The sequence below is a fragment of the Vigna angularis genome, chromosome 7, assembly GCF_016808095.1.
Source record: "Vigna angularis cultivar LongXiaoDou No.4 chromosome 7, ASM1680809v1, whole genome shotgun sequence".
NCBI lineage: Eukaryota > Viridiplantae > Streptophyta > Magnoliopsida > Fabales > Fabaceae > Vigna > Vigna angularis.
In genome coordinates this window covers 13,486,897-13,543,709 of record NC_068976.1, presented here as the reverse complement: position 1 = coordinate 13,543,709, position 56,813 = coordinate 13,486,897, and the positions used below count along the sequence as shown (strand labels likewise).

Here is a 56,813-nt window from a genome sequence, read left to right as displayed (position 1 = left end):
TTTAAAGTTTAGATAGGTGGGAGGAGTGTCATATATGAAGTCATAAGAAGTCTTACCATTGAGGGCGGAGGTGGGCAATCTATTTATCAAATAAATGGCATGAGAGATAGCATAGGACCAGTAGGTTGTAGGTATACTTGATTGAAAAAGGAGGTTGCATGTTTTGTCTAATATGTGTTGGTGTTTACATTCAACAATAGAATTATGTTGAGGAGTCTCAACACAACTCTTTTTGTGTTCAATACCATGAGAATCATACATAGCAATATAGTTAAATTCAGGACCATTATTAGATCTAATTGTCTTAACTGCTTTGCCAAACTAATTCTTAATCTTTAAAATAAAATTTTGCAGTAATTCTATAGTTTGACCTTTATTATGCATAAAAAAGCCTAAGTGTGTCTACTCACTAGTGCAGAAAGGGCTTTAGACGTCTGTTATTTTGGCCTTTTAACATTAGATCCAGACCCGACGTCTTTGTGGGTGACGTTAATCAGACGTCGGACTGTATCCACCAGACGTCTATATAGACGTCGGACTGTATATACCAGACGTCTATATAGACGTCGGATATGGATATACTGGACGTCTATATAAACGTCGTATGTGGGTATACCAGACGTCTATATAGACGTCGGATGTATCCATATCCGACGTCTATAGACCCTGGAACGTTTTGTCCACTGTAACTCATTGGACGTCTGTTTGTGCACTAACATACGTCTATAGATGTCAGACATGGCATTAACAAACTTCTACTGGTTTTTTTTTTTTTAAAAATTAATTTATTTTTACAATAAAACGACACCTGAAAAACAGAAAATTGTCCCAGAACAGTATACTATAATATATATATATATATATATATATATATATATATATATATATATATATATATATATATATATATATATGCGTTTCAACTAAAGAAAGTTCTACTTAATCTAAAAAACAATCCAATACCAAAACTATCAAAATATAAACTTAAACTAAACCTAAGTAATGTTCAACAACAAATATAAGTGTTCCTAGCTCCATCTTTGCAGAAGATAAGCTGTCCACTCCTGCCTTTTCTGCCTAATTGTGTCCTCTGGTATAGGAGATGTACTCTTGAAGCGCTGCAAAATGAAGAAAGATTCATTGTGGTTTCATATATGTTCAAAGATGAATTTGATTTGTAATGTATTGAAGGTATGCATCATTACCTCATTCCAATCATCTGTAATGGCAGCTGAAATGATGCTCTTAATCCAAGACATGACATAGAAGCCACATTCCCATGAATCTAGCTGCTTGTTACACTAAAATGACAAACTAAATAGTCAAGAATTTAGATCATTCAATAACAGAAAATGAATTAGAACTATAAATGACTTACAACCTTTGGATACAAAACTTGAACTAGTTGACCTCGAGATTTACCCATAACTCTATTTAGATTGAAAACACAAAGTAAAATTAATATAACTATATTTATCATAAAAATTTAAGGTCAACATGAAATTCAAAGTCATTTTTGGAGAAACACTTACCCTTGAAGCATGCTTCTCAAGTCATTTTTCATCTTCCTGTGCAGCAAACAAAACCATATAATTTTACCTTGTTTGGGAATGATGACCATCAGCTGCCAGTGAGACCTATCATGAATCATAAACAGTTAGTAAACTAATTAAGTTAACTTTAATGAACTTTTACATAAAACAACACATGTTGGAAATAACAATCGGTACCGTTATAGAGTCGCGCAGCGGAATAAATTACGATAGCGAAAAGCGTGTAACGGTCACAACTCAAGCTAAAATAGTCGGTTTCAAAAATTGATTTTCTTAGTGAACTTTTATCGAACAGTTGATGTGCAGAAAATATAAATAGTGTAGGGATCACGAAAATCAATACAGAAATTTTATCCTGGTTAGTATCAAAAGATTCTACGTCTAGTCGTTAATCACTATAAATAGTGATTAACCTTTTTCACTAAAAATATAGTTGTACAGATTACAAGATAATGAAATGAGAAAAGAAAAGAAAACACCTTCGTTCGACAAACGAACCAGAAGAGTGCAGCAAGTAACTTCCTTCGACAAACAAACCGGAAGAGCTTCCTTCGACGCACGAACCGGAAGCAACAACTATACCAACATGAAGAGAACCGCTCCGACCTTTGACACACAAAGCGCGAGCTTCTCCTATTCACAAGACCAGACAAGAGCAATCTATCACTTTGAGAACTTCCTCAGACAAACTGTATTCCCAAAATGGCATAGACCCTTTTCACTCACAGAGAGCTTCTCTTAAGCACAAAACTCTAATACTCTCAATTGAAAAAGTTCCCATCTAAGAGTTGTGGAAAAATCTATTTACAAGCCTAGGGTCAGAAACTGAAAAGACATTTCACAACTGCCACAAATAATCTATTATCGTAAGTGATAATCGATTATTTGTGTCCGTTATGGGGTTTTCAAAATGTGATAATCAATTATCTAGAGGAATAATCGATTATTCCAGAGACTTGGACAATATTGAATGAAACAGTGATAATCGATCATCAAAGAGTAATTTAATCGGAGTAAAAGTAAATTTAAACGTCCAAAAGAGAGAAAACGCACTTGGAAATGCAATGCTGCAGAGAGAAAACGCGAGGAGGAAGACGATGAATAATGAACGTAACTCCCCGCGGGTTTGCATTTTCCTGTATAATAGACTATAGACGTCGGGCGCTGGGAGGTACCGACGTCTATAATAGTCTAGACGTCGGGGCCCTCACTAATATGACGTCTTTCTGATTTAAAAATTAGGTTTAAACCCTCGGATGATCCTCGTATTTATATGGGAATCTCAAATGGGTCATCGTTTTTTTTTCGGTCTCAATTGGGTCATATTTTTTGTAAAAATGAGCTAATTTTACCCTAACCGTTAAGTGCTCTCAGACGGTGTTAAGTTTAGCTGAGCTGTATTTTATATTTTGATGGTGTGGCATTGTTGATTAAAATTGAATGGCTGATGTGTTTTAAATCACCTTCCACGGTCATGGTGAGAACAAGGGTTGAGCAGTCCCTGCAGAGTTCAGCGAGGTGCTTCCCGGTGGCAACGCCGAGGCAGGCGGAGAGGAGCTGGATCAAGAGGCCCATGGCCGTTGCCCACATCAAAAGCCACAGGCCCATGGTCGTTGCATACTTTTGATCTGTTATTGAATATTGATACATTTATACTACTGGTTGGATTCACTTCTTTAATACTCAAAGTATTTTGTCTTTATCTTTTTTTGGTGTCTTTTTCCGCGGACTGCTTCCAGAATTTTTGTTTAATAATGTTACCCATCTTTTTACTTGTACTTTGAACATGCAGCATCATATCAGAATCCTGCTCTTCTTTGTTCTTGTTCATGACCCTAGTTTAATTGCAGATTTTTGTCGGCAATTTGGATCCTAATGTTACCGATGACCATTTGAGGGTTTATGCATCAGGAGCTGTGTAGAAGAAGCTTTGCGGGTTTTAAACGGCACACTTTTGGGTGGACAAAATGTTCGGCTTTCATGGGATATATCTTTGTGTCCGTACCACCATCCTCTATAAATTGCAGTTATGCAGAAACATACAAGTTTTAATTTTTTTTAAGCTAAACAGGGGCAGTTTTGAAAGCACTGATCTTTATGACCTTGTTGACATTCAAAGGAGAGAATGGAAGATGAGGTGCTTCGTCGGCGGAGGAGAAGAGGAGTTCGACAAACGTGCCCCCAACGACGACTTTTTTTAGTTTGAGAGGGAGAAAGGGTGTGTGTCTGGGGAGCGAGGGTTTGAGGATGGGAGTGGGAAGAAAGCAACTTGGGCGGAGGAGGAGCGGAAGAGGTGAAAGGTGATCAATGGTTGGAGGAAAGAAGAAGCGGTGCCACGTGGATTTGATTTTAAAACACATCAGCCATCAATTTTAATCAACAATGCCACGCCATCAAAATATAAAATACAGCTCCGCTAAAATTAACGCCGTCTGAGAGCACTTAACGGTTAGGGTAAAATTGGCTCATTTTTACAAAAAATATGACCCAATTGAGACCGAAAAAAAAACGATGACCCATTTGAGATTCTCGTATAAATACGAGGACCATCTGAGGGTTTAAACCTAAAAATTAATATTCGTGGTGCATATAGACGTTGATTAGGAGGGTGCCCGACGTCTAGGTTAACTTTTCACCTACCCTATCAACCATGTAGACGTCTGTTACAAGGGGAGCGACGTCTGTTAAGGGGGGGGGCCGACGTTTATAATATTATAGACGTCGGGGCCCCCCCTTAACAAATGTCTATATGTCCAACTTATTTACGAAAATGCCACCGATCAATAATTTACGTTGGTTATTCTGTGGTCTGATGTCTAGGGGGTGATGTTAAAACCCAATTCTGCACTAGTGACTATAATCATCAACTATGGTAAGAAAATATTTATGCCACTAGTGTAGAAAATGCCTTTAACGTCACTTTTTAAACGTCCGACCCTCGAATATCCAACGTAAAAATTGACCAGTGGCATTTTCCGTAAATAAAACAACCATATAGACATCTGTTATGGAGGGAACAGACGTCTAAAGCCATATAGACGTCTGATGTGGGGGAACCGATTTCTATATACTCATTTTTGAAATCTAAAAAGTTACTTTTTCACTCCATTTAGACGTCTGATCCCGCTAATCCGACTTCTACAGCCATATAGACGTCCAATGTGGGGGGAACCGACTTCTATATACTCATTTTTTATATTTAAAAAGTTACTTTTTAACTCCATTTAGACGTCTGTTCCCGCCAATCTGACTTCTACAGCCATATAGACGTTCGATGTGGGGAGAACCGACTTCTATATACTCATTTTTAAATCTAAAAAGTCACTTTTTAACTCCATTTAGATGTCCGATCCCACCAATCCGACTTCTACAGCCATATAGACGTCCGATGTGGGGGGAACCGACTTCTATATACTCATTTTTGAAATCTAAAACGCTACGTTGTAACTCCATTTAGACGTCCGATCCTCCAATCCGACTTCTACAGCCATATAGACGTCCGATGTGGGGGGAACCGACTTCTGTATACTCATTTTTGAAATCTAAAAAGTTACTTTTTAACTCCATTTAGACGTCCGATCTCATCAATCCGACTTCTACAACCATATAGACGTCCGATGTGGGGGGAACCGACTTCTATATACTCATTTTTGAAATCTAAAAAGTCACTTTTTAACTCCATTTAGACGTCCGATCCTGCCAATCCGACTTCTACAGCCATATAGATGTCCGATGTGGGGGGAACCGACTTCTATATACTCATTTTTGAAATCTAAAAAGTTACTTTTTAACTTCATTTAGACGTCTGATCCCGTCAATCCGACTTCTACTGCCATATAGACGTCTGATGTAGAGGGAACCGACTTCTATATGGTTGCATTAAAACACCGCGAACGCGAGGCAACAATTACTCGCACTTAATGTTCATCATCTTCCTTGCGTTTTCTCTCTACGGGTTACGCTTTTCAGGTTTGTTTTCTCACTTTTGTACCGTTTTAAATTAATTTTACTCTGATTACATCACTCTTTGATTCATTATCTTTCATTTGAATCGATTAAAATGTGTTTTCGTTGGGTTTTGGTGTAGTTTTGCTCGTGTCCTTGGGCGGGATTCTTGGGCAACGTTCTTGGGCGGTGATTTCTTGCGTTTTGCACTCCTCCAATTCTCTCCACTACGTTTTTAAAACCATCCAATACAAAAAAAAATGTACAATACATTCTCTTCAACTAAAATATAAAGTTGTAAACTCGAATCACCGTGAGCCAAGAGCAACCCAAGAGGCCTCAAGCGAAAAAAGATGCAATCAAACACGGCAATGTTTTAGACGTCTAATCTATAGAATCAGACGTCTATATAGACGTCTGACCTGTATGGATCGGACGTCTGTATAGACATTTAACCTATTGGGTCCGACGTCTCATTAACGTCACCCATATAGAAGTCGGACAGAGATCAGATGTTAAAAGTCCAAAATAACATACGTCTAAAGTCCTTTCTGCACTAGTGTGTCCATGGATGGAAGGTATAGAAATAGGATCCCATATATCACAATGTATTAATTCAAAATAGTCAACAGAAACTGGTGCTTTGGGGAAAAGGTAGTTTATGTTGTTTGGCATAATGACAGATATCACAAATAGTTTTAGATGACATTTGAACATAAGGAAAACTTTTACATATTGTTTTATGATTTTGTGTCCAGGGTGGCCCAATCTATAATCCATAAATCATCATTGACATGTTTACAAGAAAGAGCAGATTTAGGAACATAGTCTTGACTAAAAATAAGAAAAGATTGCAGATAGTAAAGGCCTTTGTAAACATTAGCATGCCCAATCATCTTCAAGGTAGAATTGTCCTGTATATTAGACAAGTCTTAGAAGAAAATGTTATAGTGCAATTTATGTCCCTGGTTAGACTTTGGACAGATATAAGATTAAAAGAAAATTCTGGAATATAGAGTACATTAAAAATGATGAAATTTTTTGAAAATTGAATGGTTCCTGCATGTTGGGCTATTACTGTAGAATTATTTGGAAGTCTAACAGATATAAGTTTAATTTTATGAAAAGTAATAAAGTGTTTTCTTTCATGGGTCACATGATCAGTGGCCCCAATGTCTATAATCCAGGAAAAATTACCTTTGATGTCTCCGGATGTGTTTCTTTGCACTTGACTAACACTGTATAAAGGGTTTATCAATGCCCTCTATCATCTTTAGTAGTTTTTGCATATGCTCAGAGAGTAAAAGATTTCAAAGAATTAATTTTGTTGTCATGTTGACTATTTTGTGTCTGGGTAGAATCAGAATCATCATTGTAAGCGTTGGCATAACTTCATTCATTATGTCCTCTCCTGTCTTGACTGTTGTGGTTGTCATTTTTCTTATACCATGGTGGGTAGCCATGCCTGGAATAACACTCGTCCATTGTATGCTTCATCTTGTGGCAATGGGAACATTGTTTCCCATAATTGGGATTTCTCTCTCTTTCTCTTCCTTGTACACGTGAGCTAGTGCCACACCCTTGAGGTTTCTAGTTTGGTTTGTCAATGGTGCTGACCAAAATCTTGGAAGCATCATTCTGATTGATGGCTCCAGGATGTTGTCTTTCTTGTCTTTTTTGCTGCATAAGGAGGGAGAAGACCCTGTTGATGTTGGGAAGAAGCTCCATCAAGAGAATCTGTGTTCTCACAGTATGGTAGGTGTCATTTAAATCCTTTAGGAAGCAAATAACGTGTTCTACCTCTTTGTATTTGAGAGAGACTCTAGACAAATCACAATTACAGGGGACTTGGCAAGTGTAGCAGGGTATGGGTCTAAGAGACTCTAATTCTTCCTAAAGAATTTTCAAGTTAGTGAAATATTGACTCACATTCCGCTCACCCTGTTTAATGGAATGAATATCTTAAAATAAATCTGAAATCTTGAAGTAATCTCCTTTAGAGAATCTTTCTTTGAGTTCTTCTCACAAATCTTTGGCATTGTCAACATATATCACACTTTTTGCGATTCGAGGAGAAAGAGTCTTGATGATCCAAGACAAAACTAGCATGTCACATCTCTCCCAAGCATCAAACAAAAGATAAGTTCTTTGAGGTTTCTTGATGTTTCCATCTATGAACTTGATTTTGTTTTTGAAGAGAAGAGCTCTTTTCATATTTCTGCTCCAAGAGAAATAGTTGGTCTCATTAAAAACGTGAGAGATGAGAGTAATGCTTGAATTTTCTCCCGGATGTAGGTAAAATGGGCTAAAAGGATTAATAGATGAATTTGAGTTGTCCATGCAAGAATAGGTCCATAAATAGGTTATACCATATTAGAGCATAAGTGATAGAGAGAAAAGACTCGTATCAAAACTGAAAGAAAAGAAAGAAAAAGGGCTCGTGCGCGAGAGAAAAAGGAAGAGCTTGAGGCTCACTCCAAGCATCCTCTCATGGCTGCCGAAAGAAGAAGGAAAAAAATCAAGAGGAAAAGCTTCATCGGATATAAGAAAACACTGTAACTTCTATTTCTGTATGTGGTGAATATGATGAGAAAAACCATAGGTAAGGAAAAAAAAGGAAAAAACATTAAAAAGGGAGAAAAAGAAAAGAGATGGAGTGGACCATTTTATTCGAAAGGAGAAATGGCTTTGTGTTTAAACTGTTGTTGGACCAGTTGATTTGACTTCAAGGATTCAGAGAGAAAGAGAAAGGTGAGAAAAAGAAAAAACAAGAAATTTGAATGCTGAATTATAGAAATAATATAAAAAGAACAAAAGAAAGTTAACTTAAATGATATGGGACCCTATAATCCAAGGACTTTTCACTTTCATCCTCGGATCCTCCTACGCCACCACACAACTTTATATTTTATGTCTTTATTTAAACGTCAGAAGGGTAAAAACAATAGATAAAAGGAAGTACTAGTTAAAGGTAAAAGGTGAAAAACGTGTTTGGGTTATTTTGGATTAAAAAAAATCGAGAAAAAAAAATATAAAAAGGGAATTCTTTCTTTATTTGAATAATTTCATTTCAAATTATATTCGTACTCTTCAACATTATGTTTAAAAGTAAACAACTCAAGCAATAAAGTAAATAATACATTATACATAGGATGTAGAAACATAAAAACATATTTAAGTAAACTTAAACAAATAAAGATGTAATACGTATTAACCTATATTTAACTGCAGTCTATTTATTTAAATATAATAATATGATAGAAAAATAAATTCGTTTTTATGAATATTATTCAAACTCGCTTCTGTTTTGATAAAAAAATTCTGTAATGTATGATGTTTTTAATTGAGTTTGGAGATTTGAATGAATATGCACATATCCAGTTTTTTTTGTTTCTATACTTATCTTTATTTCTGTCTCAGTTTAAATTATTAAAAGGTAATATATATATATATATATATATATATATATATATATATATATATATATATATATATATATATATATATATTAATTTTTAATTTGATAATTTTTTTAGTTACATTCACTCTTTTTTTCTAATTCTTGGATTTATCATAAAATCATTTCACATATTTTTAAGATATTTTCACTCGGGAATAGGAATAAATTTTTATTTGGAAATGAATATGAATGCAAAATCCATCTTAGTTATGCTATATTATCATCCATAATTCTTATATTTAAATAGATGTGGTATCAAATGATTAATAAAACACGTAAATCCTTAAAATTTATTTTTGTCTTGTTTTAAAACTAATATAATTATTATAATTTTTATGTTGATAAATATGTCTAAAATAATAAAAAAACATAATTTGAGTTTTACGCATTATTTTATAAAGAAACTATTATCATTAATTAGATAATATCTACTACTAAATTTTTTATGAAAATTATAAATTATTATAAAATTATGCCTAAATCGAAATTTATTTCAGATAAAAAAAATGTATGACATAAATTTCTTTTTATATATCAAATCTGAGATTTTTTTTTCTTTATTTTTTATTATGTGATAATAACAAAAGTGTTCTTGTGAGTTAGGGTTTAATCTCCATTTGCAGATTCACTTTTGTCTTGTCGTTAGTTTTACTATGTTTTATTTACTAATATTACATTTTCATATGTGATTGTCACTGTTTATTTGTTGTGTTATTTTATATCAATGTCTTATTTTTTGTTGTGAAATCAATCATAATTTTATATCAATGTCTTATTTGTTTTATTTGTTGTGTTTGTTTAAGAATACGTTATAGTGGTAAAAAAAAGTTTACATTTTTTTTCTTTCATAACATTTAAAATCGAAACCAAATCTTGATTCTCACCTTGGTCATTTCAATCATCAAATAAAAAAAATATAATGAAAAATCTATTTTCAAAGAAATGATTTTCGATAAAGTTGAAAAAGAGTTAACAAAAAAAGTCAGACTTTGAAAATCAGACGGTTTGAAAAGAAGATTGAGTTAAACATATTTAAGAATATCTAAATAAGATACATGAGTACCCTTAAACTTAACAAATCTTCTTTTTATGTGACTAAACTTCTCTCATAAGTTTAACTTTTCTTTTCATCAATTTTTATTTAATTTTATCAAAATTTTTCATTTGATACTTAACACGACAAATTGAAACAAACTTATTTCATTATACTTTTTTTTACTGATGAAATATTTTTTTTTATGTTAGACATGGTAATGTTCAACCTAATGTGGACTTATAATTAAGGTAAAAAATCTAAAATAATTAACATAAATGACTTTCGATAATGGTTTCTCTTTATTTTATATAGACTTTCCACTTATATGCTACAAGGTAAAAAACCTAAAATAATTAACATAAATGACTTTCGATATATTAGTTTCTCTTTACTTTATATACACTTTCCACTTATATGCTACCATAGTCACACTTTTAAGAAAAATGTTTTTTTAACCATTTTTTTTATAACTTTTTTAGAATAACTTATGTGGTAGCTTGTGATTGGTCCGTTTCAAATATATGGACCAATAAAACAGTGACACATAGTCTATTGTCAAAAAATTGTTAAGTTGTATAATCCCACTTTTATAGAAGAATCTCTTGTACAATTTATTTTTGGAAAATATTTTTTTAACAACTTTTTTATAACCGTGTATATGGTAGCTCGTGATTAGTCCATTTTAAATATATAGACCAATAAAATAGTGACACATAGTTTATTGTCAAAAAGTTGTTAAAAAAAGTTGTTAACATATTATAATTCGATGGAAAATGTCTTTTTAACAACTTTTTTTACAATTTTTTTACAACCGCTTATGTGGTAGCTCGTGATTGGTCCGTTTCAAATATACGAACTAATAAAATAGTGACACATAGTCTATTGTCAAAAAATGTTAAAAAAAGTTCTTATTACAATTTGTTTTTACTTTATTTTCATTCTAGTATAATTTTAACACATTATTCAATTATTAAATTCCAAACGTTAAAATTATAATTCGTTAACAATTTACATAAATAGATTAATATCTTTATATGGAGACTTACGTATAGTTTAGTCTCTTATAAGATTCAATTAATTATGTAAGGGTCTGATAAATTATTAGGCCATTGGGCCTTACATGGGGGCAAATAGGCCCATCACTCTAAGGCTAACCAGACCTTAGGAAGGGTTCCTCAGATTTCTAACTTTCCTGAGCTCTTTTCTCTCTCTAAACTCTTGTGCCCTAAAGCTTTCTCTGCCTTCTCTCTAGATTTCCAACTCTCTGAACCGTAAGAATTCGAGATAGGCGCTACCCAAGCGTTCGCGGCATAGAGAGCTTCATTTCTACCGAACGTTTTTTCCGTTCCGACCGGTAAGTCGTTTTTCCCTTTTTCATTCGCTGTCTTTGAGCCTAGGGCATGCAACGTTACTGGTTGCATGTCACCAGTGAAGTTTCCTTTTCATACTCTCTGTCAAATCAAGCTCTAAGAGTTGTTGATGTCACCACTTGGGTGGTTTATAGGGTGTGGTGGAATTTTCGTGGTGTGAGACACCATAAAGGAGTGTTCCTGTGAGCTTGGTAGTTCAACTCTAAGGTAAGGGGAGCTAGTTATTTTTGGTTCAAATTAATTTATGAGATATATGCATGTTGAATCCTGAATTGGTGTGTTGGTTTAAATTGTTATGTACCTGTTGAGTATAAATTGGCTTGTGTTATGATGCTGGAAAATTGTGCATGTAAAAATGTATTGGTGGTAAGTTGTTATGATGGAATTGATTGCTGAAATATAGATGGGTTTAGTGAAGATAAAAGGAATGGAGTTTTCTGCATATTTAACATATCAGTACGGGTACTGTAAGAACTTTTGTTTGAGAAATATAAGAAAAAGGAAGAAAAGGGTTTCGTGAGAATTAAAGTAATGTATAGCCTTTGGGTAATTGGAGTCTAGGACACATAGTACAGTTTGCAGGATTTTATGAGAGTACGTTGTTGGTAGGATAGAGGAACCTTAAAAACCTGAGTTGGCACATCCCTGATCATAGAGCAGCCCTGGCCTGGTCCAGTCAGTTGTGACTAGTCATATGTGCTGGCGTCGAAGGTGAGTTTGATGTGTTCAGACATTGGGTTCTTCTCCGATGACCAATTGGGCTATTGAGGCAGTCTTAGCAAGTGGATTGTGACTTGTTTGAGTCACCAAATTGGTCAGAATAGGTACAAAGTGTTAGAATTGGGTTTGGGGTCCTCTAGTTATTGAGTTAGATGTTTTGGAGTAGAAATTGAGTTGGTTTAGTACATCTAATTCCTATCCAAATGACCAATGCAATACTTTACTTTCATCTATAAACATGTTTCATATCAATATTAATGTTACAGATTTTAGTTTGTTCATTTGGATATGTCTAAGATGCACCAAAACCAGAAAAATCACGTTGCTATCAAAAAATGATAAGAATAATCGATTATCTCACTTGATAATCGATTATTTTAGTCAGAGAGTTTTATCCTCTTCAAAGCTCTCGCAAATAATCGATTATCACATATGATAATCGATTATTGTCGTCGAAAAATCATCCAGGAAGTTTTGGGTGGTTTTCAGGATTCCGGATATCATTTTTGGACGTTCTTTAGGTCGTTTTGGGGGGTTTTGATCCTTCCGGAGCCATTGGTGAGGGTCTCCAAGCTGTTTGAATTACTTAAGTGTTGATAATTAAAAGTCCTAAAGAAATTTGTGTTAATAAGTGATGGTTTTGTGAAAGTATGTAATGTATGAGTTGTTTTTATGACATGGTTGATGTTGTATGATGGTGTATGGGTTTGGTATGAGACAATATAGTAAGAATGCACTTGAATGACTATGAAATTTTATGTTTGATGAATCAAAGTGGTTTATGAGGTACATTATTGATCCAAGAGGAATATCATGTGATTTAAAGTGGTCGGATTGAATATGAAATTAAGATCTCTCGGTGGGATCAGTTAGTGTATTGAATGAATGTGAGAGGCTTCCATATGGGGGTTATCCCTAACACTCCAACGGTCTTTCCTTCTCACTTAGAAAGGATTGACGCGTGTGGTGGGAGTAGTGGGAGGTCCTAGGGTAGGCGCTATCACTAAAGGTCTATTCCGCGGTAACGGACTAGCCTTGTGTATGGTCGGGTGGAACCCCTCGGCAAGGGCTTTGCAAAGCAGTAGGGGCCATCACAAGTGCACAACCCGCCCCAGCTCTACATACATTCTATGTCCGGACGTGTCTAGGAGTCTTAACATGATAAGATGCTTGCTTTAATGAGTTTTGTGAAATAAATATTTATGTTTATGATAACTTACATGTTTATGTGTGTATGGACGTTCTTGGAAATGCTAGGTTGAATTGAAATTATTTGTATGTTTGTTTGAGACCTAGCTCACCCTTGCATTGTATGTGTTGTATGTGTTTGTCTTCCTCCTTGCGATGATCATCCAATCCTTTGGATGTGAGCAGTAGGTGATGATGTACCATTGGAGCAAGCTTTGGAGGTTGAAGAAAATCCAGCCCCTAGTACTTAGGCATTCTACTAGCTCTTAGTTGATTAGCTTGTTATTTTGAAAAACTCCTAGCTTTTATTTTATATAGTTCGACACTTTTGGAAAACTTTTTAGGTCTCTTTAAAATTTCAATAGCCTTGTATTTTGGAGAACTTTGGAAACTTGTACTCAAGTTTGATTTCGTTTTAATTCCCTCTATCTTTTGGATGACTGTATCCATATTTAAATACTATTATCTCTATCTCTCAACTGCTTTTACATATTATAATAGCTGAATCCTATTATATTATAGGTGTATATGATATTTTGGGATGTAACAAATTATCTTTAATATGATAAACTTTTAATATCTTTTTAAAATTTAGGCTTAGGTTGATTATAGGACTAAAATGAATTTTGTCACATAATTTAAAAGAAGAAACCCCAAAATGAATAAATTGTAATACACTTAAATTATACTCTTTTAAAAATAATGAAAGATGCACAAAATATTTAAAGATCTTATATAAAGTAATTATTAGTATATATAAATTAGAATTATTCATGAAACTATTATCGACAATTGTTTTCCTTATAAAAACTGAAGTTTTAACTATCATTTTTATTTTGTTAATTAAATTTTTTGCAACAGTTTTCTTTTTCTCGTTTCTTTTTACGCCAAAAATTAGTTAAATGTCACAGAAGCTACCTCAATAACCTTAAATGACACAGAAACATTTTCCTGTTGCTTCTGATAAACATGCTACAAAATTCATTCTATTAATTCTAGCCATGCACGCTTTCGACTTAATCAGTGTCATGAAATGTGATCACATAACAAAAAGACTAGGATAAACAAAGAAAAGTTTCTTCTAACAATACAAATATAACAAAAGACATAATAATAACATGAAAATTTAATTTTTTTTCCTACTCACATGTGTTATTGATTCTTTCTTCTGAGGATTTGTGTACAGAGAGAGCATCAGGGTTATCAGGATTATCAGCATTAATGTAATAAGAAGATTGACTAGAAATGGAGGAAGAGGTATGCTTTCTAGGATGGTATGCTGAGATTTTCTTCCCTTTCTCTTCATAGATCACAACATCATCTTCTTCATCAGGAACACACTTTCCACCAAGTATGATCGTTTTCATCCACACAGAATCATCTCTTTTCAACTTCTCTTTCGTCTTCATCCACACAGAATCATCTGTTTTCATCTTCTCTTTCGTCTTCATCAACACACCCTCATCAATTCTCAATGCCCCTTTCTTCGATCCACCCTCTTGATCCCAATTTCTTGCCACTGATAAACTCCTTGGCATCATCCTCCTGCTCAGATTCAAAGACAACCTTCGTTCAGAAGTTGCTCTTTTCACAAATTTAGGGTTCACTTGAGGGTGCTGCTGCAGTGCTGGGGGAAGAGGTAACACCTTTACCGACATCTCATTCTCCAACGTTGCTCCCTCTGAGGTACTAGGTTGTTCGTGTTCTAACGAGGTTGTTGGTGGGGTTGTAGATTCGTTGATCAAAACATTATGCTCTTTATCTAAATAATGTTCAGAGATTGATGTAGGTGGAGATGATTTTTTTCGAAACCTCACAATGCACAAAGCTGTGATTATAGTAATGCTCGTGGCCAATCCAGCCATGCAGAATGAAACATAAAGAAATGGATCTATCAATGTGATGTTATTCTCATTAGGGACTATTCTTCCCATAACTTTGGAATTTGATCTGAGATTTTTTCTACCACTAGATCACTATGATCTATGCTCTTATGCTCTCTTCTTCCATGGTGATGATGATAATAATAATAATAATAGTAATTATTATAATGATTTTGCTTCTTGCCAAATGTTGTAGGAACTACTGTGATAGAGGAAGTTGATACACAGAAATAGAATCCATGAAATGAAATGTGTAGTTAATTTGTTTTTCATTGGTCTAGTTGAGGAAAACCGAATATGATTGCTTGGATATAGGAACTGAGGGGAAAGAAATGAAAATGAAAACACAAAGACTAAACATGGAAAGTCTCTTTCATTGGTTTAGGTTTAATCTAATTTCTATTAATATTCCAAATAAAATTCAACTCTATGTATATTCTTACATCTTTTAACTTCTTTTTCACTTCATGTAAATAATATTCCCGAATTTTATATATATTACTTTTCTTGTTTAGGAGCACATTTATAAACTTTTGTTGCTTTATTCTTAAGTAGATTTTAGTCAGTAACTTAAGTTAATTTTTCTATTAATAAATAAGATAAGTGATAAAAAAAAGTCAGTTTTTTTTAAAAAAAAAAGAGTTAAATAGAAAAGATTATGTTTCCCACTGTATTTTTTTTGTGTGTATAAGTTGAAAAGTTGCAAATTCTACAAAACGGATCCTCCATAGTGGACAAAAATAAAGTTCAGATTAGGTCAAGGTGTTATGTTTAAGTTTTTAATAAAACAATGGTGTTCATATTTACTAATTCAAAATAATTTGACTTCTACTTCATACTGATTTTTTTTTCTTTCCCTCTTTTATCTGTTTTTCCCATCTTTTTTAGTTCTCTACATTTTAATTGTGTGAACTAATGATAACTTTTTGGCAAGTATACCAAATCGTTACAAGTAATACAGTGATAAGTAAAGTATCGTTCTCCTCAGGGAATTTGTGTTACGTTATTCAATTAAAATTTATTTATCAAAATCAATTTGAACAACAAAATATAAGTGAATTAATAGTCTCAAAGTATATGACAATTTAAAATTGAAATTAAAATTTAAAGAAAGCTTCATTGGAATTGACTTCATGACCACATTACAGTAACTATTCTGAGCAATATAACTTGCGTTCAAACATCAACATCACAGTATCTTGGTTTAATTCCTTAAAACAAGTTCTAAAGAATTATGTTCAATTATTAATTCCTTAAGTAATTAAACATAAACTTTGCATTAAGAACGATGTTATTGATGACCAGAAGAATTGAAACTATTCCTAGCATCTTTCCTTCTGGTTGCTTTTCTTGCGTAAATACTCAAATTTACTTCCCAGTATAATTTAAATATAAAAACAAGTTTATTTTACTTCCCTAAAATAAAATAAAAAGTAAACAAGAAAAGCATACGAACACAATTTATATTGAACAGGAAAGATTACATCAAATGTCAGCCATTACAGTCAATTCCAACGAATAAAAGTTTAGCCTATCCTAGACATCACAAACATACTCATTTCTGCAATTCCTTGCATGATGTGCAGTCTTGATGTCTTCAGAGAGGTCTCCTAATGGTATCCAGAGCAGTTCTCCAGTCTTTCTTTTCTATTTTCGTGTCTCTCTGTCTCCTCCCTTTCTCTCCTCCAAAGCACGTCTTTTAAGAGACATTTTATTTCTCATAAAACTGCTCCATTCGCTCAGCGCACAGAAGCAGATTCGCTGTGCGAATTAAAATTAATTCAGCAATCAACTGCACCAACTCGCTAAGCGCACAGCCTCTAGTGCGCTGTGCGAATTCACGACTTGAAATCTCCAAACTGGCATGATTCGCTCAGCGAACCAATGGTGGTGCGCTGTGCGAATGTATTCTCCTGGCTCTGCGAATTTTGCTTCTGCTATGCGAGAATTGGCTGACAAATTCACTTTTGTACAACTTTTCCTGAACAATATTTTACAACACAATCTACCTCCTATTACGACTTTTCACTGAGTAATAACATGAATAATTACAAAATTGAGATCCTTTATAAGTGTCAAAACATCTGTTTTTCACACTTATCAACTAATAATAGTATATTGCAATCAATTTTTTCAAAATTTACAATAAGTTAATATGATTATTCTCAAATTTCGATCAATATTTTTTGAAGAACGAAATAATATACTCAAAATAAGTGTAGTTTTAAAAATATTTTAAAATATTTTGCCTTAACTTTATTTAATCGATTATTTATTTATCTTAATTAATTAAATATTTATAAAATAAATCTTAAAAGACTTTTATGGCAAGATCATAGAAAGGCAAATCAAATTTTTACAAAATTTTCACACAACTTGGACAATCTATGAAGAGAAAAGTCTTGGATGTAGATATAATGTAGATATCATAAAAAATAACAAATGCTTTTAGTAGAGTGTTTATGTTAACAATTTCTCTTCTTTTTTTTTTCCTTTTTTTATGATGGTAAACCAATTGATTCGTGGAACAAATTAACCAACCTTTCTTTTGGAATGCTCAAAAAGTGACACGGAAAATTGAAAATGGACTAATATTAAAATATGCAATTCAACTTTATACATAACATATAAAGTAAAATCATAAACGACACAAGAAAAAATAAATACAGCATAATTCCTTTGAGGCTATTGTTCAAAGCTCTTGACATATAAGATGTTTTATTTCTTTATATTCCTTTTAGACTATTGTTGAAAGCTCTTGACATATAAGATGCTTTATTTCTTTATGTAATTTCTTTGTATTAAGTATAATTTTTTTCAATTTGAGACTCTAAACTACTTATACTATTTATTGAAGATTTTCCATTTGAATACAAATTTGTCTCTTTTCATTTTCACCTGTGTTGTCTTCTTTTACAATCACTAGGAAAAACTTTTAATATCAATTTTAAAAAAAAAAACTTTATATATCACACTAGTGCAGAAAGGGCTTTAGACGTATGTTATTTTGGACTTTTAACGTCAGATCCCGATCCGATGTCTTTATGAATGACGTTAATGCGACGTCAATAAAGACGTCGGATTACACCAAAATCGACGTCTAAGGGCACTATAAACATCAAACATGGCATTAACCGACGTCTACTATAGCTCGTGTCTTTGGGTAGCGTAGTAGCACCTTCTTCCTTGTTTCCTCATAAGAAAAGTTTGCGTCTTTTGGACCTCTTATGACATTTCAACCGAAAACCGAATAAGGATCCTTGCCTAGTTCCATTCCAACCGCCAATGAAAAAGAATACGGTGACATGAGAACTAGGCAAGGACCCAGGTTCGGTTTTGGGTTGAAATGCTATAAGAGATCCAAAAGACGCAAGTTTTTCTTACGAGAAAACTAGCAAAGGGAGAAGGTGCTACTACGCTACCCAAAGACACGAGAAAAACTACACCAAAACACAACGAAAACTCATTTTAATCGGTTCAAATGAAAGATAATCCATCAAAGACTAATTTAATCAGAGTAAAAGTAAGTTTAATCGGTTAAAAAGAGATAAAACACACCTGAAAATGCAATGCCGCGGAGAGAAAATGCGAGGAGGAAGACGATGAAGTGCGCGTAACCGCGGGTTTGCGATTTCTGATTTAACAGGAATCAAGACGTCGGTGCCCCCAGTGCCCGACGTCTATTCTCTACTAGACGTCGGGGACCTCAATAATATGACGTCCATTCAATTTAAAGACTAATATTCGCGGTCTATATAGACGTCAGATGCAAGGGGAGCCGATGTCTAAAACAACTTTTCACTTACCCTGTCAGGCCATTTAGGCGTCGGATGTAAGGGGAACCGACGTCTCAATGACTATCTAGACATCGGTGTAGCGGGATCCGACGTCTAAATGACGATAAAAAATGACTTTTCACATTTTGGCGCTCCCTTTTTGGCGTCTAATTGTACAAATTGACGTTGTTTAAAGTATAGACGTCGGGGCCCCCATGAACCGACGTCGCCAAGGCCAACTTATTTACCAAAATGCCACCGGTCAATCTTTTACGTTGGATATTGTGGGATCCGACGTCTAAGGGGTGACGTTAAAGGTCATTTCTGCACTAGTGTCAGTACCAAAATTGGAATAGATAAAAATGGTATAGAAAATTTTAACTTTCTATACTTTTATACCGATTTCATAACTGATATAAAAAGTGTTATTTTTTATATCGGTTAAGTCCATTACCGGTATAAAAAACTATTTCAAACATCTTGTTCTCACCTCTATCACTTATGTTCATCCTCCATCTTCACACCTAATACACCTTTCTGCAATGTCACTTTCGAAAATCCCACAATGAGATTCAAAACAGGACCATTGCATCCCATCATTGTGTCACAGAGCCATACCTTCCTCTCCATCATTAAAAACAAACAGTGAAACTCTTCTTTTCTAATCTTTCAAACAACATACATGAATACTCCAAGGGTTCACCCATCTATGAATCACCCAATGCCACTATGCAACACTTTCAACAAATCAACAACATGATTTATAGTTTGCTTTGATGAAGAATACGATAAAGAACTTGAAAATGGTGGTTATGGATAAAGAACATAGTGATGGTGGTATAGATTTGTCATGCCATCACTACAAAGTTCGTGAAGGATATGGAAATGGTTGCACTTCGTGGAGCTCGATCTACATTTTCTAGTGACTCGCAATTTGCGGATCTACATTAATGACAAATGGGTGTTATGGTTTATGGGATGTTTGATGTTCACGTGGTGGCTAACCTGGTTCACTTTGTCATTGTTGCAATTGTGTGAGGCTACTCCAACAAGCTCATGCGATGACGCTTTGTTTGTGTGGTGAAGGTGCTGATGCACGATCTCAATGATTTTGGAGAATGAGAGAACGTGTGTGTTGTTGCCTTGGAAAATGAAATGGATTCAATGTAATTTATCACAAAAATACCACAACGCCCACTTTTTATATAGGTTATAACTAGAACTGGTCTAGAATGTTTTTTCTTTATTACAAAATATCATTGCATCCACTTTCTATATCAATTATAACTACAACTAGTATAAAAAGTTTTCTTCTTTGTTACAAAATTTTTACCACACCTACTTTTTATACCAATTCTATCTCCAATTGTTGTAGAAAGTCTTACAATGTTTACGGTTATGTCACTATACCACTTTTCATACCGGATGGATCATAACCGATACAAAAAGTTGCTACAAAAAGTAAGTTTTGCACTAGTGAATATAAACTATTTTCTTCATATTGTAATTCTTTACTTCCTTATTTTTTTCAAGTTTTTGTTTCAATTTCAATGAAGGATAGTTAGGTTTAATTTCACTTTGCTTACCACATTCGTAGCATGTGTATATTGACAATTAATCATGCTTTTTTTAGCTCTTCTTTACCGTCATAGACTTGTTCTCACTTTTGTTTGTGTACTTAAGAAACTTAGAGAACTTCTTCTCGAGTAAATTGAGACTTTCACTATCTAAATTGTCTATATCTTTTTTTTCTATACATCTCTCAATTCTTCTTCCTCGTTTAATCTTTCTAGTTCCAGTTCATGCTCTCTCAACTTATTAAACAATGTGGTTATATTCACCATAGTGAGATCTCTTTAGTTAGAAATAACAATTACTTTTGGTCGCCATGACCTATTTAAGTTTCTTAGAATCTTGATATTGAGTTCTTCTTTGTCAAAAGTCTTTCTAAAAGCAAGAAGGTGATTTACTTTATGAGTGAACCCATTTTCAACATCTTTAATCTTGGTAACATCCTAAACATCTCATACTTTTTGTATGATAGTATTTATCCTTGCTTTCTTAGATTCTTCACTTCTTTTACGAGTGACGTCCAACACATCTCATGTTTCTTTAACTGAATAACATGTTGAAACTCTATAAAATTCATCAAGAGTTAAAGCAAAAAGATATAATATCCTTAGCTCTTACGTTATAATGTGTTATTTTATTTTCATCCAAAGCCTTAAAAGAAAACTCCTTAGGAACCACAACATTTTCAACAAGTTGGTTCAAAGGAAAAAATTACCATTGCATCCAAAACTCCCTCGTTAACATATTGCCAAAAAAACATCCTAATTTTCCAAAATGATAACTTTATCTAGTGAAAATAGGAGAATTTTTTATAAATGTATTCAAAATAAATGTTTATGAATAACTAGCCCTTTTGAATAAAAATTAAATAACTTTCAATAATACGCTCTAGATGTCAATTGCTAGATCACCCCCTTATCACTGACCAAAAGTGTTGATAATCATGACAACTCTTTCTACTTCAGAGTTTAAAATCTTAATATCATAATTTAACTACCTAACTTTCGTTTGACAATTGATATACCTTATATTAGTTAAGTCTTTGATCATCCACATTAAACTTATTATCCAATTGTGTATAAGAAGAGGTTAATTTGAATTAAATTAAACCAGATTTGGTTATCAAATAATCCAACCCAATGATCATGTGTATTACACTTAAATAATTAATAATTTAATATAAAATATTAAAAAATAAAAAAATACTGTAAAAATGTATATAAAATAATATTATTATTAATTATAATATGCTTAAATATAACAAATTCAAGAAAAGAAAAAAACTGTTTGAATAATTAAAAAAATGTTAATAGATTTTTAATTTACATTATCAATTAATTATAAATTATCGTCTACGATACGACAAAAATGTTAACTTTTGTAATAATTATATTTAAAATATCATTTAAAGTTTATTTTAATGGAACCAAAGTGTAAAAATATCAATAAAAAATAAGAATCCTATATTTGCTTTTGTCTCTAATAAACTATTAAAATTTGCTTTTCGTTGATATATTTTTTAACTTTTTCATTAATAATACATTATTTATTTTATTTTTATCCTAGAGTGTAATTTAAAACATTTTATTTCATATAAAAAAATTTAATATAAAAAACAAAAGTAAAAAATTTACTACAGACAAAATAATTTTAAAAAAATATATAAGGAAATAAAAGTAAATTCCATGATTTATTAAGACCTAAAAAATATTTATTTAAAAATAATATAGACTGTGGCCACAAACATTTTAACTTTATTGAAATCATGAAACACATGGGTTTTAAATAAGACCAACCACCAATTTTAAAATTTTAAACTAATACGATATCGATCACATAATTGAACAATCGCAAGATTATTTAGCTTAAAAAATTTTCTAATCTCTTACCTATTCTAGTTCCAACTACAATTAATTCTTTTCATTTTTTTTATATATATCATTATTTAAACAAATTATCTATTTTTACTACTATAAAAAAAATATAAACGAATGTATCTCTCTTTTGTTATAAACAATAGTTGTCTTTCTTCATTGTCATTCCTGTGGTCTTGGATTTCCCATCTCCAACATAATCTTCACACTAACGCAGAAAGAAATGGAGCAAGGTTTCCCCAAAAACATGTTCAAGAAGCTCTGTGTCTTCTGCGGCAGCAACTCCGGTAATCGCCAAGTTTTCAGTGACGCCACCATTGAACTGGCCAATGAACTGGTCAGCTTTCTTTCGCAACACTCTTTTTCTTCTTACCTTTCTCTATTTGTGATAAAAAAAACTCATCTTTTGCCATAATGGGCATTTGGGTACGTAGTTGTCAGAACTTGTTTTTTTCTTTCTTTCTCTGATTTTTTCTTGATAACAACCTTCTGCAGGTACATTTATTGCTCTGGATTATTGGTTTCATAAAAAGATAAAACTTAGATGCATTTCTTAAAGAAAAACTCAGTACTTTTTTGCCTATCAATATTGAAAGTTTTACAATCAATACAGGTCAATATAAATTACAGAAAAAAAAATCAATTTTGATTAAAAGGTTGAAAGTTTTGTGGGGTTTTTTAAGTGTGCTTGACTTTTTGGTGTGTCACATAATGACAAAGTGTGATGCTCAAAACTTGGTATTTTTGTTTTCTAATATGTGGAGGGAATACTAGAGCTTCACTTTTGTCTTTATCTGTGTTTTTGTGTTTTATTCTGTGGAATGAATTACAGGTTAAGAAGAACATTGACTTGGTGTATGGTGGGGGAAGTGTTGGGCTAATGGGCTTAATATCCCAGAGAATGTATGATGGAGGCTGCCATGTTCTTGGGTATGCTAAAGCAACATACTTTGTTTTGTAGTGTCTATCATGGATGCTCTATTCATTCACTATGCAAGCCTGTTGTTATTGTTTTAATCATTTTGTCTCACTCTTTGTTTATTTGTCTTTTCCCTTTCCCCGCCCCCCCCCCCCCCCCCCCCCCCCCCCTCTCTACATATACAGGGTTATTCCAAAAGCTCTCATGCCCCTTGAGGTATTTGTGCTACTACCTGTTCAACTATTAACTTTAATATTCTGTGTCAGATTACTTGCTTTATTTTTATGTGTACAGTTAAGTTGAGCATTGGAAATGAACTGCATCATGTTTCATATTGGTTTATGTTTGGGATTTATGTGATGATTTGAAGTCAAAGATACCATCTTTTTGAAAAATTAATCTGAACTGGAGTCAAGAAATTAGAAAAAAGTTCTTTTATTTTTGGAGGGATGGGGTTATTATTGTGTGCTAAGCTATGTTTTCTAAGAGTCTGTTCGGTCACAAAGTTAAATGGTAGCATCTGTGCTGGAAAAAAAAAATTCCTATATTTCTTGTTGAGAAGCTCTTAAAAGCAGTTCTAGCTGATGTCCAAATAAGCCCTTAATAGCTCTTCACTTCTTTTACTTTGTATAATGATTTAGTTGGGAGAGAATATGTTGTTTATTAGTACGTTGTAAATGGCTATTTTGACAGATATCCGGTAAACCAGTTGGTGAAGTGAGAATTGTTTCAGATATGCATGAGCGTAAAGCTGCAATGGCTCAAGAAGCTGATGCATTTATCGCTCTACCTGGTAGTTACAAGAACAGCTTTCAAATAGTTTTTAAAAGATGGGTGATTTCATATAAATATTACTAAGGATGTTCTTTCATATACTGAAATTTACTATTTTGGTGTACTGTATTGCTGTACCGAATGCATAGTAGTTGCTGTTTCTTTCTTATATCTCTCCTTGACTTATAATTAGGAGGATATGGAACAATGGAAGAGCTGTTGGAGATGATAACTTGGGCTCAACTTGGAATTCATAAAAAGCCTGTAAGCTGAATAGTATAAAATCTTTGGTATACTATATAATCATATGTTAACTCATTACCATCCTGCACAGGTTGGTCTACTGAATGTTGATGGTTACTACGACTCGTTGCTTGCATTGTTTGACAACGGTGTTAAAGAAGGCTTCATTAAGCGTGGTGCTCGGGATATTCTCGTTGCGGCTTCATCAGCCAAAGAACTTATGATGAAATTGGAGGTCTAGGCCTAACTGTATCTTAACATGTGAAAGAAAACATCAGTAAATGTCTAGTACAAAAAATGCATTAATATTGTAAACTGATGAATTGTAGATTGATTTACTGAACTCGTGAGAAAAAAAAATTAGCTAAACATGTTTGATGGTACAGTATAGGAATTCTGCTAAGGCTGTTGTAAAATAATCAGTTACAGAGTTGCCATTGGATACCTAAAATAGACCATTGAAGGAGAGCCTTTAACTTTCTATCTTTTCTGACTTGGCCCAGAGAATAGATTGGAGCTCATATTTTGTTCCATATTTCATCACTTTCAAGGCATTTGGTTGTCTGATCATTGACAAATTGGATTTTTGTGCTTCCCGTCTAATTGTAAACATAGATAGTATAAGTATCCTTTGGCCATATTCCAACTTTCAAACTCTTAAAAAGTGCTTGTATGTAACATTGGTTTTGAAGTGCTGTGTTCTTTCTTTCTTAATTTCTTCTTTATGGCCTATTTTGTGTGAACGAAATGTTTAGACTGTGGACTACTGTTACCGTGTTGATTATAGCTCTAAATGCTAAATTCACTTTTTTGCAGCAATATTCTCCTTCCCATGAACATGTAGCCCCTCATGAGAGCTGGAAGACAAGGCAATTGGGTAATTATGCAGGACTGGAGAATACAGAATGAATCTCTGATTGGTTGAAGACCTTTCAAAAAGACGTTTTTTATGCAATTTTTCATTACTTGAAATGTATACAAGGGCCATGTGTTTTTTGTTACTGTGCATTGATTTTTTGAAGTTCTGGTATACGTGATTACTGTTTTGCATCATTTCATTTAATGGTCAATTGAGTCACTGTGAGAAAGTCATATTTTCTTGTTACATAACACTGTTAAAAGGGTAAAAGTGCATTGAAATTGCAAATAGATGGTGACTAGCATTTTTATGGCAAAATCTCAGTTGTGCTTATGGGCTGGCATGAGGCTCCACTATGCAGTGCCAAAATTTGACAATGTAGGTGAATCATGGACAACCTACACTTTTTGTGAAACCTGAAGACTTTACTTTATAATTGACATTTTATATGGTATAGATGAAACTAGAGTCATTTATTTCCTGAACAGGCAACCATTATAGTCTCTTTTCTTTTAAAAGAAAAAACCACCTCAAGTTCATTTTCTTCCCCTTTCTGGGCAGAAAAGTCTTCAAATGTCCACCTATTAACATGCTAAAAGGATGCTGCTAGGATAACTATCGCATACTTTTGGTTTAACTAAACCTATATCTTTGGAGCAAAGATATTCAAATTACAAGTTTCTGTCTATTGCATTACTGAACTCATATTAACAGAAAGTGTGTACATTTTTTTATAAGGTAAACTAATTGAAAAGTATCAGAGATTTGACTTTTAAAGTAATTATTAAAGTAATTTAGTCAAAACACACTGTAAATTATCTTGTACAAAACTTAGCGTATAAGATTGCTGATTTTGTATTTTACAGTTGATTGTAGAACACTCTAAATTATTATATTATGAGTGTATTTTAGCCAAATTCCAAAAATGTCACTCTTCAGTGCTGAAGCAATCTTGTAATAGTCTGTCGCCTTGACAAATGTGCTTTTCAGTGCAAGTTGGCCATATTTGAGGGTGCCAACAATGTGGAATAGGAAATTGTATAGGAACTATTTATAGTATGACCCTTGCTAGTGATTCTTTACTTCTGGTTACTAATTAGTTTGGTCCAGTTTTCGTTATGGATTTTTTACACTATTGTATTTCCTCTTGTCTGTGCTTGTCATGGTGGACAAATTGCTTTGGCTAAAGCACAAAGTTCAGTGGAGAAAGCTGTTACTTCCTAAAGGAGCACCTTTTTCCACTTGTGCTTTCCTCAACCATAATTTAGACATGTGCAATGTTTCCAAAAAGTTTTCACCCCAAAGTTATGCATAAGTACAACTTCAAAAAATAAACAAATAAAGACTTGATTTATGAAAATGTTTTCCTCTTTTTTTAGTTGTTCAATTTTGTAGTCAATAAATCATGAGATACAACATCTAGATGAATTATCAAATGTCGGAAATAAGAAGTTTCACTCCTTAAATTTACCTATATAAACAGTGGTTTTGAAGTAATTTGTCAGAATAAATTATTTCCATCAGACTATTCTAACAAGTAGAAGTAATAGCAACACACTCCTCTATTGATAAAAATATATTGAAAAATACAAAATCATGTAATTTTGTTAGAACATTTATTGATAAAGATACACATTTTATAATTTCAACTTTTTTTTTGCCAACAGTAGGATGTTCTATAAGAAATATGTTATTAACATTTCTTTCTAACGAAGCAACACCTATATATGCAAAGAGCACCACTGCACTAGTGCACAAGAATAAACTTTTCTTCATCAAAATATGTTTCAGTGCAAATAAAACAAATTATGTATGTTGGTATTGGTATGCTATCCACATCACTGTCATATACAATCCTTGAAAACAAAAAAATAATGGAAGTTCATGAAAAGTTTCTACAAGAGGCCTCAGAAGTTAACACATATTTCATTCATAATGTGTGAATCATAAATGAACGATCACACCAAAATATCCTCTGATGAAGCAGCCACTATACTCGTACAACACACCCTGCCCTTGCCAATCGGATTAGAAAGCAACTTAATGATCAGATATTCTGCAAAGGATGAAGGAACATGACCCAGCACATGTCAGCTCAAGCTTTTTCTTTGGAAGATGATGATAGTAAATGATTTAATGTTGCTGCTTGAATGATAGCACTTGGACTTGGTTCCCTAACACGGGAAGAAGTGGTTCTTCTAAGGCCAAAATTCTTATCGACATTGCTTCTTCTTTGACTCGAGGAACAAGAAAGAAATCTCACTAGCCGTGTTGAGCCAACAAGTAAAATCACACCCACAATAATAAGTAGCCTGCAACACAGTATTTCATGTGTATAAGAACATGAAGATATTAGGGTCTTTCTAAAATAGTTTCAATCTATGTTTTGAATGATGGTTATCTAGCTAAGTTTATTCGCCAACCCAAATAATTACTGGCTGAACAAATTAGATGAAAACCACCAAATGTTTGTAGCAGACAACCAAATGTGATGTAGCTTCTTCTGGATATTGAACTGCTGATGTTTGTTTCTGCATTGTTTGATGCAACGAATATTGGAAAGCAATGGACGTGAAATCTTTTAACCTCAAATCCATTGGTAAGATCAATTAAGATGAGAACCACAGTTTCATTCTTGTTTTATTGAATGAGGAAGAAATTGATAGGAACCATTATAGAATCACAACAAAAGCTAGTTGTTGCAGTCGGAGAGCATAAATCCCACCCCAGAATCCCATACTTCCAATGCAGGACTCAAGTTTTATACCTTACAATTGGATCCTAACATTGTTGTAGTAAAAGAGACCCAGTCCTTGTATCTTTCACCCCAGAACCTCATACTATTCCAAAAGCATGAATATTATGGACTCTTTCAATCAAAAAGTTCAACTTGCGTACCATTCCAAAAGCATGAATACTCAGGTATACTCCTGAGTCCTCTTTCCTTTGACTAGCATGCATAGTTATTGTGTATAGAGTAAAAAATGGAAGATATGCATTTTCATTTGGCCTTTTCCTTTGTTCTGAAAGAAAAAAAGTAACCAGTAAAACACAAAGCATAACATCTTATATTACCATCCAAGAAGAAGTGTGAGGCGAGCTTTCGGTTCTGAAGGAAGTCGCTCACCCAAAGCAAACATCCCAGCAAGTACACCAGTCAAAATTGATGCCACAGCTGCACATGTAGAAACCACAATAGCTCTCCCATGCTTTAGACCACGTGTCTGCAGGAGAAGGGAAGATAGTGATTATTTCAAGAGTTTATCATCTCTGAAATTGGACAAGTTCCTTAGGGGTTTGATAAGGGTTAATTTCCCTCCATGGCATGCCTCAAGGGTGTAACAGTTCTCGTCATAGTATATAAAAGTGCTCTTCAGAATACCTGGTAGTAAAAGCCTGTGCCACTACAGCAGACACTGATCAGGATGCACACAGGAGCCAACAGCCTGGGGAAACCTTGATCCAGGAATAGAAATCCTATCTTTGATATTACAGATGACATCCTGCATTTAGGTGTAAAGAAAAGTAAGAGTTATGTAAATGTTTTGTTATCTGTCATGCAAATAGCAATGGTGTTCAATAAATCTAAATTTCTAATTAATCTCCAAAAAAAAATGTTGAAATCATAAGCTAACAGAAAGCAATAATAAGCTATATAAATGGCTTCAGTCATATCATAACTGCATACGCAGCTACATAAAATTGTCAAAACTAACATGATGTTGAATATTTACAACAAAGAAGTTTCTGGTAATATCTTTCAAAAGCTTCATTTGCCATGACCAGTTGCCTTAAGTGGTTGCACTTTCAAGTTGACTGAACTGGTTGCATCTGTCTTTAAATATACTATGGCATGATGACAGTGGCAACCTCTAAATAAAAGTAAACTACATAGAAGAGGCACACATATGAGAAAAGATGTCGTCAGGGTAACAAAAAAAATGTAAAAACGACACTATTGGCCATAATTTCAAGTTTTTAATGATATAAGTTGGGTTTAGTTCAAAATAAGATGTGGAATGTGATAGGAAATAGATTTTAAACCAAACTCAACCTTGTTGTGAGATTTCCAACACATCCTCTAATACCAAAGACTAGAAATCTTAAACATGAGACTAGATATTTATAGATGGTATGGCGATGACTCGTTAGCGGGTGACATGATAAGCTCAACAAACCTCATTGAGATAGACTCTAATACCATCTTATGAAGTATATTTTAAGTCTAACTCAACTTTACAAAATTGGCCCATAAAGTAATAATTGCATCTACTTATATCTTCTCATTTGGCCGAATCTCTAATCAATGTAAAATCTCCAACAAAATGTCAAAGCACAAGAGTGTTGGATGTTATCAATCCCTTCATAACACACACACACACATATTATTCTCCTAACTGCGTTCCTCTCATTTCTATCTAAAAACCTTCTTTGATCCCAAAAATGAAACTACCAATTTACGAAAATAATAAGACTAAACTCCAAACCATGTAATGCTTAATTGTTTTGCATTGTGCAACTATTAATTCAATTGTCAGAAGTCTTCCTGGTCTTAGGCAGTTGAGGTATAAGAAAAAGTGAGAAGCATGTGAAAATTAATGGAATACATAAAAAAGAGTGAATAAGGAAACAAAAGTACCCAAACAAAATACCAGATTCCAAGCCATAGATGATTTCCTCAACGACATCATATTCCATCTGTATTAACTTAAAAATGTCAAGTGATAAAAGAGCAGAAAACAACATGGCTCATAAACCACCATTCGTTGGTGTTTTACATGAAAATATATACGTAAATCTAAGGCTATCTAACACGTATAAATCATGAATACCATTTCTTGTTCTCTTCGTTGACTCTTGCATATTCGAACCCATCCATTAAGCAGTATCTGCACAAATTTTTCTAACAATTAAATTAAAAACAATGTCTGGAAGGCAGTAATACCACTTGATTGCACAGGTGATTGGTGAACTCATAATCTCATACAGATAGATCATTAAATCATATGCAAGCCATTAATAAATTGCAGAGTAAAAAATAGTCTTCTAATAATTCTATCTGCAAAATGCCTTCACATTGTATTGACTTAGCAAGGAAGTTGGTGAATATGACATGCATAGATTCAAGAACAAAGGAGTAACTTTTAATTAAAATGAATATGAAAATGTAATTGCCTCGCAATCAAATAACAAATTTACTTCAAAGAAATATATAAAATTATCCATTAAGGAAGGCATCAGAATTCTGCATTTTAGATGCACCAGATAGAGAGGAAAATAACATCCCGTGAAAAATAAGTGGTAAAACCAGTTTATAAAGTAATCAGATAACGTTTTTCTCATACAAATAAGAATTGTGATTTTAGAAATATATACAAGTTCATGCATGGATTATATGCCTCTCATTGAGCACGATGTACGTTTGGCATCAACAACATGCATAGGCTTCTAATTAGTACTAGAATACCACTATCCTTCTTTCACAGTGATTTCAAGTATTTCCTCACAACATTGTTACTATATCAAAATCGAGTGATACAAACTTATGAATGCTAGATATCTCTGTTCATAAAGGCACTTGACTGTAAAATAAGTTGATTCATAAGACAAGGTACCTACAAACAAGATGAAAACAACAAATGCCAACGCTGGTAACCTAAAAATAGATAGAGCAACCACTTCATGCTTCTCACCTCCAGCACCAACTCCTAAACATAGAAAAAACGCACGATACTTAACCAATTAGTATTTTGTAAATACAAAAACACATTAATACAATGACCCTGCAATACAAACTTAGTTTTCTGAGCAGCCATGAAATAAGGAGGAAAACTCAAGAAATTTTCAGTCCATTGCTCAGGTCCACAAGACACAGGAGTTTAATACAATAGTACACACAAATAAATCATACAGCAAACACTTAATTCTATGTAGATCTGAATTCTGAACTACGCCAACAGCTAAAAAAGTCATCACCCAATCAAAATGAACAGAATGAACTACAAAAACTTATATTTTGTTTTCCTGATTTCAGTACACCTTTTCTATTGCAAAGTTATCCCCCTCCCCAACATCAACCTTGCTTGTCGAGGAGTTCAAATGAAGCAGATTAAGGTAAACAATAAACAAAATGCTCTATGGTAAATATAAACTTACTTTACCTATTGTGCCAAAACCTGCCAATGTAATGCCAACCCAATCAACAGCATTCATGACTTCCTTGAGATAAAAATGGGAAAAAAGTGATAAAATTGCTAGTCCACAGCCAGAAACTGGTTGGATGACAGAGACCTATAACAGATTTAACATAAGAAAATTACCATAACATTGCCAAAAACCTAAGCAAAACAATAGATGAGAGGATTACAAAAAGCCCTTCAAATTGAGTGTCAATTTTTTTCTTCACCACTTACAGGAGCCAAAGACAATGCCCTTAACATCAATAATGCCCCAAATATATCCACTAGAAAACCAATCACCCAGGTTCTGTTTGAAGCATAAGACCTTATGACCTGCAAACACAATGGAATCAATAACCAAACATTCACTACAACCCCACATAATCTTAAATGAAAAAGGACAAAGAAGAACGTAATCTTGGTATTTATCCATTACCACTCAATCATACACATTGATGGAAAATGTTAAATTTTACACTCACACCAAATAAACGCAGGAATAGAAACTAATAACAATTTCAAAAATTAAAAGACACCCACATGCTTCAAATGGCAATTTATTCAAAAAAAGGTGAGATCTTTAATAAAAACCAAATCATACCAATTTAAAACACACAAAAAAAATGGAACTTTGACATGCCTTGAGTTTGAAAGAAAGGGGTGGAAGAATGATAGTGCCCTTCTTCTGAAGGATCTTTCCAATGTTGTTGCCGGCGGTGGCAGCCACCGTCAGTAGAATAGATTCCCACATGCCACTGTCTAAAATGTTTCAACTTTCCTTCCTCTTTGTTGCACTGTTGCTAACTCCTTCACGATCTGTTAGACTGTTACTTTCAACATCGAGTTTCAATTAGTTCTGCAACCTAGGCTACCAATTACACTATTTCTTGTTAATATTATTTAATATATCTATTAGTGGTTGGATTCATAATTCCAGATGCATTAGAAGATGAAATTAAAAAATATTGGTAAGTTAAATCAGTTAAATCGCAATTTCTTTTTATCATATTTATCTATACTGAATAAGATTGGTAAAAGTTAAGCTCATCTTATAGTATAAAGTGTAAGTTAATAAACGTGAGGGTCTTGTTAATAAGTAATCACATATTTTTATAGATACCTTTACAAGCATTCATGGAAATTTGAGAATTAAAAATAAATAATTTTTTAACATGAAACACTACAAAATAATCGTAAACCAAACAGGACTTAGAATTTTTAGTTATAAGAAACTTCATGCAAAAGCAATGCCATGTTCCATCATCGGGTTGGTTGTGAGGAGTGGTCCCATCCCTCCTTAATGTGTTATGTGTATCCAAACAGGACTCAAGTGATTTGACAAAAGTAATATATTCATTTCTCTTAATTTGTTTTTAGTAAATTATGCTCATTGTTTCTTGTTTTATAAAATTATATGATTTTAGTTTCTTATTCAGATTTCTTTTTTTTTTTTTGAAAAATTATTGTGATACTCCTTAAACATTACATTTATCATTTTAATTGTTTAAAAAGTAAAGAATTTGCATAATGTTGTGAAATCTTAAAAATGTTTAAAATACACATCACTTTTATATAAGTGTTTATTATATCAAGCATTATTTTTATTAGTATTTTTAAAAAAAAATTATTTTAACATCAATTTATTATATATATTTTTATTGAATGAAAATATAAAATAGGAAGAGTAAATTCACTTCAAATCCATATATTCTTTATTCACATGAGAAACGGAAAGGAAAAATAATTGTAAAAATATTATAAAGTAATGTATAATTGCTTGATATTAAATATTTTGTTGACATTATTTCATTTACAGCCATAATATAACGAAGCGTTACAAAGTGACACATTGACTACTTTGATAAATCTTTGTCTCCCCGTTTAGACCAAAACATATATTTCCTTCAAAGGACCAATTTCACTTTTAAGCAAATGTTCAAAATTCATCTTCTAATTTAACATAGCAAATTCTATATTTTGTAACGTAATTTCAGATGTTAAAGCATTTTAGATTTATATAATCTAAAATATATTTTTATATATTAGATTGTACAGTCCAAAATATTTTCAAATCTAACATTACATTATTCCTTGGAATGTAGAATTCAAAATACTTCCAAATCTAAAATTACTCTATTCCAGAATTCATGTAGGAGGGAGGTGGAGCAGCACAGCTGAGTGAAGATTTTGCATTTTAGGATTTTTTTTGTTTAATAGTAAAATTGGAATTTTAAATTTTATGAGGTGTAAGAAGAAACCATGGAGGTGCATGAATGAGTCAAATGTAAAAAGTGTTAATTAATCAAGAAGTTGGCCCAATTTAAAGTTCACAAATGAGCCATATTTTCATGCATATTCTTGCACCCCCAATTTAAGTCACCTTTAACTTTCCACACCCTTATAATTTCTAACTGCAACTCGATAATTCTTAAAATGATCATCTTGTCTTTCGGCTTCCAAATGATCCAATCTAGAAATCTTCCAAAACAATCTTTCACCTTCTTCTTCCTTTTATGTTTATGTTTGACTCCTTATTCCTAAGTTTGACTCTGTTCACACAAAGCTTGTGTATTCTCGTAAATTTTCACATCTCTGATTAATATTTTTCAAACAATTCTTAGAAAAGCTCTCAATCTACTCGCCAAGAATTTACATTTCAAGAAAAATAATAATAAATTGAGTAATAAATATATGAAAAATACTTTAAAAGATTAGAAGAGTAAATATAATAAATGAATTGTTTAAAATTACCACGCAAAAATTTGTAAAACAATACAAATATAATAAAGAACTTAAAAAGTTGAAAAAATAATTAAAAATTACTTAAAACATTAAAACTAATTTGAAATTTTAATAAAAAAAATTATTTGTAATACCAAAATTTAATATTGAACAAACAAGATCTTCTAACAATTCAGTACACAATTTGTCTCACAAAATAGAATTAAAATATTAAGAATTAAAAAATAATAATGAACCTATAAATGAGACCCAAAACCACAAAAGCAACAAGGGTGTTGCTCCCTCCACCACCCCAAGCACCTCCCCAGTATTTTCTTTTATTCCAAAAATACTCTACATCTCTCCACCATTTTTTTTATTTCAAAAATACCCTACACCTCTCCACTATCCTCAATAATCTTTTTCTTTCTCTCTCTGCATTAATGAAGCATTATCTTTCTCTTTCTCTCTACATTAATGGAGCATTCATATGGCTTAAATTTAAACTTGTGATATATTGCAAAATATAAAATTGAGAGGAAACTTCAATATTAGTGCTTCTACCACTTCCATTTTATAAACTTAAAGGTTAGATGCAAATACAAAATAATAAACATAATAATATTAATAGTAAATAATATATTATTATTATATACTAACTTTATAATGACGAAAGAACTAAATAAATACTAAATCTTTAACAAATAACTTTTCTTTTATATTTTAAATATTTAATAATATTTTTATATTATTTATCTAATAAATTAAATACTTTATTCAAGTTATTTGAGTCAAACATGTCGGTAAGTTGAAACATAATATAATGTTAAAAATTATAGATATTAAATGTAAAAAAAACACACATATATACAAAATTTTACCATTTATTAAGTGATTTGAAGAAGAAAAAAATATGGAACACTGAAAATAAGATTGAATCAAGTTTATTTAAGGGAAAATGTAAATAAAATTTTACAATATATCACAAGTTTAAATCTGAACCATGTGAATGCTCCATTAATGTGGAGAGAGAAAGAGAAAGATTATTGAATATAGTAGGGAGGTCTAGGATAATTTTGGAATAAAAGAAAATAGTGGGGAGGTGTAAAGTATTTTTGGAATAAAAGAAAATAGTGAGGAGGTATAGGATAATTTTGGAATAAAAAAAAATAGTGGAGAGATATAAAATATTTTTGGAATAAAAGAAAATAGTGCGGAGGTGCAGAAACACTTGGGGTGGTGGAGGGAGCAACACCCAAGCAACAAAAACTAATAGCCCAAGAAAATAACTAGAACAGTTCACATTGAAGCTTCGGTTATATCGGTCTTCAAGACTAAAACATTGAGAACATGACTGTTGGCATCTACATGAAACCTTGTAAATATACATCCTAGTCTTTCACAGGTTCGAAAAGTATAATTGAATCCATACATCAGCAAAAAACATACAGTGTTGGAATCTATTGCCACAGTGTCAGGGAGCAACACTTTGTATTCCTTCAATAGATGACATAACATCCTTCCTTCCACTTTCATTGACGAACCTACATTAAAAGCTCAAAAACACTAGAAAATTTTGTTGTTTTGTATAAGTCCTTAGACAAACCACAAAACTCAAAACATCATTCATCGTGTTCTTATTCTGCTTATTTAAAAGAAGAGTAAACACCAATCGAAATAAGAGAAAGTAACACATGTATTGTGTATAAGTCATACTTGTTAAGTTTATTAAAAAGGAGGTTCACGGAAAAAACACGATACCAAATAAGATATGAACATAATTATATAAGGGATTGAGACAATTATCTACCTAAACTTTAAGACAATAAGTTAATAGGTATTACAGTTTTATATAGTGTTTTACTTTCTCATTTCTATTCAATATAGAACTTGAACTCACACTTGAATTTCCAACCATACTCATGAAATAATTTAATCAAGCCAAATAAATAATTTTTTTTTTAATTTATGAGAATTAATTGTAATACAAATTATTAGATTATATTTGAATAATCGGTATTAAAGAAATGGAGAACAACAATCATATGATCACTGACTAACAATCTAGTTAATTATTTATTAATTATCTATTGTAATTAGTCGAATTTACAATTCATATTTTTCACAATAAAATGTTAATATGTGTGTGAAAATGAAGAAAGAAACAAGTTATGTCTCTTATAAAAGCATGAAGGAGTAAAATTATATGAATAGTCCATTTCAAGTAGAGCTCTCAAAATGAGTCATCCGATTCGATCCGACCCAGCCCATTACGGATTTGTCACTTAGTGAGTCAACCAAATTCGGATCATTTATTAGCGAGCCAGAAAAATTCGAATCCGGCCTGATTCACCACGGGTTGGTGGGTAAACGGGTTGGCTCATTGGTTCACTTAATTACAATTTTTTTTAAATAAAAAAAATTACAAAGTTTCTATAATTCAAATTTAAATAAATTTCACTCCCAAATTTCACTCTCTCAACATGGGTGTTTAATTAATTTTGAAAATAAAAAACTTAAATAATTTTTTCAAGCAAAAACAAAATAATAAATATTTTTTATAAAATTAAAATTAAATTTTAATAAAATAAAATTAGGTAGGTGGGCTGGTGGGTCAACCTGACCCACCACGGGTTCAACCCGCATGAGCCGGGTTGAAATCTAACCCACATAAAAAGAAATACAATTTTTTCAAATCCAATCCGACTCAAACCCGTGATGGGTCGGGTTAACCCGCGAGTTGTGACCCATTTTTACAGCTTAGTTTCAAGTATATAGTTAAAATTTATTGCTCTCAGGTTTTATCTCTTACATATATTACCCCATACATATCTTAATAATTCATTTTAATTACATGGTTAACTATATGCTTTCATTTAAATGGCCAACTAAAGGTATACATGCATGAGTCTGTGGGCTTTGTTACTCTCCCACTTTCATCTCTCACATATACAAGAGACAAATGTAATTATATACAATCAATTTCATACATTACTTTTTATACATAATGAAATAGTAGAATCCTAAAAAGATGTGTTGGACGAATCACATAGAAATGGAGTACCATATTTTGTGGTCAATTATTATATATACAACTAAATGCTCCAAAGAACTTGTCTCTCTGCGTCTCATCCCAATTATACGAACAAGTGTCCATTAATTTCCCTTCATCATGCAACCAAAGTCACAACCATTGATCATCACTCTTCAATTAAAAAACCAAAAAGAATGTATAAAGTGAGTTTTCTTTTAATCACAGCACTAAAATAGGGTAAAGAATCTAAAAGAAAATAAAAGGCATGCAGGCTAGTTGATTTTCTGTGATGGTTTTCTGTCATCTTACTGATAAATAGAGAGAAATTCTGAAGGCTAGATTAAGGTATGATATTGAAAGAGAGTGGTGGATAGTGCAGGAGTGGGGGCATGCAGTATCGGCCAGAGTGGCTAAAGATAGTGCAGTGGTGGGGATGACTGCAACACCGCCACGCTGAGCCAATACACATCGCGGCGTGCACAGTGCAGGAAATAAAAAGATGTGTGGATGAATGAATGAATGAATATGTATATTTGTGATTGATTCTAGCACATGGCTCCAAATCCAACTCACATGCTTCACTTCCCTACACTTTTTTACCCCACCACACTTTTTTCTCTGACGCCAAACTATTAATTAATTCCAAACCAATTACTTAATGCTCCTCAAAATGGAATTATTGCTTCATTGGTTTCTCAGAAGGGCTAGCCATCAAGGGTTCTGCTACTGCTTTTGTTGGCCAGTTTCCAACACAGTTTTTCATTACGACAAGTGTTACATGGCTAGGGTTTATCATTTCAAGTCAATGGAATCAATCTCCCACTTGCTTCCTCCATTCCATTGCAAACCAACCCCATCCACACAATGTGCTTTCTATGTCTCAATCACATTTTCTCCATATACAATCAACTTTTATATTAAATGTACAAAACAATATTATTTATGTAACATACACTTCCTATATCTATTTCTTTTTTATTTCATATACTTTGTTTGGATTAATTAATGAAAATTGAGCTAGTAATGAAAGCAAAAAAAAATTAAATTATGTGAAAATGAGTTAAAAGTAAAATATGTTTGTTTATTACTTTTAATTAATTAATTATTATTATTATTATAATAAGCATAAATATTAATAAAATATTTAATAGGTGAATCACTTTAGGAAAAAAAATCTCAGAAATAAATTAATTGGAAAATGATATTTTTATCTGTTTATGCTATTGTGGTTTGCGTAAAGTAGAAATGGGGAATGTATCTCATCTTTTGACAGAAAAAATATTTGATATATTGCTACCTTTCTTTCATATCATTATTTTTACTCCATTTGTTCATTTCTTTACCTTATGCGTTACATTTTTTGATTTTGTTTTTGTCCTTAATCTCTTTCTCTTTTAGGAAATTGAATTGTGATGATTTTTGGATCTAAAAGGATAAACGTGCTACTCCAAAAAGATTGATATCTTTTCTTTTCTACCCCTTACCCAAAAAGTAATATTGAGATCGAGGAGTTGCCCGTGGTAGAAGAAGATGCTCATCGTAATTGGTGTAGATGATGCAAGTGGCAATTGTTTTTTATATATTATCCACAAATAAATAAATAAATAAATATTATTTGTTTTATTTGTGTCACTTCATGTCTCTTCAAACAATGGGAATCAACAACCACGTAACCATGTTCTTCGTGTCCACCAAAAAAGGGCAAGTCCAAAACCTTATTTCATAGGGCACTTCCCTATTGGGGAAAGTTATTTATTTATCATGCCCTTTGTGGAATCCCACCTCGTATCATCATTCGAAATGGTACTATATCTAGCTACAGTTTCTAGTATAAGATATGATCATTATTAGGTTCCCATACCCCTAATATGACCTCAAAATTTGTTCACCGATCATGCATGCTGCTGAAGGCGTGAAAGTGAAACACCTACATATTTATACCTCTCACCCTATCATCTTAGGGCACTATTACCTTAACTAATTAATCCATTTTACCAACAATCATTGGCTAAACTTCCTCAAATCACGAGGTTATATATATATATATATATATATATATCATGGGATAGGTCTTAGATTGTACATGTTGATTCAACACCTGAACAAATCAAAGTCGTTAGTTAAATGCTACGCACATATAGATAGCTATAAGAAGAAAAAAAAAGGGGTAAGAATGCATACATAAACACTTTACTACTTTTAGTATCCCACAATTATCCATTTTTTTTATTGTTTTTCCTATATATTTTTGTCTCTTTATTTCTTAGTTTCTGAAAAAATTATATATTCCTCCTAACTAATAATATCATTTAAATATATCAAATTTACTTTTTAATATAACTTTTAAAAGGGTAAAAACCATTTTTTTAAATTAATTCACTTTATTAAATATTGGGCTAATTCCTTGGAGCACAATTTATAATCACACTTCGCCCAAAGTACATTAAACAACAAAATATTTCCTTTAGAGACTTTAGTTAAAGAATTCCACACATTTTAAGATAAATATATATTCACTTTAGTTGATTTTTTTTTTCTTTTTGAATTTATGTTCGGTGTGTTTTACGTATACCTTTCTTCAGAGAAAGTTACAATCTTGTTAGATACATCTTCTGAAGATTTTGGAAATCAACCAAGAGAACCAAAACCTCAGAATTGTTTCAAACATGTCAGCTCAATCTTTCTTCGTATCTCACACCAGCAAAGATTACCAAAAGGAGTTTAGTTTCTAATAACTTGAATATTAACTATGATTCAAAGACATAACGTTTCACTATGTTGGAAACATCCTTATCTTAAAACGAGATAACAGAAACAAAGTCTGAGTCAAGATCAACCAGAAAAGGGTTTAATTTTGATGCAGGCATGTGTAAAAGTGACATAAACTAAAATGTTACAACTGGGGCAATGTGTTAAAGGCATAAGAGTAGCAGAAACACAGATCATGCACTTAGTGAACAGCGATATAGGTTCGAAAATTGACGTCAATGATTTACTTTGCATCAATAATTAATTTGTTAACTAATGTAAAGCATAAAGCAAAAAGCAAATATACTTTAAACTGCTTTAGCGCCGCATTAGATTTTTGCGTTTGTGAGTGTATTCAGACGTCAAGCACTCATTGGCTGGTTTAGCTCGTGAACAGCATTTCCACTTTTTTTATTTTCTCCCTTAATTCCTTCTTTAATTAAAGGAAAAAAGGAACCTGCCATTATACTTCCATGTGTTCATCTGCACCATATTCTTCGTAATTAAAACCATGAATATTCCTACAAGATGGACAACAATAATGCTGCACTTGAATAGTTTTTGACATGATAATTCAGACCAAGAACCTTTCTCATTGACTTTCTGTCGTTCATAAGAAAAGAATCGTTAGATATAACTCATCGTTTTTTGAATATATGCTTAATCATACAGTGACATTAATTGCTGTAAATACTACATATATATATATATATATATATGTATATAAAATACATGTGTGTGTATGTACATGTATATGTATGTGTGATTGTATGATGTATATGTTTCTAGCAGCTTTTATCACGTGTAGAATTCATGACTGAACTTTCAAAGATGGAGAAGTTAATCCTAGCCAACAATCTCATCAATGGGAAACACTCACTCACAAGCACTTTTTCGAGTACTAATAATCCTGCAGTAACTAGCTAATTATTATTTAAGAAAATAAACAAGAAAATAAAGGTGTAATTTAAAGGATTAATAATGGATAAATAAATAGAAACAAAAGCTTTCTGGCAGGATTTGATGACTAAAAATAAAACAGATGATGGAGTAATTAATATTCGTTTGCTATAAAACCAATTCTTGAAGAGACCTGAGAAACATGATTAGAGGTAGATAGATTTAGAATGTGAAGATGCCTTTAAGCTAGGGCTTACAAGATAGTAGGTAGCAGCAAGGAATAAAATGAACTTGTGGTTGGGGTTGTTGCATATGGATGTAGAGATCATAAAGTTAATTTTTTTCTCTTCTTTTCTAATTTCTTTTTCCACATATATATTAAAATGTAATAGATCAATGAGCAATGAAGATAAACCCACATTTATTCCGTGCATACGTGATGCAACATTTCCTCTTTCTGGCCCTATATATACCCTGCATCCCCCTTCAGTTCTTCACACAAGGGAAATTCAAGTTCTTCATTTGTTCCATGAGAAAGTGAACTTGTGTTGAACGTTTGATAAAAAAGGGTGTTGATTATTAGAGAAACAATTGAATGTTTGTTCTCTTCCCTTAACCCTCATCCAACCCATTCCAGAAGCAAGGGTGTTGATTAGCTTATGCAGCAATGATACACATCAGATTTCAGTAAATGAATGCAGATTAGGTTAAGGGAGGTGACAGAAGAGAGTGAGCACACATGGTACTTTCTTGGATGATAAGGTTTCATGCTTGAAGCTATGTGTGCTTACTCTCTATCTGTCACCCCATCTCCATCTCTTTCTTTCAATCCTTTATTTTCTTCACTTTCTGTTAATATATATGTATCTGATTTTTGTTTTCACTTTCCCTTCATATGCTATAAGTTACCCTAGCTATATCCCTTAGGCTCGTGTTGTCATATCATTCAGTAGTATGCTTTACGGGCATCTCATTCCATGTCTCAGGTATGTATTGCTGCTTTCCACATATGGATTATTCTTTTATTAGCATGCAGATTTGAACTGCATCAGTTTCCTTAAGAAAAGTAATTTTACTTCTGTTTTGTCTGAAGTATGTGTTCGCTTATAGAGAGTCTATTTTCACAGATACAAGTATCTGTAGCTCTAATTAGTTGATGAGTTTTGATCTTGTATGCTCTCAGTTAGCCTAAGTTTAAGAGGTTTATGTTGACTAATCACTGAAAACAGCTTTATTTTTGTATCTGATGACAGTTTAGATATAAGATTCTACTTAAAACCCATCCTAATTTTTTGTTTATTTTCCTGAATTTACCAGATTAATTGCTAGGGTTTTGGGGATACTCGGTTAAGAAGAAAAATTGATCTGCAAAGGTATGGATTTTGTGACGAAAAATGGGATTCTTTGTAGTAATGAACATGGTTTTACAGAAGTATAGATTTAACTGGAATTAAATCTTGATTTTGGTTAGGTTTTATCTGGTTATATACTCATCTCTCTTTTCTTTATTTTAAATTTTGGGATTGAACCCAGAAGTAGTTTTGCAGTTGAATTGAAAGTTATGAACTACAATCTTTCAAAAAGGTGATTTTTTTTCTGTGAGTGTTCTCTATGCACATACTCATGGATGGATAGTTTATGCATTTTTAACACGCACAGTACTCTATACCATTCATATCTCTCTGGTATTATCAGTCCTTCAGAGTATTATATCGGTTATGTCAGAATCTGATTTTTGTGGAATGTTGATTTTTTTTGTAATGGTTGGAGTAATCAATTTAACTTTATAATTCATACTCCTTGACCTTCATGGAAGTAGTTAATTTCAATACCATGTGTTACTTTCTTTAGTTTTACTTCAGTTAATCCTATGCCATCGAACTTAATTCTACGTTTCTGTGGTGAAACGAACTAAAGTATATTGATTGTCCTATATATTAGATACTTTAGGGTTCTTAGTAATTTAAGGAGTACAGATTTTCATTCAAGTTCTATGCCAATTTCAGGTTGTAAAGGTCTTGTTGATGAAATGGAATGCAGACGGTTGAAATCCTCCAGAAAAAAAATTTGATGGGAAATTAAAACAACCATATGTATTTCCTATATATTTAGGGTTGATAAAAAAAAGAAAAAAAAAAAGAGCTATGGGAAAAAGGGTATGTCTAAATGATAAGTGTCTGCATGTTTAGTTTTTACCTAAAATATGCACAATCATGTAATTGTAATTAATACTCTGATCAAATATACAAGCATCAGTGCATGCTAAAATTGTACAAACTATGTATAGGGTTTGCTTTTATGTGTGTCTATGTGTATTAAGGGTACGTGAAAGAGCAATAGTTTTATTCCTTTTTTCTGCATTGATGTTTGTCTAAATACATTTCATTTCACTCACAAAAGTAAATTATTATTAACATAATTCCAAGTTAAAACAGAAGTATAAGTAATCTGGCCTTATTACATGCATAAACAAAAATTATAACATAAAATAGAGACATAATAAAAATGAAAGTGGTGGAAGATGTATCTATATCCTATTAATATTTGTTAATGAGAGTGACCTTCTGTATGTGATGAAAATCTCATCTAAAATAAACAATTTTATGAGCAATTAGCACCATTAATGTAAGTTATTCTTTGGATTTGAGCTGCCATTGCTTCCTTTTCTTTTAAGCATGAATTCTGACCTGAACAATAAACAGTAAGGCTACATGTACTTCTTCTTTTTGGTTAGTAGATTAATTAGATTATTAATAATAACTACATCTTACACACAATGTTGAGCATATATAGTGGAAGTAACTTTTAATACTATATATCAATTCATTATAATATGACATTAATGGCATAATGTGGCCTTCAAATACTATAACTGATTTAGTTAAACACTTTATGATATGAAAACTAACAAATATTTAAATGATGAGTAAAAAATATTAAAATAAGCCAATTTAAATACTTTTAGATTCGCATTTGCTCTTAAGAAGCACAGAGAAAACTGACATACTTATTTTCTTGTCCCTAACCAGAAGATTAAATATACATATCCTAATATTTAAACAAAGAAATTTTCAATAGAACAGTACTGCTCCCCTTATTGTAATGTAAAGGTAGCCCTATGCAAATATATATATCCAAAGAATATGTGTGCATGCAGCCAGGAATAAGCTGTTCATTGAACATGATACTTTTTAGTCTTTTTATAACAAAAGAAATAATATATGCTTTAATTTAAATAAAAAGTGAATGTGCAAAGTGATGAATTCAATGGGCAGTTGCTTGAGTGGTCCTTGTTTACATTCTGAAATTTCAGCCGTACGAAACGAGGTTTTCATACAGAAAATGATTACACAAATTGTTAGTACTTTAGCAAATATATTCTTATCATGGATGAACAATTGGTCACTTTTTGCTCTGATTTATTCTTTCTGATAAATAAATTTGAATCCGAGCAAGTTCTACCTGAATTTATCAAGCACATTCTAACTTAAGCAACAATGGTTCCAAAGACATGATACTCTATTGAGGTAAAGATTTTTACTTGTTTACCAATGAAAAATCACTAACGCTAGTTATTATAAAAATGAACAATCTCATTGTACATAATCTATAACTGAATTAGAAAGAAAAAACTTTTACAATACATTCACACTAAATTCAAAATAGAATGCTTAAAAAATCATTTGATCTTTCAGTTTGTGTTACATGTAGAATCAAGAAGCTCCAACTTAGAATTTAGAACTGTATCATGCTTATTGTCGCCAATTTTGCTAATGATTCCTCTTAAATGACTGAGATCTTTGCCTAATCTGTAATTAACAATGATCACTCACGAAAAGTAATCCTTTTGTAATTCCAAGAAAATGATGCAGGGTACATAACCATCATGTGTCCATGTCAATGCCTCCATGTGGGGAGCCCAACAAAAAAAATATATATATATATATATATATATATATATATATATAAATTAAGAAAAAGAAAACAGAATTCTCTGACAAAACTCCTCATCAAATAAAAAACTTGAACAATGAGCACAGACGGATTGTCAAGTAATCAACTTCTTACTTGTAATGAAGGGAAAAATCAAGAAACAAATTTGCACTCAAGCTACAATGCTAAACTCATTATCAGTCCTTGCAGAAGAGCAAGATGTTCAATGCTGTACTAGGAAGATCATCTTTTAAACCATTTTCAATAAACCAGTTGTCTATAATGCTATTTGACAAATTACTTGAAGTTTCAGCAGGCCACTTGTCAACTAATCTAAACCCAAAATGCGCTGCAGCAGAAAGCAAGGTAGGTTCGTCTACTCGGCGAAAGATGTGGCAAAGAATAAGTGCAGGAACATTACCATCTTCATGGCTTCCACCAGTGGCAATCAGTTCTTTGGCAGTCGCAAACAAAGGCAATATGGCTTCGGGAATGTATGTCACATCTGTGCCAATGATGACATCAAACCCTCTATTGCTCACTACTTCCTTTATGCTTTCTATGTGGTCTTTGTTTCCCCACTCCAATCTTTTTGTGGTTAGTTTAGTCAGCAACGATGGCTCAATGTTGGATGCAACATTTTTGGCCAGGAGATCAAGTGCAAAACCATCACCATCGGTTGCAACCACTAGATCAGCATCCCTTGCAGCAATCATTGAGCAGATACCTCCGCTGCCACACCCCAACTCTAACATCCTCTTTCCTGCAACAATGCTGGGATTTTCTGCAAGTACAGAAGCCATCAACCGAGCCGATTCCCACAGCATCAAACCCGTTGACTTGCAGGTATGTTGGTACTCTTTTGAAAGCAAACTAATCTTGAAATTCCAGCCTCTAAGGTTGATGTCAATGATCTAACAGGAAAAACTCAGGTGATGAAGAGTGGAAACACTGATATGTTGAAGAGATGTAGATCTCAATAAAAACATCAGTATAAAAAAATAAGCCAAAAAAGCTTTTGTTGATATACAACTAATAAATCAAAATTGAGAATAATACTGAAGGAAATTTTAATAAAGAAGTCATAAAAAAATTGCTAAAAGGGTAAAGGAAAAGGCCTTCTCAAATGCCAGCACATATCCAATTTTGTACATCTGGAAGAACTAACTTCAGATGGGATACGTTTAGATACTAACAAAACGATTCCATGAAATCTGATTAATTTTTGTTAGAACTAAAGGACCAGTTAATGATTTAGCTACGGTGAGAACCTTACCTCGTACTCACTGGAAGGTAAGACTCCAAACATGTCAATTGCCACGCCTTCAGACAAATCAACTGCAGAGTCATTGAAACCACCATTTAAATTATTTTGCTTGATTTCCTTGTCGACATTATCACCATCAAGATTATTGGCCTCAGCTTTTTGGCTTGAAAACAACTTGGAACTATCTGATACACGAAATACAGCTTGGACCCATCGCCTAAAACAAAAAAACGATAAGGGAAAACAGAAGTACAGTCAATGTGTTTGAATGTGAAGGAAAACAAATGGAATCTCATATCTTTAAAAGTATCATATATGATAGAAAGCATTAGAAGTTCAAGAAAGCATCCGATATGATAGGCTACCTAATGTAAAAAACACAACTCTTATAACACAATTAATACCATATAAAAATGACCAAAATGAACTTGCCATAAAATATATTACCGATTCATTATCAACTCCCTTGAGCGGTTCTCAACTTGTTTGCAGTATACATGAAGTTTGTCAACATCAAAACCATTTTCCTTGAATAAATTTGTCAAGAACTCATTTGAAAAATAGTAAGCGCGCTGTACAGGAAACAAAGGGAATACTACTTTAGAAATGAAGAAAGTCGCTAAGTTACGAGTTAAGATGGATCAAGCTGAAACTTACAGTGCCGTCACCTCTAACATAAAAGTTATCACTGATCTTTTGATCCTTGGTAGAGAATCTTTCCTATAGAGCACAAAAATAGATACAGTAACTGTCAAATAATCAAATAAAAAGAAATTCATCAACCAAAATTTGATAGTCAACAGTTTTCCTTTCCAACACCAGAAATGCTAAAATTGAAATGGTAATTAGTTTGATGATTCACAATATTTTAGTTAAGGAATACTGGTCTAAGAGTTTCACATTAAATGAGGAAGATGTAGTATAGAATTGCCCCACCTTGTTATAAACATAGCTAAAACCAAAAACTAAAGAGCTTAATATTTAAATCATTTTAATATTGAAAGTTAAAACGATAATAAGAACTGTTTGGACTTTTATTTTCAGATCAGTATCTCTAGTATCACTATAAGTATCAACTTTGTGTAAAAATTTAGTAAAAATGGGTACTTTTTGACTGTTCAGGATGATCTGAATATTCTTGATTCTTTTTTCCCTCCAGTTGTTCTAATTTGCCAATAAATTTGTGAGACCATTTCGTTGATTCCAATATTTTTATTTGCTGTATTCTTTATGAATAATTATCAGAAGAAAATAAACTAGATAATAATTGTGCGCTTTTCAATTTTCTGTGTTAAAAAAGTAAAGTGCAATAATAAATCCACCTGAGCAAGGTCCCCAGTAGCATAGTCTCGGAACAACACATATCCATCTGGCTACAATTGGAGAAAAGGTATGACTTTTATCACATGTAAACGAGTTATCTCCAGCAAGAATATATAATGAATTCTTTCATACCTTGATAACTTTTCTAATATTTTGTAAAACTAGAGGCATCTTCTCTGGGGACACTGCAGACAACATAAATATCTGCTTACCATGTCAGCTACATAAACAACTACTGATTGCCAATAATAAGAGTACAAAAACTATATGAAATCAGGCAAGAAAATGAAAGCTTGCAACAAAAAAAAGTAAATTTGATCACATAATCAGTTCGATCTATGTTAACTTAAAGATTTAAACTGCCATTCAGAATTTCAGATACCATTGTAACAATATCAACTGAAGATGGAAGAATCTCTTTGCACAGATCATCAGCTGTCAAATCAGAGACAAAAGCAATAACATGGGATTCCTTGTAGTCTTCGTGTGTCTGAAAAAAAGAAAACAAGATTGTTCTCACTAGATGTATCTAAACAAAAAGTACTACAATTCTTTATTTTTATAACAGAATAGATAAGCAATACAAACTCGTTCTTTTAAACCAAAATAAAGAGTGCCCTTTTCCCAAAGAAAGAATTAATAACTACGAAGGCTTAAAGTTAGCTGATTTGTAGAAGAAGACCACCACATGGAACATTCTAAAGGGACAAAAGTTGCAAAATTCCACCAACATCCTAATGAATGACCTGTGTAAAAGAGGATGTTGCCGCAATTTATACCAATAATGTGGTATTAAACCGCAGATTATGATGATTCCTCGATGTTGGTCTATTTGGCAAAACATGATTTATATTAAGTTTGTTAGATATATTGCATTTTATGTTAATTAGAAAAACATAGACTTTTCATATTACTTGATATTGGTAGATATTGTTGATATTGTTTTTAACAATATCTTCTATTTACCATATTTATGTTTGGTTGTCATATATACTTGTATCATTCTTCATTATAAATAACCCGATGTGTGTTATAGACACAAGGAAAATTAACCCAATACCTAGTTTTTCTCTATATTCAACATGATATCTAGAGCTTAGGTTGTTTGGCATTTTTTCATCACCTTTGCCACTGCTGCCACCGCCATCACCGAAGTGTCTGTTCAGACCAACGACCACACACTTTTGATCGCCTCGGCCAGGCGACCTCCTGATGGAAGCATCCTTGCAATTCAATCACGAGCACTTCCAAAACCAGAGAAGGCAGCGGTTAGTTGGATGACGATGAGGCACGGTAAGTGTTTGATGAATGTTTCAATGAAGGTGTATGAGTAGATCAAGGAATCTCAAGCTCCGAAAGCCTTCCAAGAGGGAAGGAAGCTAGAGGAGAATGTGCAGAATAGGCACAAAGTGTTTGAACTCTGAAAGAATGTCTGGAGAAATCTCAACAGCATATCATTATCAATTCAAAGTTGAATTTACAAAGGATGAAGCCCCCTATTTATAGATGAAGGAGAACTTCTAAGACGTGTGATGCAAGCTATTCTAAAGGCACGTGATACAATGAAAAGAAGCTTGGGAAGCAAGCTAAGTTTGCCAGCTAAGCAGAACTGCAGAGGAAGATGGAGTTGCTGTCTGCAGTGTTCATGTATTTGAGCGTAACAGCAACATCTTCAATTTTATCTCCTTTGCTTTTCCTTGCTTGGTTACTCCTCCAAGTGTTTTGCCAAGCTTTATTTAATGACCTACAAAACAATGTAAAGTTATTTAAAGAGGAGGAAGATTTTAGTAATTAATACTCCATAAGAGCAAAGTAGTTAGTGCTCCCTCTTCCTCTTGGATTCTCTTAGACATGGCTCTTGTTAAAGGTCCTATGTTGAGCTTGGATGGTCCTCCATCACCTCCACACCACAAGAATCGTCGCCATCGGAGCAGCCACGCTCCCTCACATGTCGTTCAAAGTCACACCACTGTCAGCTTTGCTGCCGTGTGTGGCGGCACATCACAACCCCTCTTCGGCATTGATCACCTACGATGGCTTCACCTCTTCATCCTCTTTTTGGATCTAGCCTCATTGATCCAATTAGACTCCTTTGGTGTTTTAGGGTTTTCTCTCTCTTCTTCAATGGTGTCTTCTAGTATCTCTTCTGCCACCAGTGTGTATGACCCGTCAATCTTTACTAACTATATCAATGTGCACTTGCCCATTGACAAGTTAGATGACACTAATTATGCGACTTGGGCATCAGACATTAAACTTTGGCTTGAGAGTTAGGGGTATCTTAATCATCTTACTCAAAAAGTGACTCATATTGCTCCCGGTGACTTTTCCCGTTGGAAGAGAATTGATGCTCAATTATTTATGGTTCTTAAGAATACCATCCAATCTTCTTTAAAACAAATGTTTCGTGCCTACGGCACATGCTCTGACTGGGAGCAAGCCAAATTATTATACACTAATGATACTTAATGTCTTTATGTTGTTTGTCACGATCTTTTCAATGTTGTTGCTCCTTTAATCAGGACTGTATGGTTGATTATTTGGGTAAGATCCATGCTCTTTTTCATGAATTTAATGAGGTTTTACCTCCTACCTTTACTACTGCCCAAGACATAGAGCAATGGTCAAAATTCTACATGGTATTGGATTTACACAAACTTACTCATAAATATTCCCATGTCCGTGATCATTTTGGGTTCCCCTATTATACCTGATTTTACTTCTACTTGTTTCATCCTTTTGCGTGTGCCAAATAAACCTATCAATGATACACTTGTTTCTGCCGATGATTCCTTTGCTTTGGCATCTCAACATGATGAGCGTAACCGCTCTCACAAGCCAGGAAAAAGGCGTCAGAAGTGTGATCATTGTGGCAAGCTAGGCCATAAGATTGACAAGTGTTATGCATTACATAGTCGTCTTTCTCACTCTGATGTTGTTGCTCAGACTTATTCTCCCTCACAATCATCTACTGTCTCCATCTGATACCGCTGATAAATCTGCTCTCTTCAATGAATTTCTTAAATGTTGTGAGGATCGTTAGCCCTCTAGTTCCACTGCTTTTGTTGCACGCATAGGTACATAGTCGTATTTCCTTTCCTAGTAGTGTCTCACAACATGCTTCGTCACCTTTTGTCTTAGTTCACCCTGACATTTGAGGTCTTAGTCATATTAAGTCTAATTTATGTTTCCAATATTTTGTTACTTTTATTGATGATTATTCCCGATGTACTTGGTTATTTTTAATGAAAAATCGTTCCGATTTATTTTATATATTTCAAACCTTTTATAATGAAATTAAAACTCAGTTTGGTATTTCTATTCAAACTTTGCAAAATGATAATGGTCATGAATATCTTTCAAATTCTTTTAAACAAGTTATGGTTTTTCATGGCATTCTCCATCAAACTTTATATGCTTATACACCACATGTGGTGGTTGAGCACAAAAATAGACATCTTATTTAAACAACTCGCACCCTTTTAATTCATTGTGAGGTTCCTCAACATTTTTGGGGTGATGTTATTCTTATTGCATGTTATCTTATTAATCGAATGCCATCTTCGGTGTTAGATAACAAAATTCCTCATTTTATTTTATTTCCTCATGAACCTCTTTATCCCTTGCTTCTAAAAGTTTTTGGGTCTACATGTTTTGTTCAAAATTTTGGTCCTAGCCTTTATAAGTTATCTCCTAGATCACACATAATGCGTGTTTTTAGGATTTACTCAATCCCAAAAAGGATCCAAATGTTTTTCTCCTTCTCTTAACCGTTATTTTGTTTCCACATATGTTACCTTCGATGAGTTCTCTTTTTACTTTAAGGGTCCATCTTCTTCTGATGTGTCTCTGTTTACTACTGTTAATGTTTCTATTATCTGTGATCCTTTTGTTGTGCATAGTCCACTATTAGATTGTCCTCCTCCAGCACCCCTTTAGGTTTATAGTCAAAGGCATTGTTCCCAACAACCACCAAGTGACTCACTTCAAGTGCCAACTATTTTGTCTCCTCCGGCTCTTACAACTGAGTCTAACCTCTCAATTGTTCTCCCTAAAGGTATACGTTCTACTCGTAATCCTTCTCCACAATATATTGCTTTGAGGTAACATAGATTATCTTCACCTTTTTATACCTGTCTTTCGTCTATTTATTCTGTGTCCATCTCTAAATCTATCAATAATGCTTTAGCCCATCCTACTTGGCATCAGGTCATGCTAGACAAACTATGTGCTCTTCATAATAGTGGAACTTGAGAGCTCGTCCCATTATCGTCTAGGAAATTTGTTGTTGGTTGCAAGTGGATTTTTGCTATCAAAGTTGGTCCTGATGGTACTTTTGATTACCTCAAAGCTCGTCTTGTAGCCAAAAGCTACAAAAATTTTTGGATTGGACTATGGAGATACGTTTGCTCCAGTGATAAACAAAGATGGCTTCTGTTCGTTTATTTGTGGCCATGACGGCTCTTCAACAATTGCCTCTTTATCAACTGAATGTCAAAAATGCTTTATATGGAGCAACCTCTTGGATTTGTTACTCAGGTGAAGTCTTCTGGATTGGTATGTCGTCTTCGCAAATCTTTATATTGCCTAAAACAGTCTCCTAAGGCCTGGTTTGGCAAATTTAGCAGCGTGATTCAACAATTTGGTATGGCTCGAAGTTAGGCAGATCATTCAGTCTTACCGTCACTCAAGTGTTGGATGTGTCTATTTGATAATATATGTTAATGACATTGTTCATATAGGCAGTGACCACCATGACATCTTCCAGATGGAACAATACCTTTGTCATCATTTTCAAACCAAAGATCTTGGCAAACTTAGATATTTCTTGGATATTGAGGTAGCACAATCTAACGATGGTATGAATTCAAAACCTGTTGACACACCCATGGATCCTAATACCAAACTCCTACCAAATCAAGGGGAGTCTATTTCAGATCCTTACAATTACTTGCCCTCACATTTCCTTTATAGTCGGTGTAGTGAGTCAATTTCTCAATTCCCCATGTGAAGATCATTAGAATGGAGTCATCTGTATATTAAAGTACATTAAAGGATCTCCTGAAGAAGGTTTGTTATATGGTTCCAATAACCATACAAAAGTTGTTTGCTATTCAGGTATTGATTGGCCAGGATCTCCTTTTGATAGAAGAAAATCTACCTCAAGGCATTGTGTCTCCATTGGTGGTAACTTGATTTCTTGGAAGAGCAAGAAACAAAGTATTGTGGCAAGATCTAATTCAGAAGCATAATATAAAGTTATGGCCTCAACCACTTGTGAACTTGTTTGGCTTAAGCAATTGTTTAGAGAGTTACAATTTGGAGATGTTACTCAAATGACACTTATATGTGACAATCAGGTGGTTCTTCATGTCAGTTCTAATCTTGCCTTTTATGAAATAACTAAACACATCGAGATTGATTGTCATTTCATTCGAGAGAAGAATGTATGTAGAGACATCAAGACTGAGTTCATTAACTCAAATGATTAGTTAACAGATTTCACTAAGTTTTTAAGGGGACCAATAATTGATTATATTTGAAACAAGCTTGGTACATATGATTTATATTCACCAACTTGAGGGGAGTGTTAGATATATTGTGTTTTATTCACCAACTTGAGGGGAGTGTTAGAACCTGACCAGAAATTTTCACACTGACAGATCTATTAAGTAATTCGAAAAGGGTAAAAAGAGAATGGAGATCTCCATTATTGGACCACAAGTAAATCATACAAGTGAAGTTGATATCATATATAACCCAAAACCCTAAGGCATTATGTTATATTGCTCAAATTGTCATTTTTACGGCATACGAGACTTCTTACTAACACTTGCACAGACTGAATAAAGATACACACAAGATAAAGACTGAATAAGGAAGCACACAACCAAGTCAATCACATACAAACACATAGAAATAGATGATGATTGGACATAGAGATTACAAAAAGGAGGTTTCTAACCTTAACCAACTCAACAGCTCGCGGTGAGAAATCACATGCATACACAAAAGCATCTGGATATGATGCTATCACAGGAAAGATAGTATTTCCAGCTCCACAGCCAACCTGTTTAGCACACACCATCACTTGTTAAGAAACTTACTAGACCAAGGACCTCATGGAGAGCATCATGGACAGAAAATGAACTGTGTCAATAAATAACCAGTACAAATTTCACAAGTGATAAGTAGAAGTGTAGAAAATAAATGCAGGAAGGTTCTACCTGCACGATCACATTATGGTTCACGCCAAACTTTAAATCAGAATAACAATCACATTAATCCAATTATAACATTGTGGCATGCGTGTATGCTCAACACTGAGTAATTTAAACATTAACAAAGGATAAACTAATAAACCACAGAAGCATAAAGAGTATGATCAGGAATATATACCTCCAAAATTACTTTCTTTCCTCCTCCCTGAAAATTAAAAATCACTTAAGCCATTATTGCAACACAATCCAAATTGCATAAATAAACAAAGATGGTATTTCCATTCACTCACAGAAAAGTACTCGCCCCATTCCTTATCCAAGTAGTGCCGATCTTTGAAAAACTGAAGAAAGGTATTATTACCAAAGTCAAATTACACAACAAAATTCCACGAAAATTAAACAATTAGAGTTAAGTTATCCAGTTACATCAAAAGACATCACCAACAAGAGGAAATCATGTATACTGGATACACCAAGTGAGCAACAAAATTTGCATTAACAGAGAACACAAACACGAGTACTAAGAAAAACTAACCCTGTCCTTGTGGCGCTTGTAGAAAACATCCCAATACCTCTTGGCCTCTCTTTCATACTTTTCTGCAAAGAAAAACCAAAAATTTAAACTTTATTTTTCATTTGGGTGGAGGAATTTCAAATGGATAGATAATTACCTCTCCAGAAAGGTGAGACCCCAGAATTTGTATTGGGATAAATTTGCAGCTTTTGGGTTTGGGGTGGTGACTTTTGCTCCCCTGAAGCCATTGCAATGCCTACTTTGTGAGGTTTGCTTATACACAAAGAAGCGTTAGAAGAACAAGTGAGATCAAACATCTGTTTTAATGAAACTGGATTTGCGCATACACTTCAAAACCTACCTATTTTTGCCTTTCTTCCAGCGTTTGGTAGCGGAAAATACACTTTCAGGCTTTGGGGTTTATACATTTAATTAGATAATCAATTCTTTTATTATTGAATTGAAATTTAAGACGTAAGAACCCCAGAGGCCAAAGTGACAATTTTTTTATATAAAACATATTTTTATTAAAAATTATCTGTGTGTTACTTGCAGTTGTAATATCTATATATATATATATATATATATATATATATATATATATATATATATATATATAGTAATATTTATAATTTATTTATAATAATGTATATTTTTAATTTGACTAAGATATTTTACATTTGTAATTATATTTTAAAATTAAAAAGAAAAAAAGTGTCTAAATGTTAAAAGTAGTACATATTTCAATTGTTTAATGTATTATAAAGGGTTAAATATATTTTTAGTTTCTAAACTATCGAGCGAAATTGGTTTTAATCCCCTTTCAAAGTAAGGTACATTTTAGTCCTCATCCTTAAGGGTGTGTTCTTTTGGGGGAGATGATTTGAATGGATTTGAGGGTAATTTTTTAATTGTTTTTTGAGTGGATTTGTGAGTAATTGAGTGTGGATTTGGAAGTAAAGTTTATGAGAATTAGTGTAGGATTTGATTTATGTGATAGATTTTAAAAATTAGTTTAATTGGTTGAAAATGAAGATGACCAAATTGCCCCTAGTTATAAAAGTATTATAAAATGTAATTTTGTAATGTTATATTTAATTGTAAAAATGTTTATAAAGTGGAAAAAATTAGAAATAATTGTTAAAATTAATGTTTAAAAATTATAAAAGTTATAATGTAGTAAAATGAATGTATTTTAAAATGTAATTTTAAATTGTAATATAATTTAGTACGAAGTGATATGAATTTATAAGTCATTGAAGTGAGAATGATTAACATTAATGAAACAACCACAATTAAGTAGCAAGTTATAATATTACATGACCTAAAAAAAATTTAAAAATTCGACATACAAATATCCTTTTAATAGTTCATCATGACGTTGATTCAGCAAGGTATCGTTGCAATGCATTGAAACGATATTGTATTGGCATCCCTATTAGACGTCTTGTATGAGATGGATGCGAAGATAAAAAATCAAAGCACTGTCTGATTAAATCATGGTCTTCAATGTTCATAGTCTGTAACAAGTTTTGAATTTGTTTTGTAGTTGGATTAAATGATTGAATCCTAGCATTTACCAGGGTGATTCGAAGCTCCATGGCCTGTGTATGTCGTTCAAGAACAGCAGACAGTCTTGTTGATAAATTAATTTGTTTTTGCACTTCATCAATGATTCGAGAGTCCATCTAATTTGCATACAACAAAGTACAGAATTAAATAAACTACCAATGCTCGTGTCAAGGACAATAACATTAATATATAATGTAATTTTTGAAAGTCACATACAAAGAAACTTATATATATAAAGTCATGTAATACATTATCGGAAATATAATGAACTTAATCATCTAAATGGTGAAGAATCGAGTTCACATTTTGATTGAGGTGAGCAAATTGGCGGTTCATGTCTAGGGAAAGGTTTGTCAAGTTATCTTCAATACGTTGAACCCGCACCTACATTTGTTCCATACACTGCATTCTGGAGGAGGCTGCACAGTGTGGTGATGAGGGTCTGGTTGGTCTTCTTCTTCATCATCATCCAGATCGTGTTGCCAAACACCGTTGACATTAAGAATTTTCATCCTCTTCAAAGAATTGATAGAAAAGTGATGTCGGGACCCTATATGAGTGCTGGCATCGGCATCGACGTGAACTCCACAATATTGCATGATCTGTGTGATAAGGACACCGTATGAGAGGGGTGTGTCACTGGCCTTGCATTTAAGCATATGCTGCATGATGTGATGAGGCCAATTGATTGCTATATTATTTTTAAGCACCCATATCATAAAAATATCTTTATGCAATAACCTAGCAAAATTCTCTGGTCGTGGAGTCAACATATGCACAATAATATAATGCAGAAGCCTATCATTGATATTCAAACAACCAACCGTTAAAACACCTTGACCACCCTGCAAATCTGGTATGATCATAGTAGCTAATGCCATGTCGCGATCATATGGAAAGTCCTGTGGGATATTTGAATAACACAATTTCTGACCGTCGTACTTCAAGTTGGCTACATTCAACCAATCAGCAGGTTTGAATCTAATTTTTCTCTTGTTGACCTCACTGAGCATATATCCATTTGATGATATCTTCAGATTTGAATAAAATACCTTGATTAAATCCGGATAGTAGGGTCCCTGTAATGTAAGAAATTGGCTCAACCCTTGAAATAGAAGATGTTGCTGGAAAAATAACCCTGAACCGGTAAATGAATCAAAATTCATTATCTTGGGAGCAACTATAGTCCTTGTATAGAAATCAGCTGCATAGTTTTCCATTTGATGACT

At 32.9% G+C, this 56,813-nt stretch overlaps 3 protein-coding genes across 8 annotated transcripts; 1 reads left to right on the top strand and 2 right to left on the bottom strand.

Annotated features, from left to right (window-relative positions):
• Positions 1-22,537: 22,537 nt before the first annotated feature.
• On the top strand, positions 22,538-25,345 carry LOC108337611 (cytokinin riboside 5'-monophosphate phosphoribohydrolase LOG8). Its single transcript, XM_017574170.2, has 7 exons — positions 22,538-22,714; positions 23,210-23,307; positions 23,482-23,512; positions 23,990-24,089; positions 24,264-24,334; positions 24,405-24,548; positions 25,130-25,345. The coding sequence occupies exons 1-7, from the start codon at positions 22,601-22,603 to the stop codon at positions 25,220-25,222; spliced, it is 651 nt and encodes a 216-aa protein (XP_017429659.1). The 5' UTR covers positions 22,538-22,600; the 3' UTR covers positions 25,223-25,345.
• Positions 25,346-26,920: 1,575 nt separating this feature from the next.
• On the bottom strand, positions 26,921-32,252 carry LOC108336293 (probable magnesium transporter NIPA9). 3 transcript variants are annotated; one of them, XM_017572693.2, is made up of 9 exons: positions 31,992-32,248; positions 31,586-31,684; positions 31,334-31,463; positions 30,792-30,880; positions 30,005-30,061; positions 29,812-29,870; positions 28,555-28,675; positions 28,248-28,396; positions 26,921-27,484 (listed from the first exon to the last, which is right to left on the bottom strand). In XM_017572693.2, the coding sequence occupies exons 1-9, from the start codon at positions 32,100-32,102 to the stop codon at positions 27,268-27,270; spliced, it is 1,032 nt and encodes a 343-aa protein (XP_017428182.1). In that variant the 5' UTR covers positions 32,103-32,248; the 3' UTR covers positions 26,921-27,267. The 3 variants fall into 3 exon arrangements, with proteins under 3 accessions (XP_017428182.1, XP_017428184.1, XP_052736809.1); XM_017572695.2 differs by lacking the exon at positions 29,812-29,870 and having other exon boundaries at positions 31,329-31,463; positions 31,992-32,252; XM_052880849.1 differs by lacking the exon at positions 30,792-30,880 and having other exon boundaries at positions 31,329-31,463; positions 31,992-32,249.
• Positions 32,253-44,583: 12,331 nt separating this feature from the next.
• LOC108338485 (uncharacterized) lies at positions 44,584-54,491 on the bottom strand. Of its 4 annotated transcripts, XM_017575389.2 has the most exons (13): positions 54,374-54,491; positions 54,170-54,285; positions 54,034-54,095; positions 53,789-53,839; positions 53,677-53,703; positions 53,243-53,347; positions 47,660-47,767; positions 47,410-47,481; positions 47,277-47,327; positions 46,612-46,674; positions 46,402-46,526; positions 45,964-46,171; positions 44,584-45,601 (listed from the first exon to the last, which is right to left on the bottom strand). In XM_017575389.2, the coding sequence occupies exons 2-13, from the start codon at positions 54,258-54,260 to the stop codon at positions 44,885-44,887; spliced, it is 1,680 nt and encodes a 559-aa protein (XP_017430878.1). In that variant the 5' UTR covers positions 54,261-54,285; positions 54,374-54,491; the 3' UTR covers positions 44,584-44,884. The 4 variants fall into 4 exon arrangements, with proteins under 4 accessions (XP_017430878.1, XP_017430876.1, XP_017430877.1 ...); XM_017575387.2 differs by lacking the exon at positions 54,374-54,491 and having other exon boundaries at positions 54,170-54,367; XM_017575388.2 differs by lacking the exon at positions 54,374-54,491 and having other exon boundaries at positions 46,623-46,674; positions 47,277-47,323; positions 54,170-54,367.
• Positions 54,492-56,813: the final 2,322 nt, after the last annotated feature.

Bases quoted from the DNA above. Each gene is read 5' to 3' on its own strand.
- LOC108338485 (XM_017575387.2), bottom strand. From the start codon at position 54,329: ATGTTTGATCTCACTTGTTCTTCTAACGCTTCTTTGTGTATAAGCAAA. The intron at 47,482-47,659 runs GTATCTGAAATT...CATGGTAAGCAG, and splicing joins CAGTTGATATTGTTACAATG to ATATTTATGTTGTCTGCAGT. The intron at 46,172-46,401 runs GTAATATATTTT...TTTTTGTTTTAG, and splicing joins AGGGAGTTGATAATGAATCG to GCGATGGGTCCAAGCTGTAT.
- LOC108336293 (XM_017572693.2), bottom strand. From the start codon at position 32,102: ATGTGGGAATCTATTCTACTGACGGTGGCTGCCACCGCCGGCAACAAC. The intron at 30,881-31,333 runs GTAAAGTAAGTT...TTCTATGTTTAG, and splicing joins GGCAGGTTTTGGCACAATAG to GAGTTGGTGCTGGAGGTGAG. The intron at 27,485-28,247 runs GTAATATAAGAT...ACTGTGTTGCAG, and splicing joins CTCACACTTCTTCTTGGATG to GCTACTTATTATTGTGGGTG.
- LOC108337611 (XM_017574170.2), top strand. From the start codon at position 22,601: ATGGAGCAAGGTTTCCCCAAAAACATGTTCAAGAAGCTCTGTGTCTTC. The intron at 22,715-23,209 runs GTCAGCTTTCTT...AATGAATTACAG, and splicing joins TTGAACTGGCCAATGAACTG to GTTAAGAAGAACATTGACTT. The intron at 23,308-23,481 runs GTATGCTAAAGC...CTACATATACAG, and splicing joins GGAGGCTGCCATGTTCTTGG to GGTTATTCCAAAAGCTCTCA.